Raw genomic sequence first — 72,089 nt, 5'->3', positions numbered from 1 at the left:
GTTCTACTTCCAATCTTCTTTTTCACAGAACGCCAAATCTCTACTTACCATCACCTTATTAGTTAGTGCGTTGTAGAGCTTGTATGCTTTTGACTCTTTGCTGTAGCTGATGAAGATATACCTCTCGCCATGATCATCAAGTTTTTCCTTCTTGCTTCTGGAACTTGAGCGTAGGAACTACACCCAAAGATTTTAATATGCGTCACGCTCGGCTAGTAGCTAATTAATGCCTCCTGTGGTGTCATGAACCTAATGCTCTTAGTGGGAAACCAATTGAGCAGATATGCAATACATGCAACTACCTCTCTCCAAAAACTCTTCGGTAAGCCTTTTTCCTTCAACATGGTCCTCGTCATGTTGAGGATGGTGCGGTTCTTCCATTCTGTAATTCCATTCAGTTATGGCGTGTAAGCTGCAGTGTGTTGTTGCTTAATGCCTTGCTCATTGCAATATTTTCAAAAAACATTTGAGGTCTACTCCCCACCTTTGTCAGATCTAATGACCTTGATTTTGTTGTAGCCACTTTCATTTTCAACTCGGGCTTTGAAAATTTTAAAGACAAAAAAGGTTATAGACTTTTCTTTAATACATAATAACCAAAGTTTTCTACTATAATCATCAATGAATGTAATGAGATATCTGTTACCTCTAAGAGATGGTGACTCAATGGGTCCAAATATATTAGTGTGAACTAATTGCAATGGCTCCTTTGCTCTTCGGGATACTCTAACTAGGAAGGAGTTCCTTTGCTGCTTGCCAAGTATGCACATCTCACACACATGTTCTGAATCTTTAATAGTAGGTATGCCACGCACCATGATGATGATAAGAGCTTAAGGCCATTAAAGTTCAGATGATTAAAGCGAAGATGCAACTTCCATGATTCATTATTGTCATGTCCATAAAGACACTTTTCGATCCTTGTATTTATATGGAGTGGGAACATTCAATTTTTTTCCATTTGGACCTGTGCCACATGTATACCGCATGCATCTTTTAATGACATAACTGAGTTCTCCATGTGTATCACATATCCCTTTTCAAGTAGTTGGCCGATACCGAGGATGTTACTTTTCATGTTGGATACGTAATATACATTAAATATCAATTATGGCTCACCATTTTTCTGGTAAATTTTGATTTTACCTTTATCTTTCACCGTAGTTTTAGATGAGTCTTCGAACGTCACATCGTCATGAACTCCTTCTGTGAGTTCCATAAATAGCATTTTGTCGCTGCACATGTGATTGCTTGCACCCGTGTCAAGATATCACACATCTGACTGATCGTAACCTTTTTCTTGTGAAAGGAAGAATGTGGTTATTTTCTCTTCATGATTTGATGCTTTGGCATAGTTTGATCGTTCATCTTGATCCACTGACTTGCTCCAACAATCTGATGCATAATGGCTAAACTTGTTACAATTTCAGCATTGAATATTTTTCATATTTTCACGACCTCGTATGGATCGGCCTCTACCATTTCCTTTACCACGAAAATTGGTAAAATTTTGTGGATTGCTTGAATTATATCCACGCCCTCTTCCTCTTGCACGATTGTTAGTTCCACAACCCCCACGATGTGCATGGCCATCTTTGTTCATTTAGAGTTAGCTTAGACTCTAAGGTATGTTCAAGCATCGTTCCTGCATTCTTTTGCATTCGTTACTCATGCACTTGCGACGATTCTATCAACTCTTCAATGGACAATTTTTTCAAGTCCTTTGATTCTTCGATTGTCACAACTACATGCACAAACTTGATTGTGAGAGATCGCAACACCTTTTCCATGACACGTATGTTTCAACTTTTTCACCATTTCTTTTTAAATTGTTAACAATAACAAGTAGACGTGAAAAGTAGTCAGAGATACTCTCACCTTCCCTCATTTGCGCCGCCTCGAACTTGGCTCATAGTGTTTGAAGGTGAACCCGCTTCACTCAATCAACACCTTTGAAGATGGTGCTAAGGGTATCCCAAGCTTATTTGCTTAATTGATGTCGCTTTGTCAATCTTTTCAAAGGTTGATTCATCCAACCCTTGATAAAAGAGGAACAAAGACTTTTGGTTTATCTTCCTTCGATTTTTTAGGGCGAGCTTTTCCTCATTGGTGAAGGTGGCTTCCTCCTCCATAGTGGGTTCTACATACCCATCGGTGACAATCTCCCATAGATAGTATGACCCGAACATCGCCTTCATTTGGATGCACCAATTTTTGTAGTTGTCCTTTGACAACTTAGGAACTTGCGGCTAAATTGTAGTGGACATCTTTACATGAACAAGATTTATGGGTTGGACGAATTGGCTTTACTAAGCCTCAAGACGACCCAGACAATCTTCTTTTTTTAGAAGAAGGAAGGGCTAATTTTTTTTGAGAAGGAATGGAGAGGGGGGATGGAATAGAAATCTGATTTTTAAACAGATTTTTCTGGAAAAAACTTTCTGTTCTTGGCTGAAAACTACTGTGACTTCAACCAAAAACCTGGCTTTGATACCAGTTTGTTGGCTGTACAAACCAGATTTTATAAGTGTTTAAAGAAGACAAAATTATTGGCTTTACAAAGCCTTAACAAAACTAAAAAAAAAATGATTATGTAGAAGAAAGGAAGAAATAAAAGAAACCAAAAAAATAAAATGGCCTCACTGTTTTTACTACTACTGTACTTCTTGCTTCAGCCAGATACATAAGGTGCCTTTTTATAGGCTTTTAAATGAAAGGTGAAAAGACAATAATACCTTTAATAGGAGCTTCCAACATTAAATATTTCTAGAAACTACACAACCTTTGAATCTTCCAAAACACCTTCATAAGAACTGCTGTTAAGAATTGGAAGTTCAACAAATAGGCAGTTGCTAGAGATGGTTTTGGTTTGCAACTCCAATAGCTTCCACGCCTCTCTTAACAGAGAGGAAACCTAATGTAGATCTTCCACTTTCATGGTCAAGATGGACCAGAGAAGGCCTAATCTAATGTAGCTTCTCCTACCCCAAAATCATATATGGGACGTCAAATAACTCATTCCGGTTTGCAAGATACACCTACTTTAGGCACTTTCGCCTCCCAGCAAGTCTTCTCTGGTCTATCTTGGCCATGAAAGTGTCCGCAACCCGCTCTACATCATAATATCTTTGTCAGTCCTACAATTGATGTGCCTTACTTGTGCCTATGTTTCTTGCCATTCATTTGCATGCCAACAATAGAAAAGTTAGATACTTGACTCACTGACGACACATTTGGCAATGCTGATCCTAATGGGGCCATCAGATCAACAGTTTTGGTAAACCATGTACCCCACATATACAAACTTGGTGCACAGTAGGGAACCCGATCTGTGCTATGTTGGGATTTGTGTTGCGGAATCACACAGATCTAGATCTAGGATAGCAATCCAATGGCACCAAACAAATACAAGAGAACACAAAGATTTAACGTGGAAAATCCTTACGGGAAAAAACTACGACACAAAGCGACAGAATTCCACTATAAAAGCATAAATTACAAAGAGAGAGGACTTACCCGATTAGAACAACGTCGAATCTCACCCTTGCTACAACTTTTGGAAGCCCAAAAACTCTTTTAGGAACCCTTGAGACCCCTTTAGAAAACCTTAGCATACTTTAGAATAGCCCTAGGGACCCATATTTATAGTTTAGGAAACTCTACTTACGCACCTCCTTTGAAAAATTCCAAAAATCGCCTCAAATTTATGCAGTCTGCGTAGGATTTGCGTAACCCTCGACTAGTCGAGCTAGGGCCTCGACTGGTCGAGCCTGAAGCTCGACTAGTCGAGAGTCCCGGTCACCCATAATACATGCTCACTGGACTTCGAGTCGAGCGAGCCTCGACTGGTAGAGCAGCTCCCTTGACCAGTCGAGCAACCCCCTCGACCGGTTGAGCAGTGCAGTGAATATAAGATTTAAGACATCTTTTTACAATAATCTCCACCATGTCTTCAATCTTCAACTGTGTAGCTCTTTGACCTATTCTCTAATCTCTGCATCTCATCATAGCTTCTCGTGCACACTCCGTCCTTCTTTTCCGCCATTGCCAAGAATAAAGAAGTTGCCCAGAACTTAAACTTCTCTACAGGAATGACCTTGGTGAGCATGTCTGTCGGATCTAAATCCACATGTCTAACCACCTTTGCTCAAGTCTTCCTAAAAGTAAAGACATAGTCTCCTTACCATCTCACCACTATCCAATATTGTTTACTAGTTGAGTCACAACAAACCATTAAAAATTAAAAATATACCTTCATAAATAACTAGAATCCATAAGAGTTCAACAAAATATGAATCAAAGTCAAGCAAACATCCCAATTATGTTACAAGCTTCACCTTTTAGCCCTAGTTAAGAGGTTTAGCCCAACATGATTAGGCTCAACATCTTAAAAGAAATACTAAAAAGAAACAGAAAAAAAACTAAATAAATATTACTATACTCTTTCTCTGCCTCTGCCCACGTCCTTGGAAAATTGAATTCATTCTCTTTCTCTCTCGTCACCTTTTATAAATAATAGCAGTCGGTGGAAGTGGTTGCTGTAACAGAGTCGGAAACCCACTCTGTTTACGCAACAGAAATTTCTAGAAACTCTTACGCATTGGTGATGATTGGTGGGCCCATAATCTGACTTATCAAAGAAATCCACGTCGTCCATTTATTTTCCCTCGAAAAACCAGTCAGGCTTGATCAGTTTTAGATCAGATTCGTGGTAGCCCACGTAATTGATTTTGCAGCAAAGACTCTGTCGTTCAATCTTACATTTGAGACTTCATGTACCTGCAATGCTTTCATGGGACAAAACAGACACCTAGGTGACGATCACGCCCCCCCTCTGAACACAATAGATGGTCCCAATCATTGAAATGGATGATGGGTGAGGCCCAATGTCAAAACCCAACTGCAAGCACGCCTGTCCCTCGACGTTTTGCTTTAGAAGACATGTTTTGGAAAGTTTTGTTCAAAAACTAGGTAGGGCCCACTTTTGATGACATTTTCGGAGATCTACTCCACTCATTATTTTCTCAGTAATGTGTAAGCCCATGGGTCAAAGTATGAAGTAAATCCGAACTCTAAGTGGGCCACACCATCCACCTGTGATGAGTCAATACCGAACGTTGAAGCAAACCTCTTCTCTTACATGCATGCATATAGAGTTTTGGTTATTTACAAATTTGCCACTCTCCCTTCTATAGACGTATGTGTTCGTTTCTCCCTACTGCACCGTCCAAAAGAAGTGAAATTTGACGAATATCCACTGTTTTTCATGCTCTTTTCATCGGTTCAATTTGGGTCCCGATCTCCCAAGGATGTCCAAGATGCTTTCTTAATGGCTATTGTCTGATTTTGTCCATCGGGTTACTTAAACACTGATCCAAGGTCTGAATTTTGATGTGTACGGTTAATTTATAGTCCTCAGGCCATATATGAAGTTTCGAGCCTAACGGATGGTGGGAACCCTGTGATCTTGTATTTTGACTGACTTTTCAAGCCTCGTTAGTTTGACGAACATGATTTTCTTAAATCTCGGCCATGTAAAATCGTCGATCTTGGTCCCCTGGAGTCCGTCCCTTGCCTTGATAATTCCTGAGCATTAAATCCATGCTTTTAACACCCTTTTTTAGTCTAGGCTCATAAATTCATCTTGCAGCACAAACACGATTAAAATATGGCATTGAACAATATTATGTTCATAAAATCATGCAATAACTGGAGTCTAATATGCAATATTTGACCCTCAACACTAGGGTATTTGCCCACAACACTGATAGCCTGTGAAATAACCAGTATAATCCATACCATGGTATGTATTGCCAACCACATTCGAATAAGGCTCATGAGATATCCTGCTTCTCCTCATCTGTTTTGGGACATGTCCTAAGGAAAACTTGAGGAGAGACGTGTAGGGAACGCTATCCGGCTTTGACTGCTTCATCACATCCTTTATTAATACTTACCCAAGGTATTCTACCTGCGATAACCAAAGCTTACTCCTCCTTCAGTCTCAATGTCGAGAACCCTCTTTGCAGCCCCTCGATCCTTCATCCTGAATGTCCCACTTAACCGAGTCTTCAATATATTGATTTCAGACATGTCATAATTCACGATCTACATGTCTTCAATTCTTGGCTCACCATGAAGGAATCAAACCACTACTTAGGCGACAGGTCATACCATGACCTCTTGCAAACTCTTCTTCTTAGCCCCTTTAACTTCGAACCTCTCTGGTTGCTTTATGTATATCTGCTCTTCCAATTTTTCTTACAGAAGTACAGACTCCACATTCATCCTTCCAACTTAAGATCAAATTGGCCAACCAGTCCCAATTACGGATCTAATAGACACCTATTATACTGCCAGCACGAATATCTTTAAGAAAGCGATCCCTTCTCTCTGAGCATAACCCTTCGCTACCAATCTCGCTCTATATCTATGTTGCATCCACCTGAAGATCCACCTATATCCAACCGCTTTCCGGCCAACTGGAAGCTCCACAAGCTCCCATGTGTCGATCTAGTAGAATGAGTCCATCACATCACCCATAGTCACCTTCTACTTCTTAGCACCAGGCTCACCTAGATCCATCTGAATAGAAGACGGATCCCTTGCGATATTGGAGTAGTCGTCCATGTACTTCGTTGATATCTTGTGATTATGTTGTGTGATCCTTCTCACAAGTGGCTACTCCACCTGCACTGTATCCCTGTCCGCGCGTCTCAGCCTTCATGTCCTGCCCGCTTATATGGCCATACCCAGCATGCCACACACGTGCAGAGGTAGAATCCGCTATAGCCACTGTAGCTCCACCTTTTAAAGTGCTCCCAATCAACCTATAAATATTATCGAGTTGTCGCGCTTTCATGATCACCCGTGCCCCCTTAGATACTTTAAGAGCACCATCAATACATATGTACTTGCAGCCCATTGCCTTAAGTACACTAAGAGAAATAAGATTCTTCTTCAAATTAGGAACGTGCCTCACATCAGTCAGGGTATGCTCTGTCTCATCAAACATCTTGATATGCACCGTATCGACAGCCACAACATTATAGGCACTATCATTGCCCATAAATACTTGTCCACTATCGCACTCCCTGTAGTTGACGAACCAACTCCGATGAGGAGTCATGTGAGAAGATTCCCCTGTGTCTAGAATCCACTCGTCCCTACGATTATCGTAAAAGTGTCTGATCGTAGATATAGAGAAAACATCACCATCACATCCACTCGATCCATTTGACGTGGTAGCATTGGCCTCCCTTTACAAAGCCTCAAATTTTTCTCTTTTAGATTTAGGATTTGCATAATCCTTCTTCACATGTCTTTTCATCCCACAGTTCCAACACTTTACCTTTCTTTTGCCATTGCCCTTAAATTTGGATCTAAAACCTAAAAAACATGTACCTTGTTTAGAATTTCTACCCCTTTGTAAGTAGTATATTAAAAGATATCTCCATGTCGACGTTAAGCTTTCTCATAGCCTTCCTTTGAATGACTGAGATAATAGTGTCGACACTCAGGGTTTTATTCGTAGTGCACATTGTGTCTTTGAATGACTTATACGACGCCGGAAGAGAATTCAACAACATACATGCTTGTTCTTCATCTTTCATCACTTCCTCCATATCCAATAATTTACAAACTAATTTATTAAAGTTGCTGATGCGAGCCTCCAGATCTCCACCATCTGCCATCTTAAAGTTATACCACTGCCGCTTCAAGTGTAGGCGATTTTTAGAGGTTTTTTTCGCATAGACATCCTCTAACTTTGCCCATAACTTATCCGCAGTTTTCTCCCTCATGATATTATAGAGAACCTCATCCGTGAGACATAAACGGATCGATGATAAAGCCTTCTTATCAAGAGTATTTCAATCATTATCAGTCATATATAGGAGACTTTCGCTCCTCAAGAACACCATCTTCGCCTTGCTTGATTAAATAACTGATCATCTGATCTTCCATAACTTAAAATTATTTTTTCCTGAGTACTTCTCGATATCATACCTACTGCTTCCTATTGATGCTAATCCCTCAGATTCAGATCTGTGCCCCAATGATTGCTTTGATACCACTTGTTGGGATTTGTGCTGCGGAATCACACAAATCTAGATCTAGGATAGCAATCTAATGACACCAAGCAAACACAAGAGAATACAAAGATTTAACGTGGAAAATCCTTGCGGAAAAAAACTACAGTACAAAACAACAGAATTCCACTATGAAAGCAGAAATTACAAAGAGAGATGACTTACCCGATTCGAACAATCTCAAATCTTACCCTTGCTACACCTTTTAGAAACCCTAAAACCCTTTTAGGAACCCTTGGAACCCCTTTAGAAAACCTTAGCATACCCTATCATAACCTTAGGGACTCCTATTTATTGTTTAGGAAACTCCACTTATGCACCTCCTTTGAAAAATTTCGGAAACCGTCTCAAATTTACGCAGTCCGCGCAGGATCTGCGTAACTCTAGACTAGTTAAGTTAGAGCCTTGATTGGTCGAAGGGCACCCTCGACCGATCGAGCCTGCCTGACCCTCGACTAGTCGAGCGTCCCGGACACCCAAAATACATACTCGCTGGACTTCGAGTTGAGCGAGCCTCGATTGGTCGAGCAACTCCTTTGACTGGTTCAGCAACCCCCTCGATCGGTCAAGCAGCGCAGTGAATACAAGATTTAAGACATCTTTTTACAACATGCTATTTATTAAAAAATAATTGCTCTATCACCCTCACAACACTGTAAGTTACATTGCTCTCAATCGTATTTGGATAACTTTGACAGTCGCAAGCTACATCTAAACTGTTCATTAAGCCTAAAACATGTTTCAAGGACTACCATGCATAAGCAAGACTTCTTGGATGGTCAAATCCATCTTGATTGGGCCATCTTTTGTAGCCGTCTCATGGATTGGATAAGATTGTTATGATTGTTTATTAGAAGTGATTCTTTGGAATCATAAGCAATCTATGATGGGAGTTATCAAATAGATGGATTGAATTGTTGGTTAGACCTATTTTTGTACAAATGATCATGACTGTCCATATTAGAGGTCATTGATCACATGGGTTATGATCGTTGTATTGTATTGGTGTGATATTTGCATGATAACTCATGAAATTTTTGTTGAACCTAATGGACATTCCATATCAATCAATTGGAGTGTTTAAGTATCCCAATGCAAATAGGAGAACTAAGCACTTGAGCGTCTCTCATGATAGGGGGCCGAGCCATTTTGTTGTTGGCCCTGCCCGAACAGCTTTTTGTACAGCCTTGTGCTCTTCCCCATATGAAATACAATATTAAGGATTTTTTTTTTTCTTTAAATTTAAATGGTCAACTAAGATGGAATCATTCTGAGAGAAATATGAGACCATTAACATACCTGAGAAATACAGCTAATATAAGGGGTTCTTCCCAATGAAATATTGACAGTGAACTCCTTAATAACATTTATGAGGGCTCATTTCCACACTTTTTCTCTTCTCCCTCCACAGCTACAGATTTCATTAGCCCAGTCATCATCGACATTGTTTCTTGCTTGTGGGGTCCCACCACTGTACTCATACGATACGTCGTCAACCTTTGTTTGTGCAAACAATTAGTGGAGGTTCTCACTCCCTGCATTACGTGAAGGAATTGGGTTGAATCCACAGCGATCTATTGTGCAGTAAAATCTCAACTATTTCCTGCCAACCATTTTATGATGAATTTATCCTCTCTTAAGGTATGTTGTGAAGCCTAATTGCAATGGCAAAAATAAACAAAGCTGCTGGCACCGTGTATTGTAGAAATAGAGATAAAAATCATTTCAAAATTATTTAAAAAAAAAAAAAAAAAAACACGAGCAGCTTATGGGCACTTTCTTTAACACCTACCGACTGATTTCAACATATATACTGTATACATGTGCACATGTAAGTTAATCCAGCCTTTTGATTGAAACTGTCCTCCTCAGTGTGAATGAGCTGACATTGATGGCCTAAATTTTAGGTAGCTTCTTCCTCCTTGCATTCCATCCTTGCTTGTGGAATGGAATGTAGACCCTAGCTTTGCTTGTGACCACCATGTGGTGTATCTCTCATCAAACCCGTCAATCAGGGGGGATGAATAGAAGATACAGATATCAGCCTGATATTTAAAAAAAAAAAAAAAAACTCAGGTGGGCCACACCTTGTGAACTTAGTGGCTTTGGGAGAAAATTATCATTATTCCAATTGATCTCGTTTATGTAACTTTTTATCAGGCTAATATTTGTGTTTGCAATTTAAATAAGAATTCTCAGCTGAAGGACGGAATGGACTTTTACATGTGCAACATGGTGGACCTTACATACTATCAGTACTCATGCCGGCTCCCCACATTAAGGGAAGGGTAATCTAAGTCGTCCATTTTGTAGAAAATTCTCAACCATTCCTTACCAACCATCTACAAATTTACCTTCTCTTGATGAATTTTGTGAATCCTAATGGCACAGGCAAAAATATTCAAAGCTGCCATCATCCAAGATGATAGCGATTATCTCACATATGAATATAATAATCATTTTAGAGAACGAAGAGCTGATGCGGATTGAGTATTCCCCTGTCACCACCGACATTCCTGGTGGCCTGATGTAAGAACTATTTGATCGAGCCTCCTTATGCGAGGTTGCCCAGTCAAATCCCATGACATGAAGTCACCGGAATGTCTGCATTAACAGGGGCAGTACTAATCCATTCTTGCAGCAGACTTGTATTGCAGTAGTTTAGCAAACAATACCACCTTGGTACTGTCTGCTACTGGAAGAGCTCTGTGGCCCCACCATGATGTATGCATTTTATCAACTCTATCCTGCCATTATTTCAGCCCATCTGAGGGCATGAGCCAAAAAATGAGGTAAATCAAAATCTCAGGTGGACCACACCATAAAAACAGAGGTGATTGAATGCCTACCATTAAAAACTTCCTTAGGTCCACTGTAATATTTATATGACATCTAACCTATTAATTAGGTCACGCAGACATAGCTGGAGATAAAATATACATCGGCTTCATCCCAAACTTTCATAGCGCCCCAAGTAAATTTTTAATGGTGAGGGTTCAATCACCGCTGCGGTGTCGTCCACTGAGATTTGGATCTCTTTTTTGGGGGCAAAGCTCTGGTGAATCCCTGACTGTGGGGCCCACTATGATGTATCTGCCTTACATCTACACTGTCCATCCATTTTGATAGTTCATTTTAGTGCACGATCCCAAATATATGAAGCACATTCAAACCTTAGGTGGGCCACACCACAGGAAACAACGGTGATCGATTACCCACCATTAAAAACTTCTTGGGGCCACCATAGCTACCATAATACTTATTTCCCATCCAACCTATTGATAAGGTCATATACTTGGATGGAGGGACCATGGAAATATCAGCTTGATACAAATCTTGTGTGGCTCACAAAAAGTTTTTAATGTTCAATCACCACTGTTTCCTGTTGTGTGATCCACCTAAGCTAAGCTGTCAAAACAGATAGATAGTGTACTTATAAGGCACATACATCATGGTAGGCCATCACAAGGCTCCACCTACCATAATGGATCTAGGGTTCCATCGAAGCTGCACCCATTTTTTGGCTTATGTCTAAAAAGAGCTGAAAAATGATGGACAACATGAATAAAACACATTAAGTCTAGAACACTTTTCAAGGGCTATCATGTATAATAAGTGAGGGTGTTTGTTAACTCTTAAAATTAACACTTAACATGAATTGAGAAAATGCCCTTATCAAGAGTTGTTTTTTAGCATTGAAATCGAAAAGCGCTAAGTGATTTTTCACAATATTTCATTGAATTCTTTCCGCGATAAGAGTCGGGCTTAACGGTGAATGTGAAATGCCCTTCATAAAATTTTCTATTAAAAAAATTTTTGCTTTCAAAATTACCCATTTTCAAGTTAATACAAAATTTTTTAAATTGTTTGTTAAACAAGAAACTAACTTTTAACATGTGAAACTTATGCCCCACCATGATTTATGTCTTTGATCTACACCATCTATCAACTTTTCCAGATCATTCTACAGCATGAGCCCAAAAATAAGGTACATGTAAAACTCAAGTGGGTCATGCCACAAAAACCAATGGAAATTGAATAAAACTCAAGTTGATCATTAAAAACCTTTCGGGGGCCATAAAAGTTTTGGATCATGTTGATCTTTGATTTTTCCCTTCATCTGGCCTGTATGAACTAATTAATAGATTGTATGTCAAATAAACAGTACAGTGGGCCTTTGGAGAATTTTACTAGTGGATATCCAATTACTATTGTTTTCCTATGGTGTGGTCCACCTGAGATTTATATCCCTCTCAATTTTTTGTGTGAACCCTAAAATGATTAGTAAAAATGGATGAACAGAATGGACAAAATACATACATCGTGATGGGCCCACAGGGCACCGACCACCAGCCACGGGGTTGGTGGCAACCACGGGGTTACTGGCAGGGGGAGTGGATACTTGTCTTGGGAAGAGGAGCGCCTATGCTCCTCGAGCTCCCGAGTCGTGCAAACGGTTCAAAGGAGATCAAAGTTACATGGGCCCACAATGATGTATTTATTATATCTATTTTTTGATATCATTTTAGGGCATTACGTAAAAAATGAATCATATCCAAAGCTCAAATGGACCTCACCAAAAATAACAGCAGCATAATGACTTTCACTGTTAAAAAATTTGTAGGGCCCACCATAATGTTTATTTTCCATCCAATCTATTCATAAGGTCACAAATATAAAACAAATTTCATATTTATCTGAAACTTCTGTGACCACCAAAAGAATTTCAATGGTAGACCTTCAATCCCCCACTGCTTTTTGCAGTGTGGTACACTTGATCTTTAGATCTGTCCTATTTTTCGACTCGAGCCTTAAAACGAGCTCGAAAATGGATGGATAGTTTGGATATAACACATACTTGATGATGTGACCCACAGAACTTGCTGACGTTGATACACCAGCTACATATCTGGGGTGTGGTACACCAGCCAATCCGCTTCCGTCGAGATGGGAAATCGCGGCTGAAGTGAAGTCACCAAGTTATGTGGACCCACCATGATATATATGTTGTATCACACCGTCCATCCATTTGGTGATATAAATTTAGGGTATAAGCCAAATAACAAGTCAGATCCAAAGCTCAAGTAGACCCCACAGCAGAAATAGTAGAGAGAGAGTGTCGTCCACCGTTAAAAATTTCTAAGGGCCACGGAAGTTTTCGATCAAGCTGAAGTCTGTGTTTTACCTTCTTTCATGTCTGTCTTAACTTATGAACACGTTGGATCTCAGATAAACATCATAGTAGACCTCAGGAAGGTTTCAATGGTGGGTGTCACTCTTCCCCCTGTTTTCTGTGGTGGGGTCCACTCCAGATTTGGATCTGACTCATTCTCTGTCTCATGCATTAAAATGATATCTCCAATTGGATGGATGGTGTGGATATAACACATACATCATGGTGGTCCCTCAGAACTTGGTGACTTCACTTCAGTCTGGCTATTCAACCATGATCCGCCTCCTCCTGTGAAAGCCTAAAGATCATGGGGCACTGCAATGTTTGTTAGAAAGCCAGTCAGTCCATCCATTTTTCGAGCTCATTTTATGACATGTGATCAAAAATAAGATGTATCCAAAACTTGAATGGCCACACGATAGGAAATAGTGGAGATTTTGTGACGACCATTGAATTATTTATATGGTCTAAAAAGTTTTGTATCGGTTTAAGTTTCCGATGTTTTCGCTTCATTTCAGTCAAAATGACCTTATAAACCGTTTGGATGGAATCTAAACATCAATGTGGAGTCCAAGAAGGTTTCGACGGTAGGCATTCCTTTCCCACTATTTCATCTTGTATGGCCTACTTGAGTTTTGGATACTCCTCATTTTGGTCTAATGTCCTAAAATGAGCTCAAAAAATGGATGGACGTGTTGGATTTCTCACAAACATCACAGTGGGCCCACCCAACATCCTTGCCCTTGAACTTTATGTGAAAGGCTTTCGTTAGGAAATCCACATCCGTCCATATATATTTGGGATTCACCGCTAAACTTCTCGCATAATTCCCTACGACGGAAACATAAGTGGGGCCCACCTTCATGTTTATGAGAAATCCACCCTGCCATCAATTTTGTGAATTTATTTTAGGACATGGGACCGAAATTGAGGTGAATCCAATAATCAAGTGGGCCCAAAGCATGAGGATTGAATGTCCTGATTTGAAATATTCGTGGGGCAACATAAGGAATTTATCTATTTTTTTTATGAATAATGATATTTTAATTTTCTCTTAATTACTTTAGTTTACTTGAATTAAATAGAATACTTTTATTTTCATTTAATAAAAAATAATTTCTTTATAATGTAAACCATTTCCAAACAAGAGATAGGGACAAATGTGTCAAATTAACATATTTTGGTCATTTCAGATGTCTGTTAACAAACAAGTTGTTTCAAATTCGGTACTTAATTTTCAGACTTCCACCATAATTACTAAGCAAGTTTTTTCACTTCAGATTTCAGATTTCATATTCAGACTTCATATTTCAAATTTAAGCTTTAGACTTTAGATTTAGCAAACGAGGCCTGAGTCTGTTTGATTGATCAAATCCATCTTGATTGAGCCATTTTTTTTTATAGCCGTTGGGACTCATGGATAGGATTATTATGATTGTCTAACATAAGTGATTCTTTAGAATCAAAAGCAATCTATGATGGGAGCAATCAAATAGATAGATAGCATTGTTGGTTAGACTTTTTTGTTCATGCTAGCTCATGAATTTTTTTGTTGAACTTTATGGACAATCAAGATCAATCGAATAAATTGTTTAAGTTTCCCAAGCAACTAGGAGAACTAAACTTACACAATTATGTGAGAGATCTTACCCTTGAGCATCTCTCTTTGAGTGTGGGTATAGTCCTTTCGATTGAAGGCATAAAAAATTCCAGTGGCTTCTCAGTAGTTCCATTATAATTTTTACGTTAGATCTACACCTTCCACAAAAATTTTCAGATAATTTTATAGCGAGATCCTCAAAATGAGGTACATCCAAAGCTCAAATGGATCACACCACAAAAAGTAATGAGGATTGAACAAACTAGTGTTGAAACCTTCCTAGGGCCAACTGTGAGACTCATTCTCCATATGAGCTGTTCATAAGATCACACCTAACTAGATGAAGTTAAAATACAAATATCAGCTTGATCAAAGCCTTCTGTGACCCAATAAATTTTCAACGGTAGCATCAATGCCTACTGTCTTTAGTGTAGTCCACTTTAGCTTTGGATTTCCATTGCTCTTTCGTTCGTATCTTAAAATGATCTGAAAAAATAAAAATAAAAATTGGATGGACTGTGAATCTAATAAATACATTCTCTTGGGCCCATGTAAATTTCACACCGTTGCTTGCTATGTAGTGTGGGGGAGCAGATTAGATAAGAGGCAACCTCACCCAAGAGGGTGTCTATTCTTTATCTATTATGTTCATCCGTTTTTACATATAATTTTAGAGCATTATACTATAAATTAAGAAGATCCAATTATCAAGTAGACCATACTGGTGGGTCAGAATCAAACCCCTCATGGCCAGCATGGAAGTCTCTATATCTCCTACTCCCTTAGAGAGGCTAACGCACTTGCAGATGGGCTGGCTCACAGGGGTAGTAGCTGTCAGACCCACCGTTGTTTTCAGTCCACGTCGGAACTTTCTGCCCTCAACAGAGGCTTTCTTTTCCCAGATAAAGTAGGCTTGGGCTATTTGGTAGAAGGTTCTGTTGTTACCTCATCTTGCTTTGTGAGCTGCTTCTCCTCTTTTTTGCCGGCAGGCCCAGCCATACAGTGTACAGCTCTTCTTTGCAATATATATGAATAGATGGTTCTTTAAATAATCTTAAAAAAAAAGAAAAAGAAAAAAAAAAGAGAGTGTGGACCATACTCTAGGAAACGGTGGTGATTGAACACCCTATCATTAAAAACTTCCTAGGGTTCACTTTAATGTCTCTGCGGTTTTTACTTTTGATCCAATATGTTGATAAGTTACTTTTGAACCAATCGGTTGATAAGTTCACATAAGCCTGGATGTAGAGAAAAAACAAATATCAGCTTGTTTCAGAACTTTTGTGATCCATTAATGTTCAATCACCCCTTTTCTTATGATACGGTCCCTCTAATACTGGGAGCTTCTTCATTTTTTGCATAATGCCCTAAAATAAGAAAAAAAGATCGATGAGATGGATACCCAATATACATGTCAGGGTGGGTACCATGATAAGGGCGGCACTGACTTGCGTGTGCCCGAGTCTCACCAAATCCGCTCTGGTGGTGCAGCACATTCCATGGGCAGAGAAGAAAACCGTAAGTGTACTTCCTTTGCCCATCATGATATATGTATTAGATCCACACCGTCCATTCATTTTTTTTTTCATACCATTTTATGAAATAGGAAAAAATATCGAGGCAAATCCAAGGCTCAAGTGGGCCAGGCCACACTACAAAAACACTAGGAACTTGACAAATACTAGTGAAAATTTCTTGGGTGCACCTAAGGCTATGATCAAGATAAGATAATATTTGTGTTTTCCATTATACATCCGGCAGATAAACCTTACAGTGGACTCTAAGAAGTTTTCAACTTTAGTAATTTAATCCCCGCTGCTTTATGTGGTGAGGTCCACTTGAGATTTGGATGTACTTCATTTTTGGCTCGTGTTGTTAGAATGATCCATAAAAATTGATGGACCCCATAGATCTAAAACATTTTTTTTTTTTTTTCAAAATAAACAATTCATTGATGCGGGAAAGGATTACACAACTAGGCTATTCGGGCAGGACCAGAGATAAAAAGCTAGCCTATCATATCCCATACAAGTCATATTATGTAGCACGTAATCTATTTGGGAGAGCGAAATCCGCCTATATTAGTCATCCGCGACCACGTGGACTAGTGAGAACGGATGGTACTGAATTTTTTTCCATGCTTGCAGCATAGACTATCGGCATCTGTGTTGAAGGCGAAGGGAATTCAAACTTCTGTGGCCCCACCATTGGTAAACACCGTCCATCCATTGCCGATCACACCAGCTCACATGTTTATTTTTCTCTCCCCCAGTCGGTTGCATACTACACAGCATAACTTTTAATCGTACGGAACTTATGTCGCCCTACCATCATTTATGTATTAGATCCACACTGTTCATCCGTTTGTCCATATCATTTTAGAGCACGAGCCTAAAAACAAAACACAGAGAAAGTTCAAATGGACTACACCACAGAAACCAGTGGAGAGTAAACAAGCTGCCGTTGAAACCTTCTTAGGGAGGTTTATTTGCCATCTAAAATGTTCATAATGTCACGTGGATATAGATGAAGGGACGGCACAAATATCAGCTTGATGGTATCCTTACGTAACCTTGAGAATTTTTCAACAGTTCAAATGGACATTGAGCTCCTCAATTGCATTTTGAGAGCTCATTTCCACCCATTTTCTTTTTCCCTCCACAGACATGGAGTGCATCAGCCAAATCATCAACATAATATCTAGATGGTGGGATCCAATCGTTCGTCCCATCATTGAGCTTGAAGACAGCTTCAGCTCCCTAGAGGAAGCTATTGAAGAATTGAAATGCGTGAGGAATGACGTGAAGACAAGGGTGGATGTCGCTGAGCGGGAGCTGCTCAAATGCAAGGACGAGGTTCAATTTTGGCTGAAAAAGGTAGAAGAAGCCGAAGGAGAAGTGAATGCAAAGGAAGAAACTTTCAAGCAAATGATGAGGTGTCTTTGGAATTGCCATCCAAATTGTTGGTCGGCCTACAGGCTTGGCAAGTGGGTGGAGAAGAAGCTGAAGGATGTAGCTGTGCTGAAGAGCAAAGGTGATTCCTTCAAAGAGGTGGCGAACAAGCAACTTCCCGATGCTGTTGAAGAGAAGCCTCTTACATTAGCTGTGGGCAGGGACTTGGTGTTGGAGAAGGTTCTAAACTGGATTGGCCAAGGCAAAGTGGGAGTTATTGGAATATATGGAATGGGGGGTGTGGGGAAAACAACACTCCTGAATGATATCAATAACCGATTCCTTAAAAGAAATGATGATTTCTATGTTGTGATATGGGTGGTGGTGTCTAAAGAATTAAATGTGGGAAAGATTCAGATGGATATTGGCAAGCGATTGGGCTTGTCTTGGCAAGAGAATGGAAGCAACAACCAGACACGGACTCATGACATTCGCAAGATCTTGAGCAATAAGAAATTCATGCTGTTGTTGGATGATATTTGGGAATCGTTGGATCTAGAGATGGTCGGAATTCCTCAACCAAGCAGCCAAAGCATGAGCAAGGTCGTTTTCACTACACGATTTGAGTACGTCTGTGGACCCATGGCTGCGGACAAGAAGATAAAAGTAGAATGTCTCCCTGAGAAAGAAGCAATGGATCTATTTCTACGGAATGTTGGTGAAGAGGCCATGAAATACCATCTAGAGATACCGATCCTTGCCAAGAGCGTTGCTAAAGAGTGCAAGGGTCTGCCCCTTGCGCTCATCACCATTGGGCGGGCCATGGCATGTAAGAAGACACCACAGGAATGGAAGCATGCAATATCAGTTCTGAGCACAAGCAAGCCACCATCGGAGATATCAGGTATGAATGATGAAATGCTTTTGCGCTTGAAATTCAGTTATGATAATCTGGGTGGTGACACGATTAAATCGTGTTTCCTGTACTGCGCACAGTTTCCGGAGGACTACTCCATTCGAAAAGAAAAACTCATAGATTACTGGATAGGCGAAGGATTCTTAGATGGGTGGGATGATGATCTTGATGAAGCCCATAACAAGGGACATGATATCATTGGAAGATTAAAGGCTGCATGCTTGTTGGAGAGTGGTTCTGATGAAAAAACAGAGGTAAAGTTGCATGACGTGATTCGTGATCTGGCATTATGGATAGCTTCAGAGTGCGGGAAGAAGAAGAATAGGTTTTTGGTGAGAGCAGGCGTGGGACTGACGCATGCACCGGTGGTTGAGAGCTGGAAGGAGGCCGAGAGGATATCTCTAATGAATAATAGAATAAAAGAAGTAACAGAGACACCTCAATGCCCCAACCTCTTAACCTTGATGCTCCAAGGGAATTGGAATTTTACAAAGTTCCATACTGATTTTTTTCAGTTCATGCCTCTTCTTAGGGTCTTGGATCTGTCAATGGCATCGATAGAAGAGGTTCCTGCAGCGATCGGTAACTTGGCAGAACTACGGTATCTCAATCTATCAGCGATGCGGATCAGATCATTGCCTGAAGAGATAGGAAATCTCGTAAAGCTGAAGCACTTGGACTTGGATAATACAGTTTTTTTGGTCAGAATTCCTCAAGGGGCAATCTCCAGGCTTTCTGAGTTAAGAGTGATGAAGCTATTTTATAGTTATTCAGAGTGGGAAGAAGGGAGTGAGGGATTAAATATGAGTGAGTTGGAAGGCTTGGAACGTTTAATCCATCTTGGAATCACCGCATCATCCATGCATGCTCTTGAAAGGTTGCTCTGCTCAAGCAAGCTGCGGAACGTGGCTCGGTATCTAATTCTGCACATTTGTGAGGATCTGACTATCTCCAATAAACTATCATCCCTTTTTACTGCAATGAAAAGTCTTCAACGGCTTGCTTTTAACGGCTGCGATGGGTTGGTGGAGGTGACAATTAGTGCGGATGCGAAGAAGGATGACGATTATCCTGTTTCGAGCCTAGAATGGCTCGAACTTTGTGATCTCCCCCACTTAAATTGCATTCGGGTGGGCCGCGGATGCTTCAGAAACCTTCGCATCATATCAATTAGGTGGTGTGACAAGTTGAAGAAAATTTATGGTTTACTACAACTTGAAAGTCTTGAAATAATTGATATAAAGGGTTGCAATGAGTTAGAAGAAGTCAAAGGTACGGTCATTCCTGATGATGAAGTTGGAGATATAGGGCTAATGCAACTCAAACGTATAACACTCCGTGACCTTCCAGAACTAACGAGCATCTGTAGCTATGCACTGCATTTTCCTTCCTTGGAGGAAATCTACGTCATTAATTGCCCAAAGTTGAAAAAGCTCCCTCTTTCTCTCCATAGCGCACACAATTCTCTAAGGAAGATAAGTGGTAGGAAAGAATGGTGGGATAATTTAGAGTGGAAAGAAGATGGCATCAAGTCCTATTTTCTTCCTTTTTATCATGAAAGGAATTATTGAGTGTCATTGTCAAGGTAGAAATACTTTTTAACAGTTATTTCATAGGATGTTAGAGTAATTTTAGAAAGGAGTCTGAATTTTTCTTAGATTAAGTGTGCTATGTATTTTTATGTTTAATATGTAATTAATATGTGTGCCATTGTACCACATGATATTATATTAATTTCTTATGTTGGCGATTCTACGCATGAGGTGTATTAAAACTCTTGAGCATTGTTTACGTCTCCGTACAAGTGAGCTAATTTACATGCTACCACATATACCAGCGCAAAGAGCCCTTTTTTGTGTTGTCCCACCGAAGTAAAGAACGAGTTACTGTGCATTTTATTCCAAGTATGCATTTACTTTGAGTACCACTTGATGAGTGGACTGGCCTGATTCTTATGTTAGGTATGTTGGGGCCAATTAGCTGGATAGGTTGGATGTCATACTCTCACAACACGAGGGCAACATGCAGGATATTGGTGTCGAACTAGTTATGTTAGATCTACTTAATTAAAAATGCTTTATTTGTGAAATTGAAGCAAGGAAAGATGTGATGAAGTTGATCACCATCTTTCTCGATTAATAAACACCTTGAATTCACAAAGTAATCTTAAATCCACAAGAGAATTTTTTGAAATCTATGAGAGAAATAATATAAATATCAAAATTTTAATTAATATATTATTCCAAAATAAATAAATTTAGCATGATTAAATAACATAAACAAATCCTAAAACATAATTAGAAGAGTTCTAATTAAATAAGGAAACAAATTTTGAAAATCATAGAAATTTTTGTCGTTCGTCGATCTGTCATTGACTCAAAAGTTGATCAGTCGAACGGGCTAAAAAATGTTCAAAGACTAAAACTAAAAATTTTATGAATTTCGAACTATCGAACTGATTGGTCATCCGGTTGAATAGGGCCTTTAACCTGTCAACGAGATTTGTTGACCTATCGAAACTAACAGAAATTGTCCAGCAATCAACCTGGAGTTTCTGGCGGAATTTTGACATGTCAACCGATTGGTCGATTGGTCAAATTACGCTGAATTTTGTCAATTTTTCTTTGGGCTTCTTCCGGTCCATGTGTATTAGGAACGTGCTTAATCCCCACCCTACATAAACAATAAAATATGTTTAAAAAACAGTAGATTTATTTATTTATTTTACACATGCACCCGCCACACACACGCACGCCGCCCATGGGTTTCGAACGCAGATTCATGCATATAGAGAAAGGAAGGATTAACAAGATGCAGCAAGAGGAGTCGTAGAGCAATTGTGCAAGTGGAGTTATTTGATACTCTAGCAGAGTATTACCCTTGATATGCATGCATCTATAACTTGTACACAGCATATATAAGCTTTGATCAGCCCATATGTCGTGTGCACTAAAACTTATGCCACATATGTGCCAGCATGGCACGATAGATCCAAGATCCAACCCATCCATCGGAGGGGCACCACTATATTGATCCTTAGACCAAGAGATAGGTTGTCCCACTGGTCAGGTGGTCCACAGTTTTCAAGACAAACGTGCACCTCTGGAAAAATTGGCTGAAGCTTTCTAACTCATCCACAATTTTCAAATATTGGACCCACATGCTGATTAGACTAGATTTTATTTTTGGAAAAATATAAGGTCTGACCAACCCGAGGGATGGATTAGTTCTAGCGCCTATGTGCCATGCTGGCACATGTGGAGCATGTGCACAAGCTTTATTATATACACGTGTGCATTTGATGGATAGACTCAATACAAATCAGCTGGACTGAGTCACTTACCCCGTCATACAACTCTTGTTTTCAAACTAAAGACATGAAAAAAAATAAAAATGAAGAGCCAATCTTATCTCTCAAAGCTAGTTATGTTTTATTTTGGATATTTTTATCAATTTAACTTTATTCAAAAATATTTAAATGTATTAAATATTATAAGTTTAATTGTAATAATAATAATGATGGAATAAGACAACTGCAGACTCATCCAGTCTTCCTTGCCCAACCTGACTAGAAATTGAGTCTGAGTTGGGCTTTCGAGTTTTTGAACTATAGTCACTCCCTACTCAACTTAGGGCTGAATGAGTCAATCAGAGTCACGAATCTTTTAACTGGGTCAGTGGGGGTTCAGGTTTGGCCCATTGGGTTTCGTAGCTGGGGTTTATAATAGAGGTAGGTGGGCCAGGTATGGGCCTGATTTTGAAGCAAATTGGTAAAAGTTCCCGTCTATTGAGGCCATGCTGGAGCAGGCTTGTTCCTAAATTCAGAGGCCCGTTAAGTGATGGGCTGGGCCTGGCCCTAAAACTTAGGCCCGATTAATAATGGTATAGGGTCACACTCCTGATGCATCCATATCTTAGAAAGAAGGAATAGTAGGTCTTGCTCAGTAACATGTATATAGATTTTTACTTTTATCTTTTGAATATGATTTATTCTACACAAGATTCTTTACATCTGGAAATCATGTTTTGATTATCCAAACCATTCCTTTAGTGGGCTGCGACACAGATGGAGAAAGTTCCTATATAATAGATGATTAAGAGGATATATATATATATATATATATATATATATATATAGAAAGACCCATATCAATGGAAGAAAGGTCTAATGCTGGAGTTTTAGGATCTTCCATTATGGGATATCTTAGGGTACCCTCATCTGTAATGGACCTGATGCAGAGCAGCAGCAGCTGCTGCATTAAATGGGAGGCTAACTGTTATTTCAATGCACAAAAATTATTAACCATAAATAAAGATGTATAAATATTAACAGAGATTAATGACAGATTATGAGATCAGAAATACACAGAATATAATAGAAGAAAAGCTCATGTATCAAAGAACGAATGAAATGATAAGAAGATAATGTCAACGAACTCAGTAGAAGCATGGATCTATATCGCTTTCCTGAAAATTATTCGCATCCAGTTGATGACATAGATGACCGGTTCAGATCTCCTGCCAAAAAAAAAAAAAACTTTTGGGAAACAACTACCAATCAACTAGGAACGGCTGTCTCAAACACCAAGTGATTGATGCTCACAGTACATTCACTTTTTTTTTTTTTTAAATCTAAAAGAGAAAAACATTGGAGAATTTTTAAAGAAAAAAGAGAAAGACCTCTTTTGAAAAAGAAAATAGAGCGGCTAATGGTCTGCTAAGTTTTTTTCTCGAAAATACTATATATAGTAATCATATGTATCATGTGGCGGACACCTGACGCTAAGGTGTCAGCCAACATAAACATTAATTTTACAAACAGTTACAAAAATGTTACAAAAAAATGCCACATATTGTAGCAATGGACTTACCAAAGAAAAGAAAAGAAAAAAAAAACAGAAAAGAAAAAGAGCTTAGGCATAGGCCGGCGTGTATGGTTCATGGCATAGCATTTTTAAGAGCTCAACATAAACTTTTCATATGCTCCTATATATAAAGGAAAAATAGTTTTCCTATATCTCCAATGCGGGACTATTCCTACCAGCAAAAAGCTAAGAAAGTTCAAGGTACTTTTTGCTCAAACTCTCTCTTTTATTTTATTTTATTTTTTTAAAAAATCACACCATTAAACCAACACCAATGGCTCTCTCTCTCTCTCTCTCTCTCTCTCTCTCTCTCTCTCTCTCTCCAACGGCTCTCTCTTCTATTTCTCCATCTCTATAAATATAGTTTATATGGAAGAGGAAGTCATTAGTACATTTTTCTTTTCTTTTGTGAGATATATTGATCATTGACGTGAGTCTTGTATCGGGGTGAATAAATCCTCAAGTCATATTTAAATTTTAGATTTTTACTCCTAACGATACAAAACTTGTTAATGGCCTTGCAAGGATACATCATATCAACGAAGCCCATGACCAGTTGAGAAGTTAAGGCTAGTGGAAGTTGTAATGCGCATGAAACCTTTTTTCCCAATTGCCTTGGATCTTGGTGTCAATTAGAATGTCCTTTACTTCGTCCTACTTCAAAAGATGGTGAGGCAGCTTGTAATCAAAATGTCTCATTCCGGTGAACTAGACTAAGATGGGTGGGCCTCCCATCACCAACATGTGCAGCTGATGAGACTACCGATGAAAAACATCAACGGGGATTGGCCAAAAAATGAACCCACGATGACTGAACTATCTGAACCGTCTGATCAAAGACCTTCGCATGTAGAACATGAACCACTGATCATTTTGTTTCTCACCATGTGTTAAGGCCCAAGATGGGACGCTCAAAATTAATGTGCTATTTCACACAATAGTCAACGACTACTACAACACCGTGTAAGGTGTTGATTTATGTGGGCCAACATCAATAATGCATTTTTCTAGTACTTGGGGAAGATAGCTTATACAATATTGGAATGGGATTATTTTGGCAATGCCAAGAAATGATAATTCATATCAATTGATTTCATTTTAATGCCAGTCCTAGTAAGTTTAAAAATCCATCTAAATTCGCTGTAGGATGCGACTGGTGCAGGAACTAACTGTTCCAAGCCTGTCTGTGGGATCCCGTTTGAATTGCCACGTCCACTAACGAGAACATTGTAGCCACATTTGTCTAGGAGTCTTACATAGTCCAACATCTGGATTGTTGACGGGCCAGGACAGGCCTAACCCATCATATGCTGGGATTGGGCTGGAGTATCAGGCCTGAGGGCCAAGCTCAAGCTTAAAATTTAGGCTCGTTTCTGAATGGGTTGGTTTTGGACCATCTACAACAGCCCTCAGCCCGGCCTTTCATATAATATATAGAAATCATCATTTATTCTTCATGTTACTGCTCCCACTCGCTAAAGTAGAGCGAGTTGCGGACAATTTCATGGCCAAGATGGACTAGAGAAGGCCTGATCGAGGTGGAAGTGATCCGGACCATCATAACCTTAAAACCTGCATATCTCGCAAACCGGAATGAGTTATTCTACGCTGGGTTGCCCTTGCCGAATTTGTGAGATTCCATCGGATCGATTGTTGAAAATCCTTTTTTTTTTTTTTTTTTCCGTTTTCACTATTTATAGTAAGTTTTAATTTGATCATAAGTTTTGATCCATTGAGTTTTAGAAGTCGTGCCCAACATGAAAAGGGCTTAGAAAAATTAGGGGAATAATGTGGTCAGGCCAAATTGGACACTTATTATTTTTGGCCAAAAACCATGAAGTCTAGTGGAAATTATGTGTCTGTAAATATATTTATGCTAAGTCACAATTTTAGAGAGTTTTAAGTTATAGTTTGATTCTGAAACTTTTTCCAAGGATTGATATCAATATTCCAGGGAGTTCAATTTTATTAGAATTTATTTCTATTTTCTATCTGTCCCCGTGCATAGACTTGTGAGAGTTGTGTTCATGTCATGGTGACATAGGGCTGGGCAAGCTCTATTGAACCCTAGCTCGCATTGTTCAAGATGCCCACAATGGTCAAGGCAAGTCCAGCCCAAAATGAAATGATTATCCCGGGCCAGAGCCTGAGGGTTGATCAGGTTGGAGGCTATCCTGGCCCAGGCTCTTGACAAGCCAAAATAATCCAGCTAAGCCCCGCCTGAAATGTTCATACTAATTACTACATCTGTGCCCGAGGGTTAGGCATAAGACAAGACAAAACGGTCCAAGACAAAACAGTCCAGCCAAGCCTGGCCTGAAATGATTTTTTAAGCCCAAGCGCAAGGGTTGATCGGTTAGAGAGAGAGAGAGAGAGGGGACGCAGATTAGCTACTGAACTAGGCAGTAGCAAGTCTCCTACTGAAGTAACGTCACCACATTCTGTGGGCCCACCATGATGTATGTGTTTTATCTACACGGCCCATCCATTTGGAGAGATCATTTTAGAGAATGATACAAAGAACTAGTCAGATCCAAAGCTCAAGTGGACCCCACCATGGAAAACAATGAGGATGGAATGCCTACCATTAAAAGATTCTTTGAGCCATGGAAGTTTTCGATCAAGCTGATATTTGTATTTTTCCTGATTTCATGTCTATGTTAACGTATAAACAGGTTGGATCTCAAATAAACATCATGGTGGACCATAAGAAGATTTCAACTGTGGGCATCACTTTCCCCACTTTTTTATGTGGTGGGGTTCACTTGAACTTTGGATCTATCTCGTCCCTAAAATAATCTCTCCAAATGAATGAATGGTATGAATACAACACATAAATCATGGTGGCGCCCACCTAATGTGGTGACGTAACTTCCTTAGCTACACTCGCTGCTGTCCGGTTCAGTAGCTAATCTGCCTCCCCACGTAAAACCCCTCTTGCAAACCTCTTTGTTTGTTGTTATTAAGATCCACATGAGACATGACCCACAGCGTTCAAAACCTATCACATGATTTATACGGTACACCCACCGACATCTTTGAACACCATATACAGTTTTTCAATTCTGACAAGCACGAGCCATGGTCAGTAATCCAGACCAATGGCTGGTTTCCTATAACAAGATAGGCCATGCCCCAAAAATCTCCCAGATATGAATATTAGATAAAACAAATCATGGAACTTTCTACGTGGATCAATTTATTATTTTTCTTCTTATTTGTATAGTTTTCAGCCATAGATCAAAGGGTTAAGATTGTCCCATCGATGTAATTTTTGATTTATACTCCATCCACCCTCGAACACAACAGACCAATAGTTTTGATCGCCTAAACATGGCCCGGCCCACTTGTTGGAAATGAAACCTGAATGTACATATATCATGAAATCCTTTAACATAAAATTTCTCTCATTCCCTGTTGACAACCCTTGTTGTGGACCAACCTGTAATGTGTAAAAAAATGGACCATCAAATAAATAAATAAATAAATACATGTAGCATGTACTCAATAATTCAAAATGGCCCCAATAATGTGAGTCCATCTGTCACCGCTAATATTTTAAAAAGACAAAGGCAACGGCAAGATCCAGGTGCGTCTAGTGTCGCTTGTCACACTACAACAAAAAGCGGTAAAAAAGGCATTTGCGCTGCACGTTTATCGGCGCTCACGAAGACCCAACGACGGATATTAAAAAAAATAAAAACTCTTTCACATTTCTCTCTCTCTCGCTCTCGTACCATATTAAAAAAAAAAAAAACTCTCTCGCTCGCTCTCTCTCTCTCTCTCTCTCTCTCTCGCTGCAACTCCACGACTCTCCTATTTTCTACCCGTCTCTCTCTCTCTCTCTCTGCAACTCCATGACTCTCTCCTTCTCTCTCTCCTCTTTCTCTCTCACGGCTGCTTTGGGATCTCTCCGTAGTATCTAGATCTGCTACTCTCTTGTTTCCTAGGGTTTTGGATCTGTTTTCTGCACTCTGCTGCAGTTCGGTCTTCTGCTGCTGGTGAATCTCAGATTCTCAAGTATGATCTATTTTAGAATACTTGATTAGGAATATGTTTTGTTAATAATTAGGGATTTGGGTTGTAGAATCCATTTTTAGGGATTTGCATTGTCGAATCCATTTTTAGGGATTTGCATGGTCGAATCCCTAATTTAGAAGTGCTTATTACATCTGCAGATTCTCGAATCAGGGTTGTTGATGGTGTTGATCTGACTCACAAATTCAAAGGTATTAGCTAAAACCTTCATAGATTGTTCCAGTCTGTATCTTGTCCATCGTTTCTGTTGAAACTGTTTTAGGATTTTGCTATTCTGACTTATTTCTTACCAGGAATAGTATAAAACAGGGACGCTTCTCTTCCGAATCAGTGTCATTGCTTGAGAATACGGATTTTTTGTTTTAGGTTGGTCTTACTTGTTCTTGGTCTCTCTATAATGAAATTGAATTTTTCTCTGTTCTGGGAATGAATATTTGCACCCTTGTTTTCAATATGTACACCCCCTTACCGTGCATGTCATGGCAATTCGTCTGCATCAGAATGTAGGGTCGAAATTCTAATTATTTGTGAATTCCTTTGTTTCTTTTATATGAATGAGGATTTTCTGAGGTGGATTTTTGTTGTTGGTGTGTGTGGAATTCAATTCTTCTGTGTTACAGTAGTTGATGTTTATACCCTTGTTTTTTGAAAGATACACCCCTTTTTGGATAGGGTGCATGTCATTTGTTGTAATTATGGGTTGATATGTTGATTTTCATTTGTGTGGTGTTCTAATCAAAACTGTGAATTGTAAGATTTGGATTTTCTTTAAGAGAAGATTTAAATTTTGGGTTTGTATCTGATGTTTTGTAGAGTGTGAATTGGTGGTTGACCGAATTCGGTATGACTGAGTTCTAGTGGAATTTTGATTCAATGTCGTTATGGTTAGATTCTCATATGGGGAGGTTTGATTGAATTACATTCCTAGCTGCTTTATTTATTTATTTATTTTTATTTTTAATTATCAGTTTGGATTTTTAATGGCTATCACAGTTTTCCAACTTCATTTCTTGCATCTTGAATTGGAACATGCAAAATGGTGTTTGGGACAGCATATCATGGGACCTTTTTTTCCGTTGATATGTTATGTTTTTGTTTCGTGTCGGTTTGAAGGAAATTTAGGTCACCTTCCAATGAAAATTGGTTTCAGGCATTGTTTTTACTTTGATTTGAATTTGGACTTTTATGGGCTCAGTGACACCAGCTGACTCTGCTCAAGTTGGTGATAAAGGTCCACTCAAAATTCTATGGTCTGATTTTAGTATGGGTTTTTCGTCTTATAGAATGCGTGGCTTGTTTTAAAGATGAGATTTTTGGAGGAATTTTAAGTTCTGAAGTAGAATAATTCTGTTGGTATGTCTGATTTACTAGGATCATTTTTCTTTCTAGTTGAATCAGCTTGATTGCCTCTGTTTAACCCATTCCATTTTGTGGATTATAAGATGTAAATGGTTTCTCCTTGGGTTCAGTTTGTACGAGTGGGGCCTATGATATTTTGTGCAGTCAGAGGCTGTGATCAGACGGTTCGGTTGGTGGTAGAAGGCCATTTGTTAGAATAAAGCTATTTGATTCTGTTCAGCCACTACAACAAAATGGTGTAAAAACGGCACTTAGGGTGCATCATGCACCGGCCTTTAACCAAAGTTAGGCACATGCCCAACCTGAGTGTCTAAGCCAGTAGGCAAAGCACCAGCTCAACTAGAAGCATGCTAGGGCTGAAAAGTCTGTCAGGCCAACCTTTCCTGTTTATACATTTGACTAAAATGAAGAAAATAACAAGAGACTCGAGTTTGTCTAGGCCTATGTTTTCTCTATGTGGACGAGAACTTGCCACTCTCTAGTTAAAAGCGTCTTCTCTATGATTTCATTGTTCTTGGGGGAAAATATTAACCTTATGTTCAGCCATTTTAGTTTGAATTTTTGTAAATAAATTTGACAAAAGAGGGTCAATTTTAGGCAGGTAGCTGGTCATAGAAACTTTGCCAACCAATCACAAGGATGCTTGTTCAGAATCTTATTCAAGCTACAGGTGGATATAGGACCTTTAGAGAGGGATTATTGGTAAACACAATCCGAAATTCTAGACCCAAATAGCTGGGACAAAGCTATGATAATGACAACAAATCTGTCTTAAGGACGGTATGTTGTTATAGATCTGAGTATCTGAGGTTTCTGATTATGTTGGTTTCCTAGTTAGGTAATGTTTGTGGTTTCTAAATTTTTCTGTTGAGTTAATGCGTTGTGCTTAACAGTTTCTCATATGTTTGGATTCCTATGTGCTTGGCATGTTGGTTCTGTAGAGCTCATCTGTTACTTGTTTCTGTCTTGTTCACCTTGTTAGATATGCCAAGAGTTCTGATTTGCAGGTTAGACACTTACAGCTACATATGTTTTTACAGGTTAGAGATTTTTTTGCTGGTCAGTGTTCAAGAGTAAGACGGCTTGTTCGACTTCACAGGAGAAGACAATTAGATTTAGTCAGCATGTTTCTCTCCATCTGTTTGTTTTTGTTTGGTAGTCTTATTTTATGCTTATACCTATGAAGACACTTAATTTAATGGATTTGATATTGAATTTGGTATGCTTATATGTTGAAATTTTCAGCATTTTTACAGGTTGAGAAGTGGGTTGATCCAAAATTCTGTTGACAGTGTAATCTCTAATTGCTTTATGCTTCTTGTAGGTGCATTTGCTGTGTATTTGGAGCCATGGCATTTGCTGGAATCGGAGACTTTTGGACAGGAGATAATTCAGCATACTGGGATCACCTTTGAGTCTCAGTTCCAATGATCTTGACTCTTGGCCTTACTGGGATGTCATTCTCTGGTGAGTAAAGCTCATGAATTGATTGGCTCAAGGTGTTTCTATTTGATCGTCATTCTCCTTTTTTTTGGTAAATTATTTTGATGGATGTATTTTATACAGGTGCTGATGTTGGTGGAATTTTTGGCAACCCTGAGCCTGAATTGTTAGTTCACTGGTATCAGCTAGGTGCTTACTATCCTTTCTTTAGAGGCCATGCCCATCATGACACCAGAAGGAGAGAACCTTGGCTGTTTGGGGAATATATTTATTTAGTTTAAAAGAATGTTCAAAATGGAAATTTATACTTTGCACTTACATTGCATTGTGCATATTAAATTGCTAGCCTTACTGGGATTCAGGACCCATCAACAATTAGCTAGCTACAAGTGCATCGAGTTTTCTTCTAGTTGCTACACTTAAGAAAGCATGTATGTATTAATGTTGAATATTGAATCTGTAGTAGAATTCACTTTTATGTAAATGTTACAGGTGGACCTGCAGCTGAAGCACGTGCAATGTTGGATCTTGGTATCCAGTACTGGACTAGTTGAGGATGGGCTTTTGCCGATGTTAATGATGGTGGAAGTACAGGTTTGGCCTTGAACTACGTATGTGCATGATTTTAGTAATTGTCAATTATTTTGGAATTAATTATTTATCCTATGATTGGATTGGTGAAATCAAGCATGGAGTTCAAGTTGGTTGGATTGACCCATCTTTTATGTGTGTGCAGTCAATTTGGTCCTTAGATTATTTTCTATATATATGACTTGGACTAGTACCAACTATATAGGCATAAATTAGACATTATTCCAGATTGATGAAACAGCTAGTTCATCTTCCTTCCGAGTGTTTAGCTTGGTAAAGTCACCTCCTTATTGTGCATGTGGTGCAACATTTGTCTGTTCCATATACACATATTCCAGGCCTTTACTGATGTGGAATAAATTATTTATCTGATGGTTCAGTTGATGAAGGAATAGATTTGGTGGTGGGCGTTAGTTCCATAACTCTCTGCTCCTCCATGTGATATGAATGTTTTAGTTCGTACATTATAAAAAGGACAGGACTGCAGTTATAGTTGACCACATTTTCGAAATGGTGGTCAGTAATTCACAAGAGTTGTACATGTGCAGCATCCCATTGTATTAAAATCTTGGCCCCACTGTGGATTGAGCATTCCACAAAAGTTATACTGATCAAACCATCCCTAACCATCCGATTAGTGACTATCAAGTGGATGGTTAAAAATAAAATGGTGAACTGTCCCAATTCAGCAGTCTAAATTGCTTAGTTAAGATAGTCAATTTTCTGGCTATGCTCCATACACATTGGGGCCGATGGATTGGAAAGTCTGGATTTTCATGTACGCATACGATTTTTATGGTGGATGAGTCACCACCTGAATCTAGCTCTCCACTGCATGAGATTTCAAGCTTTGACAAAGTGGGAGCAGCACTAGATGACGGAAAGTGGTGATATTATCAATCATAAAGCAGAGTATTGATGAGTTACTCTGTAGTTGAGGTTTTTGTGCAGTGTTGCTGCTACTGCTTTACTAAGTAGTATCATACTCACTGCTTGCGCTGTTGGCCCATCCAAACTTTTTACTTGAAATGCAAACAAGAAAGATAAGGCAGCTAGATAGAAAGATTTCACAGTTTATTCAGCTCCGTATGCCAAAATGCTAGAATTATGGAAATAGCAAATATTCGTTCTGATCCTATTAATCTTCAGAGAAGTAATATTATGCTCGAGTCAATAACTCGTATGCCCTTTTTTTCCTATTGACACTCCAGTTTTGTTATCTCTTTGAAAACATGTCCTTTAGAATTTTCTGTGCAAAGAGGTTACAATCCATGCCACTGTAACTTGCAGGTGACACTGAGCCTGTGAAAATGTTGAAAGCTCAATCATTCATTGTACAAATATTACCCGGCATCATTGGCTCGACAGCAGCAGATGTTGAAAGCTCAATCATTGCAAACTGGTTCTGATATGGGGCATGCCATGGCGGCTTCTGCTCTAGATGGAAGTAATAGGTATGGTTCTATTGATGGCATGCTTACTTTTTGACATTAATCACTTGATATCCTTGTTTACCATGTATTGATTGATGCAGTGATGTTGAATATGTTTCCTTTTCCTTCCATCTGTTTTTATTTTCGTAAATGAGAAGTGTCAACCTAACTTCAATACATGCTCGGTAGATTAAATCTTTGTGAGGGAAAATGGTGTCAGCCCTATGCTTTTGGGGGTGTAAAACAATGTAAGAACATCATTAAATTGGCTCCAGTTGAAAGTCTAATAAATTTATTTTTCGACCAGCCTAACATCATGTAATTCTAATACTATTTGAATGACTTAGAATCATTTGGTTCTTTGGTGGAAAGCTTTTAGCCCTTCAGTGAAATTGGTGGGAGCTGCTTTGATGGTTTTGTTCATCTTTTCTGGTACAAAAGTGGAAGCAGATGGATCAAATCACAAGTATAAGCCCTTTGTATGCAAACAAAGTGGGTCTTTTTCACAATCCAAGGTAGTCTTTCTTTTTTTTATATTTTCTTTTTGGGTCTTTTGAAAATTATGTAGATCTGTATTTATCTTGTCCTCTTTTCCCAAGACAATTTTTAATGAATTTTTTTTTTCTTTTATAGACCCCATACTATAAGTAGAGTAACATTGTAACCATGGTTATGCCATTGATGGGAAGCCACGTAAAGCGCCGAAAAACCAACTTCCATGGAGCAGCTAAGGACTAGCCTGGTTCTGGCTATCATAGGAGCAATTTTCAAAGGGCTAATGGTGGGTGATCCACTCTTCTCGTTGCATACAAGTGGGGCAATCCAGAGTTCAAATCACTTCAGCCTTTTGACGCCACTCGTGCTAGGAGTAAGACCATATAGAGGATTTGTTTTTATTTATTTATTTACATTCAAGACCATTTATTGTAATATTTTTTTTTTAGTGTGTGGTAATATAAATTTTGTTTAATATTTCGGTTTTATTTGTATTGCATCATTTTTATGTTTCAAATATTAAAAAAAATTTACTGGCATGCTAGGGCCTCACAAATCCATACAAAGGCATCTAGCGGCGCTTGTGTAGAAATCTTACGGCGCTTTTTAGCAATTTTAGTGTGTGGTAATATAAATTTTGTTTAATATTTCGGTTTTATTTGTATTGCATCATTTTTATGTTTCAAATATTAAAAAAAATTTACTGGCATGCTAGGGCCTCACAAATCCATACAAAGGCATCTAGCGGCGCTTGTGTAGAAATCTTACGGCGCTTTTTCGCAAGAAAAAGTGTCCACAAACCATTTTTACCGGCGCTCTTGGTGATTGGCGCCTTTGCGCGTCGGAAAAACAAACAGCTATCGGCGCTCAGAAAGGCGCCGTTAGAAGTTACCTAGCGCCGCCAATACTTTTAGCGACATACCCATTTATCGGCGCTTGACTAGCGGCAATAATAGAATCGGTGGCGCTTTTAGGGACTTATGGCAGCGCTTTTGAGCGCCGCGAAAAGTCTCGTTTGTTGTAGTGTCACTGAATGATTTCTGCAATTTTGGGACAACTCTATCCACCGCTCCTTCATAAAGTATTTTCCATGCTGGACACAACTCTTATTGCCCAACAAGCAACATAGGAGCAGTTCCGAACGATTGGGGGGAGATGGATGAGAGGCAGAGCTCGAGTCTCATCGCGCAGGGGGAATAGAACGCGGGATTCCTCCCACGCCCCTTCGTGCAGGGGAGATGGATGAAGGGAGACCAGCAGAAGCCATTCGGTAGGACGCTTCAATGAATCACGGTTTTCTGGCAGATCGATAGGGGGTTTCAGCCTCTATGTGGGGAATCTGCCCTATGACTACACGGTGGATGATTTGCTAAAGATATTTCAGAGATATGGGAAGGTAAATGACGTATACATTCCAAGATTTAGAGATAGTCATGGCTCTAGAGGATTCACATTTGTTATATTCCACTATGAAACGGATGCTAGAGCAGTGATGGGGGTTCTTAATGGTAAGAAAATAGATGGAAGAGTAGCCGTTGTTCAGATAGCTAACCCTAAGCTATCCAACCTTGCCAAACCCAGAAACTACATTCCATCCATTCCGCAGGAACCGAATGTAAACTGCAAACCTGTACCTCCACCAGTTGCAAATCAAACGTATGCGGATTCAGTCAAAGATGGGAAGGTGGACAGAAAGGTTAACAATGCAGGCGATTTTTACATGATGGCAGATCCAGGAGCGGTTAGAAGGAAATTGCAAGAACTGGAATGGAGTCTGATAGGGAGGGTTTCCGTCCAGGCCACGTCTATTTTAAGATTGATAGAAGCCATTAGATGCTCTGCCTTCGCATCTGCAGCTATTGACATTATCAGATTATACCACTTCCAGTTCTTAATCGTGTTGAAATCAGAGAAGGACTTTAGAGACTTTCTGGCAGATGGGGCCTTACAGAAGGAAATGGGCCTTGAATTGGTGTCTCCATGGACCAAGAGAGTTTGGAGGTTAAGGAAGGTATTTGGATTAGGATTTTTGGAATCTCTCCCTTCCCCAAGCTTGGTTTGAAGCTACTATTCTGGACCTAGCAATTTTTTATTTTTTTTGGAAAGGTCCTTCATCTGGATTCCAACAGCAGGTTTGACCTCTTCTAGATGTATGCTAGAGTGAAAGTTATCCCTCACGCCGAAGCCAACTTAGGCAAAATCCTAAACCTGCAGGTTCTTTAGTCCATCTACCCTATTTATGTGAGAATTGAGATAGCCAATCAGATTATGCGCTCACCTATGTCCATCAGGGATTCGGTAAGCATTCTAGGCAGGAGGAGTCCATAAGAGCTTGGGTAGAAAAGAGGTTTTATGATCAAAAGTTGGGCCAACTGGTATGCATTCCAACTGTTTATCCGAGGGCCTCACAGAATATCGCCACAATAGTTGAAGGGATTAAGGAGGGGAACCCGGTGGATATCTTAGTAGAACAAAGAGAAGGTACTCGCAAGTATTAGGAGCCAGCAGAAGCTCTGACTTCTCCATCACCTATAGACTATATTTATCCCCAAGATCTTCCTCGGATTGGTGACGGACTCTCAGCGGGTGGGTCTCACCCTCAAACTTACTTTGAAAAAGCCCAACATTCCAAAGAAGGAACATTGTCCACCCCTTGCCCCCTCTCAACGGGTGAGGAAGGCCCCTTTCCCAGGCAGAGGAAGAGTAGGAGTCGGTTTGTCCAGTCTACAGCAGTGGGTGTGGTCCCTGCCACCAATGTTGGGCATGCTCCTTGCACTCAGGTTATCCATCCTAATGAGAAGACACTGACTATTACAGATGGGCAGTGCAGACAGGTTACTGATCAGGCAGACAGTACTGCTAACCTTCCAAGTGAATCAGCCTCTATAATAGAGCCAATGTCGTTAGGCGACATCGATTGGAACAAAGCTCACCCGACCCATCCTCGGGCTAGATTAGAAGGGAATTCTCCCTTCAAGAAGCGGGATTTTAGCCTGATTAAGGACCCTCCCTGGGGGATCCAGAAGGCATGCTTTAGTACCACTGGAATATAATATGAGACCTCTCCTATGTCTCAAACGTTTGTAGGGGAAAACCGTCTTCACCTAGCGATTGACCTCTCCCCGTACTTCGACCACGCATCTTTGGGCACTACGGAGCCCTCTGCAAACACCCAGTCTGATCCTGGTGAAGTGCCAACTACAGACCCCTCCCTTGATCAACACCTGGATCCTAATATGCTAATCAGTCCATCTCATAATCCTCCAGGTATTGTAAAATCGGCCAAACAAATTTCGTCAGCTAGGAAAGGCTCAGAGACAAATCAGGATGTCCTGAAACCAGGAAAAGGGAAAAGGGGAAGATGAGAGGCAGAAAACTTTCAGTCAGAATAGGTGAAGGGGAATGGTAGAGCAGACTCAGGAGATTGAAGAGACAAGCAATGAACTCTGGATGTGTCACTGATGGATAAAGCCATCATTTGGAAAGCTCAAGGAGTGGGTAACTTGTTGTTCACACCCCAAGTGCAGGGTTGTGATGTAGTAATAAACTCGGTAAGACCGAGGTCGAATCCACAGGGACTGAAACCTGTACGTTATCTGAAAATAACCAGATCTAGAACTAGGCTAAGATGAAATCTAAACCAATTGTGATTTGAGGAATAATGGTGAAATATTAATCTAAACTTAAAGAATTCAGAGAAAGTGAACTAGGGATTCAGAGGATCCACTTGTAGAGATCAGAGAGATCTTATGCCTGCTTCATAGATATTATACTGAACTTACTTGATATAGTTTTCAAGAGATGAAAGGTATAAGAATTAGGTATGATTCCATCACAAATCCATGCCTAAGAGACAAGGTAAACAACAGAACTTAGACCAATCCATAACCAACTAAAAGATGTATGAGTGTTAGGAAGGATTCCATCATCCAACCATGTCTATGAGACGATGGTGAACAACAGGGTTTCCGAATATCAAAATAAAAAGAAAGGAATTATTCAAGCCATCACAGATCTACTGTAATTTAAATCACAACAAACCATTAATGACTAAAAGAATTTCTTAAATCAAAACAAAGTCAATCAGTTCAGTTCAAATCAAACCTGTAGAAGCTCCCATCACGCCACAAGCTTCACCTCTTAGCCCTAGCTAAGGGATTTAGCCTAACATAATCATAGGAAAAAGAAGAAAAATAAAGAAAAAATACATAAAAATTCCAAACACTTCTCTCTCCGCCTCTCTCTCTATCTGACGTCTCCTATTCAAGCACACCCTCTTCTCCACATTTGGAACTCTTTTTATAGCTTTTGGAGTGGCAAAAATCGGATTTGGGAAGCTATCGCACGCGCAGTGAAAGCCTTTTCGTAGCCAAGTTCAGGGCTTCATAACTCTCGCGTTCCTTGCGTTATTCCTGTAAAATCAACGTCTCTTGAAAGTATTTTAGCTGGTCTACACGATGGACGGTTCAGATCTGCCATATGATCAAAGATGGTGGGCCACAACTGCCTGGAAAATCAGATTTCGCGGACGTGCGTAGCCTTTCGCACGTCCGGCGCTGACGTGATCAGTGGGCCCCACAGAGGTGTTTTCTAGAAAATCCACCCCGTCCATTAGATTGCCCTCGAAATTTCGGTAAGAAACAGATGATTTTTCATGTCCATTGACTTAGAATCAGAGAAGAAATCATTCAAACATCAATTTGAACGTTGCAGGGCAGTCCACTTATGGCCTCTGTATTGCACACGTGTGCTTGCATGGGTCCAAAAGTTCAGCATGGGTTTGAAGATTTCATGGCCCTCTACAAGATGGACGGCTTGTATTGTCCACTGGGACAATGTGTAGGGCCCACTAGTGTCTACAAAATGGACAGCGTCCGTCCGTTATGCTGCGTCAAACAGCAGTTGCCGTTTTGAGAAGAGAACGCGGGTCAGTAGGCGCTGACCTGCTTTAGCTGGTTCGGTGCCTCGCGTACGTGTACACATGCAGTGTACACACCTCACATACGAGCTCCCCTGTGATGTGTTTCAAAAATCTGATCCATCCATTCATTTTCTCATCTTATTTAAACCGTCGAGACCAAAGTTGAGACAGTTCCAGATATCAGGTGGGCCCAGAATCAACGGTTTATGGGCTGATCTGTCAGTTGGGGTACTTCCATAGTGATCCGAGGGCTGAAATTTGATATGTACGGTTAATTTATGGCTCTCAGGCCATATGTGAAGTTTTGAGCCAATCAGATGGCGAGAACTATGTGATCTTGCATTTTTCACCAATTTCGGGCCTCTTTAACGTGAATGGCCTGATTTCCTCGGATCCCTGGTGTGTAATTCCATCGATCTTGGTCCCCTGGAGTCCGTCCCTTGCCTTGGGTGTCATCAGAGCGTTAAATCCATGGTTTAAGCACCCTTTTTCAGTTCATGCTTGTAAATACACTCTGCATCACAAACACGATTAAACCAGGCTATTAAACGGTATCATGCTTGTAAATCCATGCAATAACTGGGTCTGATATGCAATATTTGACCCTCAACACTTGTTTACTCAAGCTACTCTAGCGAAGATGATTAATAAGTTCAAGCCCTCCTTGCCGGCTATTCTGGAGCCAATACTCAGGGACTCAAAAAGCGCTGGCTTCAAATTAAAGCTAGGTTTTCACAGCTCCTTCTCCAATGTGGGAGAGGGGGGGTAAAATATGGGTGTTACACCATAACTCACTGGATGTTTCGATAGCCCCTATTTCTAACAAGTCTATTTCCCTCCATGTTACTGTTTTAAATTCCAAGGAGCATATCCTCTTCTCGATTGTGTACGCGAAATGCAGTAGAATTCAATGTAGATCACTATGGAGGGAAGTGGTGGCTATGAGCAGGATAAACCAGCAGCCGTGGGTGATGGCTGGGGACTTCAATGCTATCCTTTCATCTGACGAGAGGCTCGACTCAACTAAGCTTGATGTTACCAGCACGGAAGAATTTCTGATAGCCATTCAGGAACCTGATATGCTGGACGCGGAATTCTATGGAAATCGCTACACTTGGAGCAACAATAGGGCTGCCGCGGTTAGAATCTAAGCTAGGCTGGACAAGGTCTTCATCAACGATAGCTAGTTGAGGTCTTTCCTCTCCTTCCGTGTTCAACATCTGGTCCGGTCTAACTCGAACTACGCCCCTCTGTGTCTCCACATGGCAGGTCCCTCGCTCTCATCTTTTAGGCCTTTCAGATTCTATAGAATGTGGACTCTCCACGATAGATTCATGCAGGTAATCAAAGATGTGTGGGCTGGTCAGCTTTCCCCATCTCCTCTTCTTAACGTGCAGCTCAAGCTCAAGAGAGTCAAGTAAGTGTTAAGGCTCTGGAACAAGGAAGTGTTCGGCAACATTTTCATTTAAGTGAAGTAGGCAGAGGAAGAGTTGAATGCTATTGAAAGTAGAATGCAGGGCTCAAGGAATGAAGATCTTTAGTAAGAAGGTGCGGCAGCCAGGAAGACCATGTCAGGCCCGGTTGACGACAGAAGTGATCCGGACCATCGGACCTTAGATCGGGCGTATCTCGCAATCCGGAATGAATTAGCTGACGTAAAATATATGATTTTGGGGTAGAACGAGCTACTTTAGCCAACCAACCCGCTACGCGGGGTTGCGCAGCCCAGAATTGCGAAAAACCCCTTGATTGACGGTCGTTTCCCTGTTTTAATTTCGTTTTTACTATAAATAGTAAGTTTTAGTTTGATTATAACTCTTCATCCGTTGGGCTTTAGGAGTTGCGCCCAACGTGAAAAGAGCTTAGAATAATTAGGGGAACGGTTTGGTGAAGCCAAATAGGACACTTACTATTTTTGGCCGAAAACCTCGCGCACTAGTAGACCGTCTATAAATAGTAAGTTTACTATTTATAGTAAGTCGCGGATTCTAGGAGTTTTAGTTGTAGTTTGATTTTGATTTCTTTCCCATTGCTTGGTACCCCTATTTAAAGGGTTGTGAACTCGTTTTTAATCAATTATTCATCAATCAATTTCGAATTTATTAGAATTTATTTCTATTTTCTGCTTTCTTTCCTCGTGGATTCGAGAAGTCTCTGTGAGGAGTCCAGAGAAGTTCCGTGGATTCGGAATAGTTATCCTCTTGAGGAAGACGGTGCTCGACCTCACATCCTCCCCTGCGTCAAGATCTTTAGTAAGAAGGTGCGGCAGCCAGGAAGACCATGTCAGATCTCGAGCTCAGGGAAGAGGTCTTCTGGAAGCAAAAAGCCCATATCAATTGGCTCGAAGAAGGGGATAGAAACACGAAGTTGTTCCATGTCGTTGCATCCGAGCGGATTAGGAGGGTAGAAATCAGATCCATAAAATAGGATTCAGGTGTAGAGCTGACTGGTAAAGATGAAATCAAGCAAGCTGTTATGTCTTACTTCTCAAAGTTATTACAGAAGGATGACTCTCCATTGCCGTTCTCCTTCACAGATTCCATCCTTGGGCTGGTGTCTGACGAAGGGAATGTTCAGATGGTGGCGCCCATTTCTCTAGAGGAGCTGAAAATGGTTATCCTCCATCCCTATTGATGGGGCAGCTGGGCCGAACGGCTTTCTGCAGCCTTCTTTGCCCACTGCTGGCCGATAGTGGGGGAGGATATTCTGCGTGCTGCACAGAGTTTTCTGGATGGCAGCCCACTCCCTAGAGGGTATTTAGCATCGCTAATCTATTTGATTCTAAAAACTCCTTCGGCCTCACCCTTCAATGATTTTCGCCCCATAAGTCTGTGTAATGTGATCTACAAGATTTTATCCAAGGTGCTTGCCTCCCGTCTCGCAAGTATCCTTCCCAATCTCATCTCAGCTGAACAAGGGGCATTTTTTTGTGGGCGTGCCATCACTAGGAATATTGCTTACACGCAAGAGGTTTTTAGAGACTTAAACCTGAAAGTCCGGGGTGGTAATATCATGCTCAAACTAGACCTTGAGAAGGCATATGATAGGGTGTGTTGGGATTTCTTCAAGAAGGTGCTTCTCAAGTTCGGTTTCAGCGACAAATGGGTTGCCATCTTGGAGAATTGTTGGAGCGATGTCTGGTTCTTAGTGTTGATAAACGGCGAAGCAGCAAGATTTTTCAATTCATCCAGAGGGCCAAGGAGACCCCATTTCCCTGAGTTTATTCATTCTTGCTGCGAAGGCGTTCTCTAGAAATTTCAGGTCCTTCGTGAAAATTGGGAGGTGCAAACCTTTTCAGATGAGAAGGGGCTGCCCCCTCGCCTCCCATATGCTCTTCGCCACTGACACGTTACTTTTCCTGAATGGGAGCAAGTCATCCCTTCAAGCGGTCAAGTCTTTCAAAATTTTGTTTCAACAAGCCTCCAGCCAAAAAATCAATCTTAAGAAAAGTTGTTTCATGTGTTCTAACAAGTTATTGGAGGACCGGGTCAGATCGATCAAATGTTAGCTCGAGATAAGCAAATCGAGTGGTTCCTTCTCTTACTTGGGAGCCCCTTTCATAAGAGGAAGAGTCAGAGTTGCTGACTTCCAGTTCTCACAGGACAAGGTGCAGGATAGAATCGGCAGTTGGAAGGCAAGGCACCTGTCCCAGGCCGGGAGAGCTACGTTGATAAGACACGTCTTGAGAAGTATTCCTTTGCATGTCATGGTTGTGGCGGTGGTCCCTTCACAAGTCCTTGCCAATTTGGAACGAAGTTTTGCCAGGTTCTTTTGGGGTTGGGCTGATGGGTCTCAAAAGCTCCAGTGGGTTGCTTGGAAAAAGATCACTAGCCCATTTCAGGAAGGGGGCCAGGGGATTAGAAAGCTTAAAGATGTGGTGAAAGCTACAAGGTTGAAGTTGGCTTGCGACGCAAAATATGGGAAAGACAATGGGCCATAGATTCGGCTAATGAAAGCCAAATATCGTGCTGACTTCTGTCAAGGGAACTCGAGCTCCATTCTTTCTTTTTCCTCACCGTTATGGAAAAACATCAAGGGCCTCTTCTCTCAGGTGGATGAGAACATCCAATGGCTAGTTCAGGAAGGTTCCAGAAATTTATAGGCTAATAACGGGATGGGCCTTGGCCCCTTACTGCAGAGAACGGTCTGGAAAGTGCCTGGAGACCTCCTGGACCTAAAAATTCATGATTTCTTGGGCCCCTTCGGCCCTCTTCCCCTTTCGTCGGTGTTTTCCTTCCTGTCTCAGTCAGATATCGATAATTTCTTCTAGGGTGGGTTCGCCACCTCTACCGGTCCTGACATATGCATATGGCCTCAAGCCCAATCGGGGAAGATTTCAGTCAAGTCAGCCTAGGAATTTAGCAGATAGAGAACTGGTGGTAGGGACTGGACTTTTCAACCCAGGCAGAAGAAGCGGCCCCCCAAGATTTCTAACTTTATTCGGAGGCTGATCAAAGGGGTTGTGCCAGTGGACACCCGAGTGCAGGATAAGGGCGTGTCTCTCGCTTCCAGGTGCATATATTGTGAGATGAGCCCCATGTTCAGTCCCAACATCGAATCTTTAGAGCATCTATTCCTCAACAACGCACCAGTGGTAGCAGTTTGGTCCCATTTCAATATCGTTTTTGGCATCTCCGCTCTCCCCAACCAGTCTATCTTTTCTAGATTGAGTTAGTGGAGGAATGCAGCTTCAGCGGGAGGAGGGTCGGCCCAGTAGCATGTCTTCGCGGCCTGCTGTATCTTGTGGGAGCTCTGGTTGACTAGAAACAGGGCCAGGTATGATCTCAAGCCTGTGAGAACTGTGGTGACCACCACCAGGGTGGATTGGTGGATCAGGTGGATGTCTTCTAGATCAGCCAATGTTGGGCCTGCTAATTGGGGAGGTGAGCAAGGGGGCCATAATAAGGAAAATCCTAGTCAGTGTCTGGTGGAAATTGTTAGATGGACCAGGCCACCCACCAACTGGATGAAGCTTAATATCGATGGGTCCTCTCGTGGAAATCCTGGGCCCTCTGGGGGAGGGGGAATCGTCATAAATGAGTGCGGCGAGTTCCAGCTTGCCTTTTGGTCACCCTATGTGGTGTGTTCCAACAACAAGGCTAAGATGAGAGCCATGTATGACGGCCTTTTGTTGTCCCTCAATTCAAGCTTCTGCAACGTCGATATTGAATCAGACTCCAAGGTTACAGTAGATATATTGTCGGGTAAAGCCTCATTTGGTTGGAGTATCGATTTCTGGGTCTTTGAGATCAAAGCCCTCATGAGGAGGGGCAATATCTCCATCAAACTCACTAGGAGAGAAGGCAATGGCCCTGTAGATGGATTGGCACGTATTGCCAATGAGAGTCAGTTGTCCTTCGTGTGCCATCACACTCATAATCTTCCGGCTCCATAAGAGGTCTTATCCTTCTAGAGAAAGCGGGTCTTGGGCCTATCTACTTGTCTTCTGTGGGCCCTTAAAGGGGTCACTCGTGTATAGCTTATGATAGGCGGGGCTATTTCTGTTGTTTGCGGCCCTGCTCGAATTAGTCCAAGTTGTAAATTTCTGTTTGTTTATGAATCAAGGAATCCCTAAGAATTGGGCTCTCCCCTTTTTTATTGAAAAAAAAAAAAAAAAATTCCTAAAGCCCAACGGATGAAGAGTTATACTCAAACTATAACTTACTATAAATAGTAGAAATGAAATTAAAATAGGATTTGACCGTCGATCTGATGATATTTCTCAAATTTGGCATGGACAACCCGGCATAGCGGGTTGGGTGGCTAAAGTAACACGTTCTAGCGCAAAATCATAAATGGTACGTCGAATAACTCATTCCGGTTTGCGAGATATGCCTGATTTAAGGTCCTAACGGTCCAGTTCACTTCTACTTGTGATCGGGCCTCTTCTAGTCCATCTCAACCATGAAATTGTCCGCGACCTGCTCTACATCACTAACCCAAGGATCCACTCACCCAATCCACCAAAACCATGTCCACAGTAGCCAGTCACCACCACTAATAACGTTCTCACATCCTATGATACCTAAATGTCAATTGATTCATATTTTGGTCATCAATTTCTACTCTTTTATATGGATGGTTAGAAACTTAGCATATGAGCAGACTTGATGCAGACCACTTGTGGTTATTTATTAAAAAGAATAAATAAAAAAATGAAATGCAATTAAGAAGAAGCTCCCTGAAGTATACGCCCACCGGCAAAATATTCTATCACTATCAATGACAACTCATTCATAGCTGAGACCGACAACTTTCAAGGGACTAGATTAACTTACATATGCGTATATATGTATATAATATATGTGTTGAAACCATTGACTACGTACTGGAGAACGTGCACCATAAACAGCTCGTCTTTCTCTGAAATCATTATTTTAATTCTCTCTACCTATGCCATCCAGATGAATATTTTTACCCCTTGCAATTACGCTTCACAACAATGGATTGCAATTACGCTTCACAACAATGGACGGAATTTTGATTAAACCCGATTCCTACTTAATGCGGACATGCAGCCAGCACCTCTGCCAATAGCCTGCACGAAGAGGAGACCAGATGTCAGTCTATAGGATCCATCACGTAAAATCCATTCCATCCATCAGGTGAGAATTATCATTTGAACTGGTATATACAAAGAACAGTCCCATAAAAAGTTACATTGATCATGCCACTAAGAGTAATGGAAAATTTCTCCTAAATCCGCTAAGTTCATCCAGTATTTTAGACCACCTAAGTTTTTTTTTTTTTTTCAGCTGATATTTGTAACTTATCTTCATCCTTGGTAATTTAAACCTGATTAATAGTTTGATGAAAGATACACCTGATTAATAGGTTTGATGAAAGATACACTGTGGTGACCCACAAGCAAACCTATGGTCAACATTTCGTTCCTACAGGCTCACTAGTGTGGTGCGTATTGGTTGTGAATCAATAACATGATGAACGGAGTGGAGTTTACATTTAAATATGATGGGCCTGCGGACTTGAGTGTTTGACACGGGAAAATATTGTGTTATCCAGGTAACATGCTCACGTGGGTCTTACCCTGGCCATGGGGCCACGTTCATGTATCTGTAGTATATACATGCCGTCTATTAGTTTTTCTGCTAATTTCAGGGCACGATCTCAAAAATGAAGCAGATCCTGATTTCAAGTGAACCACACTGAGGGAAACAGTGGTCATTGAACGCCTACCATTAAAAACTTCATAGGGCCCACTGTCATGTTTGTTTGCCATCTAACCTGTTGATAAGGTCATATGGACCTATATGAAGGGTAAACACAGACATCTTGATCGTAAACTTTTGTGGCCCTCAAGAAACTTTTAATGGTGGGCATTCAATCCCAGCCATGTTATGTACTTGTATTTGAATATTCTTTAATTTTTTGCACGATACCCTAAAAATGAATTGAAAAAGCTGATGTATGGTATGAATATACAATACATACCTCAATATGTGGCCCCCACAATCAGGCAAACAGCCACTAATTGTCACTCCAGTTCTCCATTTTGATATTGTTGCAGAGGACTTGTTCCCCAACCTCTCCATCTCTCCCCTCCTCTCAGTCTCTCCCCTAGGGCTGTCAACGGGCTTGTTGGCCCATCGGGCTTCCACGCCTAGCCCACAGCAGGTCAGGCTTGGGCTAAAGTATCGGACTAGCTCACGGCCTGTTTTTAAAGCGGGTTGGGCTTCGTCTAAGACATCCAAAGTCCTGTTACCCCAGCCCAACCCATCAGAGTTTAAAACAACTTATAAAATTCAAATGGGATTTCGAACGTCATTCGCTCGCATAGGTGCCAGGAAAAATCTATTTCACGTTTCCCAAAAGGAGTTGCTAGTAATTTGGATGGCCCCACCGTGGTGTTTATGTGAAACCCTTATGCTAGGCTTATGAACCAAAAATCAGTCTCTTCTATATTTCAGGTAGACTACATAAGGAAAAAGGTGTAAAGGATAATGATCTCCTTCCAAACTCTTTCCCTTGGTGTGGCCCATCTAAATAATGGATGGGTTTTATGTTTGGGCCCTAAGCCCAAGTTTTGGTGTAGTATATAATGGTTAGAGTGAATTTTATGTAATTATCATGTGGGCCCTATAAATAACAAGGATGGACCTCTCTCTCCTGATTATTTTCCTTAGTGTGGCCCACTTGAATCATGGGTCATCTGATTTTTTCACCATGGGCATAACTTAGTATTACACATCTATTGGTGGGAGTGGATCTCACATACATATCATGGTGGGTCTCCTAAAAAATAAATGGTGGGTTTCCAAGGAAAGTTATTTCATACACAACGGGGGTGGCTGTCCATAGCAGAGAATTTTTATTATATGATTTTTAGGAAATCATGTCACAGTTTGAGTAGGCTCCACATTATTGTTGATGTGAAATCTACCCTGACCATTAGGTGTGTCACACTGTTTTATGTCCATGGTCAAAAATTCAGTCCCATTCGTGATTCAAGTGGACCACATCATTGCAAATGAAATAAAAGACAATACTGACCATCTGAATTATTTCCCTCATAGATGGGCCTAATTTTTGGGATCTATGGCTAAATATTGGTGTGGCATCTAATGGTTAGAATGGATTTTGTATAATCATCATAGTAGTCCTTGTAAGAATTAAGGTTGATTGTCTCTCACAATCATTTCCTTTTGTGTGGCCCACTTGAATCATAGGTCAAACTAATTTTTCACCCTTGGCCTAAGGAAGGATCACAAATGTAATGATTGTAGTAGATCTAACATATACATCATGGTTGGCCCCAAAATAATCAAGGTTGCACTTACCAAAATATATATATATATATATATATATATATATATATATATATATATATATATATAGGGAAAAGGTACTATGCGCTCGACCTCACGAGTCTGTCCCATGAGGTCAAGCTGTGTGGGCCCCACCATGATGCGTTTCAAACATCTACCCCATCAGTAAAATGCACCATTCCATCATGGGCCTAGGTCTCAAAAATCAAGTCAATTCGTGACTTGCGTGGGCCACACCACATACAGAAGTGGGGAGGGGCTGTGCACCATTAAAACACTCATAATCATTTTTTGAGCCACCGAGATGTGGTTTGCAAATCCAGCCCATCCATTATGTGTGTCCCACTTGGATGAGGGTTCAGACCAAGTTTCAACAGCATTCAAAACTCAGGTGGGCCCCACCAAGTGCTTTTATATGTTTTAATGGTGTCTTCACATAATTTTAGATGGTATGGCCCACTTGAGTTCCGTATACTGATTTTGGGATATCCCATAATTTAGAGGGGACCCATCAAATGCACGGTGTTGATGGTCGACACGCATCACGGTGGGGCCACACAGCTTCGACCTCATGGGAGCTTATCGTGAGGTCGAGCACATAGTACCTTTTCCCATATATATATATATATATATATATATATATATATATATATATATTCCAGAGATGCTCGTCATTAATTTTTAATGGGGAACATCTTAATGAGGTAGGTAAAATTCACTCTGACCATTAGATGTGTAATACTACTCTATATCAATGGCAAAAAAAATAAGCTAACAAGTGATTCAAGTGGGCCACATAAAGGGGAACAGTTAGGAGAGACATCCACTCTATATATTCACAGGCCCTACCATGAGGATTATAAAAAAATGCAAACAAACATGTAGGCCCGAAGCCCAAACATTAGGCCAATGCTTTATTCTCGTTAGGCCAAAATAGCAAAAAATCCAGATGGAGTCTGTCATAAAACGTAGTTAACGACGGTCTTCATCTGTCGCATGGTCCGTCGAATTCTGCTGTCACAAAATATAAACGACGGATAGGGTCTGTTGGAAAAAAAATGACGGATCTAATCAAATGTTGTTCAAAGAATTGTGTTGCTAAACAATTCCAAATCAAACTAAATCGTCAGTAACTATATATAATAAGAAAAATTTTCTTAATAATCAATCACATATACAATTCATCCATCCAACACAGAGAATTCGTATTCTGCTAGATATGACCATTGGTCCTACGTTTTATCCTCCAAATGAGCCTTAGTACCTGACACTTGGTTTTGATTTTCTATCTTGTTCGCCTTTGTATAGTTGTCAATCCACAGCGTTAGCTAGCCAGGCTAGTGAGTGAATCCATCATGGTTCATACACCACACAATTAAAGATAGCATAAACAACAATAAATCGTATACACGCAAGTATGCATATATATATATATATATAGATGTCATGAAATACATGCCAAATGGGATATTCGTCCACTTGTTTGGGTTGGATATCCGTTAACTCACTTGTGCACCTGACATGCTTTTACAATATGTAAGTGAAAATAGATTGAGTACTGATGAAAATTGACTGAGTAAATATGAAAATTGACTGAGTGCAAGTGAAAATTGACCAAGTACATGTAAAGTTACGTACAGGTGAAAATTCACTAAGTACAAGTGAAAATTCACCGAGTATAAGTGAAAATTGACCAAGTACAGGTGAAAATTCACCAAGTATAAGTGAAAATCCACCAAGTACTGTTGAGGGTCAAATATTGCATATTATCCCCCATTTATATCTTAGTTTTATGAACATGATAATGTTTAATGTTCTATTTTACTCTTGTTTATGTTGCAAGGTGAATTTAAGAGCTTGGATTAAAATGGTGCTAAAAGCATGGATTGATGCTCAAGAATCACCCAGGCAAGGGATGGATCTTAGGAGGCCAAGATTGAAGAATTCACATGCTAAAGATCCAAGAAAATCAAGTGAGGAATTAAGAGAATCAAATATTTAAAGCGAAGAAAAAGAATCCTGAAATTATCCTGAAAATAAACATATTCCTGAAATTGTCCTGAAGAAACATATTCTGAAACCCTGAGTCATTATATGAAATTACATATATAGAGTGAAGTCTATTTTGAAAAACTACGTAAATTTGAGGCGGTTTTAGAGTTTTCCAACTAGTTGCGAAAGTTAGAGCTTCACAACTACAAATAGGACTCCCTAGGATGTTCTTAGGCATCTTCTAGGGTTTGAGTGGAGCAAATGCATGGAGAAGCCATCGCCAAGAGTTTTTCTTCCTCTTTCTTAATCGTTTTTATGATTTTCTTAAGAGATTTTAGTTCAATCATGTCTATGGTTGGCTAAACTTCTTAACTAGGGCTAAGAAGTGAAGCTTTTAACATAATAGGATATTTTCTATTGCTTTGATTCATGTTTAAGTTGAACTATCTTTTATTATAGTTTGACATTGAAGAAATACTTTCAGTTTTTAATGGTTTGTTATGACTTAAATTACAATAGATCTGTGATAGTTTTAAGTATGTTCTTTTCTTGTATTGAGATTGTGAAATTAGGAAATGCTATTGTTCACCATTGTCCCTTGAGCATGGTTAGATGATGGAATCCTTCCTAACTTTCACATTCTCCCATGTTGGTTGTGGGATTGGTAAATCTTGTTGTTTGCCTTGTCTCCTAAGCATAGTTTTGTGATGGGATCACTTTCAGTTCTCACACCTCTCATCCATTGAGAATTAGGTCAAAGGAAGTTAAGATTTGATTTTACTGAGATATCTTCCAATTGGATAAGATGGGACTCTGATTCTAGTTGTATCCTTGAATCAACCCTAGATTTCCCTGATCTCTAAAAGTGAATCCTTGGAAACCCTAGTTCCTACCTTTGACTTTATTAAGTTTTTCCATTAAATCTCTACTCTCTATACTTCCATATTTAGATTTAGATCTTTTTATAGTTCTTCTTGTATTTGCTTTCAAAATTATTCACGATATTAGTCCCTGTAGATTCGACTTCGGTCTTATCAACATTATTACTACATCACAACCCTACACTTGGGGTTGTGAACAAGTACAAGTGATTATTGACTGAGTATAGGTGAAAATTCACCGAGTAGGTGAATATTGACCGAACACATGAAAATTCACCGAATACAAGTGAATATTAACTGAGTACAGGTAAAATTCACCAAGTACAGGATGAATATTGACCAAGTATAGGTGAAAATTCACCAAAGTGGAATTTCACCGAAATGATTATACCTGCAATGTGTGGCTTCTTGGATAGAGGCACCATCTTCTTCCTCTTTTATTTCTTTAAATCCCTCTTCAACGTAACTGGTTGGAAACAATGAAGAAAATGAAGTAAAGATTTCAAGAAGAAAATGAAGTGGAAATTCCAAGAAGAAAAACAAAGAGATAATTTGAAGAAGAAATATAAAGAGACGAGACAATTTCAGGAAGAAATACAAAGATATGAATTGGTCATCAACTTTGTTAATATGATGTATCTTTGCAAGGCCATTAATAAGTTTTGTGTCGTTAGGGGTAAAAATCTAAATTTTAAATATAACTTGAGAATTTACTCACTTAAGGTTGGGGATTCATTCACATAGCTATAAGAGGGCTCACTCACTCTCAATGATCAATAGATCTCATAAAAGAAAAGAAAAATGCACTAATGACTTCTTATTGCATACAAACTATATTTATAGAGATGAGAAAATAGAAGAAAGAGAGCCATTAGAGAGAGAGAGAGAGAGAGAGAGAGAGAGAGAGAGTTTTTGGGGTGGGGGCCCAAGGCAGCTGTTGGTGTTGGTTTAGCGGTATGGTTTTTTTAAAAATATAAGAGAAAGAGAGAGTTTGAGTAAAAAGTGCTTTGAACTTTCTATGGTTTTTTGCTTGTGGAAATAGTCCCACATTGGAAAGAAATGAGAAATATTTCTCCTTTATATATAGGAGCATGTGGTAAGCTTATGTTGAGCTCTTGAGAATATTATGCTCTGGACCACACATGCAGGCACTTATCAGCCCGCCCCATCATATCATGCGGGCGGGCTAGGCATAGGTTTGGTCTTGTATACATGATTCGTTTTTCTTTTCCATTGTTTTTTTTTTTTCCCCGACCGAGTCTATTGCTACAATATGTGGCATTTCTTTGCAACGTTTTTGTAACTGTTTGTAAAACTAATGTTTAGGTTGGTTGACACCTTAGCATCAAGTGTCTGCCACATAAGCCATACGATTACTATAAATAGTATTTTCGAAAGAAAACTTAGCAAACCAATAGCCACTCTATTATCTTTTCCAAAATACATCTTTCTCTTTTTTCCTTAAAAAAATCCTCATTGTTTTTCCCTTTTATATATAAAAAAAGTGGAGGTATTGTGAGCATCAATCACTTGGTGTTTAAGTTGGGCGCCGTTCCTGACCGATTGGTGGTTGTATCCCAAAGGCTTTTCATTTCAGAAGATCTACATCGATCATCTAAGTCATTAAAAGGGTGTGAATAGTCTTCAAGAAAGCAAAATGAATCCACGCCTCTACTAAGTTTGTTGACACTATCTTCTTATCATTTTATTCATTCATTGATCTAAGTGCTCATCTTCTATTATATTCTATCTATTTTTAATCTTATAATTTTCCATTAACCTCTGTTAATATTTATACATTTTTATTTCTGGTTAATAATTTGTGTGCATTGAAATAACAGTTGGCCCCCATTTAATGCAGCAGCTGCTGCTCTGCATCAGGTCCACTACAGATGAGGGTACCCTGAGATGTCCCATAATGGAAGATCCTAAACCTTCAGCATTGGACCTTTCTTCCATTGATGTGAACATTTTATGTATTTTTTAATCATTTATTAGGAACTCTCTCCATCTGTGTGGCAGCCCGCTAAATGAATGGTTTAGATCATCAAAACATGATGCCTAAATGTAAAGAATCTTGTGTAGTAACAAACCATATTCAAAAGATAAAAATAAAAATCTATATACATGATGATATGATGATGAACAAAGTCTATTATTCCTTATTTCTAAGATGGATGCATCATGAACAGCGTGACCCCATCTTATTATTAATCGGGCCAAAGTATTAGGGTTAGGCCCAGCCCATCACTTAACTGAGCCTTTGAATTTAGGGACAACACTGCTCTGGCGTTGCCTTAATAGAAAGCATCTTTTAGCAATTTACTTCAAAATCAGGCCCATACCTGGCCCACCCTACCACAAACCCCAACTCCAAAACCCAATGGGCCAAACCTGGCCCTTCACTGACATGGTTAATAGATTTAGTGACTCCGATTGACTCATTCAGCCCTAAGTTGATTCGGGGGTGACTATATCGTTCAAAAACTCAAAAAACTCGACTCAATTTCTAGTCAGGCTGGGCCAATGGGAATAAAGGAAGAGTATGTGGTTTTCTGAAATGATTTTTTTTTTTTTCAATTAAACTTATATAATATTTAATGCATTTAAATATTTTTGAAAAAAGGTAAATTGATTAAAAAAAACCCAAAATACAACATAACTAGCTTTGAGAGATGAGATTGGCTCTTCGATTCATTTTCATGTCTTTAGTTTGAAAACAAGAGCAGTATGACGGAGTCAGTGACTCAGTCCAGCTGATTCGTATTAAGTCTATTCATTAAATGCACACGTGTGTAATAAAGCTTTTACATATGCTTCATATGTGCCAGCATGGCACATAGGTAATAGTCTGCCAGAGTGTCAAATAACTTCGCTTACACAATTGCTCTGCAACTCCTCATGCATACCTGTTAATCCTTCCTTTCTTCATATGCATGAACATGCCACTTTTTCAGCACATTCTATTTCTGATATAGGATGTGTATCAAGCAATTTCCCAGTATATATGAGTCAAAAGAAGCCCAAAGAGAAATCAATAAAATTCGGCATAATTTGACCAATCGACTAATCAGGTTAACAGGTTGAAATTCTGCCAAAAACTCCAAATTGGTTACTAGACAATTTCTGCCAGTTTCGATAGGCTGACAGATCTGGTTGGCAGGCCGAAGGACCTGTTCAACCAGTCGACCAATTGGTTTGACAGGTCAAAATTCACTGAATTTTTAATTTTAGTCTCTATTTTTTAGCCGGTTCTATTGATCGACTTGACCGGTGGACAATAAATTGACGGACGGCAAAATTTTCCATGATTTCCGGAATTTGTTTCCTCATTTGATTAGGACTCTTTGGATTACATTTTAGGGTTTATTTAGGGTTATTTAAGTATACTAAATTCTTTTCTTTTACAAGAATCTATCAATTAAAATTCTCATTTTTTTTAATGCACGCACACAGGCCGTAGTGGGATTTCACCACCTATGGATACTCGAAACCTTGACCAGGTGCTGAAACTCCTTAGAGTCTACCATCGGAGTAAGAGTAAGGACCCCAAAATTCTCATATTTAATTATATTATTTCTCTCATGGATTCGAAAAAAATTCTCTTGTGATTTCCAGAGTGCCTTGTGAGTTTAATGTGTTTATTGATAGAGGAAGACCGTGATCGACCTCGTGACATCCTTCCCTACATCAATTTCACAAATAAAGCATTTTTAATTGAGTAGATCTAACATAACTAGTTGAACACCAGTGTCCTGCATGGTTGCCCTCGTGTTGTGAGTGTATGACATCCAACCTATCCAGCTAGTTGGCCCCACTGTACCTAACACCTCAGGCCAGTCCACTCATCAAGTGGGACCCAAACTAAATGCATGATTTGAATAAAATGAGCAATTGCTCATTCTTTACTATGGTGGGGCAATCACAACGGGCATGCCTTGCCTATCATATATTTGAACAAAGAAGGTTCTATAAAATGGCCCTTACAAAATTACCACCAAAAAAAGAAAACACAGAACTACAAAGCTCAGAGAAAAATATAACCCCAAAACAGTGTCAGCAGATAGCTTCCCTCCGGGCAGAACATAGTGTCGGGAGCCCAAAGCATCCTGGCTTGAAATAAATAAACAGATTAGAAAACTTCCGCGAACATTTTATAAATAGACTTTTTTTTTTCCAGTTAAATCAGGCCTACTTGGCTAGTAGAGTGACCTGATTCTTGTACTAAGAAATCTACATGGAGGCATCTTTTCTGATGGGTGGGCTTGAATATTGCGCTGGTATATGCACAGGCGTGTACATTAGCTCACTCGTACAGGCAAAACAGGATAATACACCTAATGTGTAGAATCACCAACATAAGAAATTAATCTAATATCATATGGTACAATGGCACACATTAAAACTGAAAAAAATATATAGCACACTTGATTTAAGAAAAATTCAGACTGGATCCTTTCTAAAATTAATATAACAATCCTAAGAAATAACTATTAAAAAATATTTCTACCTTGACACACCCAGATCCATAGCTCAACTGGCAGACTGAGTGGAGATACCTCGTTTCAACACTTGAGGTCTTGGTATCGATCCCTAGTGGGGGTGGCTAATATGGAGTGTGTGTACTGACATGGGTGTGTACTATCAAGCTAACATCAGCAATGGCCGTATCTATTACTTCTTCTAGCTCATTGGCCTGTTCTATCTCAATTTTTTCAATACTTTCAAGTTGTAGTAAGCCATAAATTTTCTTCAACTTGAAACATGAGAAAATCTTTATGGTGAGAAGGTTTCTGAAGCATCCGCGGCCCACCTGAATGCAATTTAAGTGGGGGAGTTGCCAAAGGACAAGCCATTCTAGGCTCGAAACAGGATAATCATTGCCCTTCTTCGCATCCACACTAATCATCACCTCCACCAACCCATTGCAGCGATTAAAATTAAGCCCTTGAAGACTTTTCATTGCAGTAAAAAGGGATGATAGTTGGTTGGAGATAGTCAGATCCTCACATCTGTTCAAAATTAGATACCGAGTCACCTTCCGCAGCTTGCTAGAGCAGAGCAACCTTTTAAGAGCATGCACAGTTGATAAGGTGAGATCAAGATGGATTAAACGTTCCAAGCCTTCCAACTCACTCATATTTAATCCCTCACTCCCTTCTTCCCACTCTGAATAACTATAATGTAGGTTCATTACTGTTAATTCAGAAAGCCTGGAGATTGCCCCTTGAGGAATTGTGTGCAAACGAGTTGTCAACTCCAAGTCCAGGTGCTTCAGCTTTACCAGATTTCCCATCTCTTCAGGCAATACTTTGATCTTCGTGTTTAATAGATTGAGATATCGTAGCTCTGCCAAGTTACCGTTCCCCACAGGAAGCTCCTTTAAAAATGAATTACCTGACAGATCCAAGACCCTGAGAAGAGGCATGAACTGAAAAAAATCAGTGTGGACCTTTCCAAAATCCCGATTCCATTGGGGCATCAAGGTTAAGAGGTTGGGGCATTGAGGTGTCTCTGTTACTTCTTTTATGCCATTATTCATTAGAGATATCCTCTCGGCCTCCTTCCACCTTTCAACATCTGGTGCATGCGTCAGTCCCACGCCAGCTCTCACCAAAAACCTCTTCTTATTCTTCCCGCACTCAGAAGCTATCCATAACGCCAGATCACGTATCACGTCATGCAACTTTACCTCTCTTTCTTCATCAGAACCACTCTCCAACAAGCATGCAGCCTTTAATCTTCCAATGATATCATGTCCCTTGTTATGGACTGTATCAAGATCATCATCCCACCCATCTAAGAATCCCTCGCTTATCCAATAATATGGAAGTTGTTCTTTACCAATGGAACAGTCCTCGCGCAGTACAGGAAACACGATTTAATCGTGTCACCACCAAGATTATCATAACTGTATTTCAAGCGCAAAAGCATTTTATCATTCATACCTGATATCTCCGATGGTGGCTTGCTTGTGCTCAGAACTGATATTGCATGCTTCCATTCCTGTGGTGTCTTCTTATATGACATGGCTCGCCCAATGGTGATGAGTGCAAGGGGCAGACCCTTGCACTCTTTATCAACGCTCTTGGCAAGGATTGGTGTCTCCGGATGGGATTTCATGGCCTCTTCACCAACATTCCGTAGAAATAGATTCATTGCTTCTTGCTCTGGGAGACATTCTACTTTGATCTTCTTGTCGGCGGTCATGTGGCCACAGACGTCCTCAAATCGTGGAGTGAAAATGACCTTGCTCATGTTTTGGCTGCTTGGATGAGGAATTCCGACCTTATCTAGATCCAACCATTTCCAAATATCATCCAACAACAGCATGAATTTCTTGCTACTCAAGACCTGCGAATGTCATGAGCCCGTGTCTGGTTGTTGCTTTCATTTTCTGGCCAAGACAAGCCCAATCGCTTGCCAATATCCATCCGAATTTTTCCCACATTTAATTCTTTAGACACCACCACCCAAATCACAACATAGAAATCATCCTTTCTTTTAAGGAATTGGTTATTGATATCATTCAGGAGTGTTGTTTTCCCCACACCCCCCATTCCATATATTCCAATAACTCCCACTTTGCCTTGGCCAATCTAGTTTAGAACCTTCTCCAACACCAAGTCCCTGCCCACAGCTAATGTAAGAGGCTTCTCTTCGACAGCATCGGGAAGCTGCTTGTTCGCCACCTCTTTGTAGGAATCACCTTTCCTCTTCAGCACAGCTACATCTTTCAGCTTTTCTCCACCCACTTGACAAGCTTGTAGGCCAAACAACAATTTGGATGGCAATTCCAAAGACACCTTGTCATTTGCTCAAAAGTTTCTTCCATTGCATTCACTTCTCCTTCGGCTTCTTCTATCTTTCTAAGCCAAAATTGAACCTCATCCTTGCATTTGAGCAGCTCCCACTCGGCGACATCCACCCTTGTCTTCACGTCATTCCTCATGCACTTCAATTCTTCCATGTCTTCCTTTAGGGAGCTGAAGTTTTCTTCAAGGTCAATGAAGGGCAGAGCGATCGGATCCCACCATCCAGATACGATGTTGATGATTTGGCTGATGCACTCCATGGCTGTGGAGGGAAAAAGAAAATGGGCTGAAATGAGCTCTCAGAAATGCAATTGAGGAGTTCAATGTCGATTCATTTGGAAGAAATTATATGAGCCCCAGAAAAAAAGGCGGATTCAAGGTTGAAGTAAACCACACCACAGGAAACAATAGTAATTTAGGCCTACTTCTGAAAAATTCTTAAGGCCACAGAAGGATCTCATCAACCTGATATTTATGTTGTCCCTTTGTCCAGGTCTATGTGACATTATGAACAGTTTAGATGACAAATAAACCTCGTAAGAAGGTTTCAACGGTAGCTTGTTTACTCCGCACTGGTTTACGTGGTGTAGTCCATTTGAACTTGGGATGTGTTTTGTTTTTCAGCTCATACTCTAAAATGATCATATGGTCAAATGGCACGTAAGTTCCATACAATTAAAAGTTGTGTTTTGTCGTATGCAACCAATCAGGGGAGAGAAATCTACATGTTTTGTGAGCTGGTGTGATCAGCAATGGATGGACGGTGTTTACCAACGGATCGTTTATGTTGAAGGCACAAGAAATTCAGTACCGTCAGTTCTCATTAGTCCACATCAACGCCGATGACTCCAGCTAACATGATATGGAGATTTCTCTCTCCCAAATAGATTAGGTGCTACAGAATATGACTTTTAAGGTATGGAACTTCTCTGCACCCCCACAATGATTTTTGTTTTAGATCAACACTGTCCATCAATTTTTACAGATTATTCTGAGAGCATGAGCCTAAAAATGAGGTACATCTGAATCTCAAGTGGACCTCATCACAGAAAATAGCAGGGATTGAATGACTACGGTTGAAACCTTCTTAGAGTCCACTGTAAGGTGTATCTGCCGTCTAACCTCTTCATAAGGTTACACAGACCTGAATAACAGGAAAACACAAATATTAGCTTGATGAGAACCTTGTGTGCCCCAAGAAACTCTGAATACTATATGTGCAAATCCCACTGTTTCTGTAGTGTGGCCCACTTGAGCCTTGGATTTGTCTCTTTTTTGTCCTATTCCATACTAATACATACGTATGATGGGCCCAAGGAAGTACACTTCCTGTTTTCTTCTCTCCACATGGAACGTGCTGCACCATGGGAGCCGATTTGGTGAGACCCGGCCCGTGCAAGACGGTGCGGCCCTTGTCATGGTACCCACCTTGACATGTATATTCTGTATCCATCTCATCTATCCATTTTTACATATCATTTTAAGGCATTATCCAAAAAATGAAGGGGATCCAATTATCAGATGGACCATACCATAAGAAAAGTTGTGGTTGACCATTAATGGGTCACAAGACTTCTGGATCAAGCTGATATTTATTTTTTCACCACATCCAGGCTTTTTTTTAAAATTTTTTTATTTAACCTCTTCAGGACACTACATTATTTTTATTTTTATTTTTATTTATTTTTTTGTTTTTCTGGACTATATTGTGCAGAAAAAGGTGGGGCAGGGATTCTACATCCAGGCTTATGTGAACTTATCAACAGATTGGATTGAAAGTAAATACTGTCAGAGACATTAAAGTGAGCCCTAAGAAGTTTTAATAATATCGTGCTCAATCACCTCTGTTTCCTAAAGTATGGTCCGCTTGATAATTGGATCTTCTTAATTTTTTATATAATGCTCTAAAATGATATGTAAAAATCGGATGCATAGAGTGGATAAAGAGTAGACACAGCGGGTGGGCTCCACGGTAAGGGCTGCACCCTCTTGGGTGAGGCTGGGTCTCATCTAATCCGCTCCCTTGCACAGCACAGCAAGTAATTTCACATGGGCCCAAGATAATGTATTTATTAGATTCACACTGTCCATCTAATTTTTTTTGACAGTAGGATTAATTGATGCGACCATTGAAAATTTATTGGGGTCAGAGAAGGCTTTGATCAAGCTAATATTTATGCTAAGTGTAATCTCATGAACAAGTCAGATGGACAATGAGCCTGACGGTTGGCCCTAGGAAAGTTTCAACAGTAGTTTGTTCAATCCCCATTGCTTTACGTGGTGTGATCCAGTTGAGCTTTGGATGTACCTCATTTTGGGGATTGTGCTCTAAAATTATCTGATAATTTTGATGGAAAGTGTAGATTTAACATACAAATTATGGGGGACCAATGAGAAGCCATAACACTGGAATTTCTTAGGCCTTCAACGAAAGACTATCCGCACTCAAAGAGAGTTCGATGCTCAAGATCTCTCACACAACTGTTAAGGGTTAGTTCTCCTGGTTGCTTACCGTTCATTCGGTTGATCTTGACTGTCCATTACGTTCAACAAAAAAATAGGGTAGCATGGAAATATCAGACAACAATAAGTCTTAACCAACAATGCCATCTATCTCTATGATTGCTCATTGCTCCCATCACAGATTGCTTTTGATTCTAAAGAATCACTTGTGTTTGACAATCATAACAATCCTATCCATGAGTCCCAACAGCTATAAAAAAATAATAATAATAATAATTTTAAAAAAAGCTCAATTAAGAAGACTCACTTATAATATGTGGTAGCCATTGAAGAGTGTTCTAGACATAATGTGTGTTTTATTCACACTGTCCACTCATTTTAGACATAATCCAAAAAAATGGGTGCAGCTTCGGTGGAACCCTAGATCCACTACAGTCGGTGGAGCCTTGTGGTGGCATACCATGATGTATGTACCCTACATACACACTATCATCTGTTTTGACAGCTCAGGTGGACACACAGCGGTGATTGATCATTAAAAACTTTTTGTGGGCCACAAAAGTTTTGGATCAAGCTGATATTTATGTGATCCCTTCATCCAGTTTGTGACCTTATCAATAGAATTGGATGGTAAATAAGTATTATGGTGGCTATGGTGGCCCTAAGAAGTTTTTACCGGTGGGTACTTGATCACTGTTGTTTCCTGTGGTGTGGCTCACCTAAGATTTGAATGTACTTCATATTTTAGGGATCATGCACTAAAATGTGTCAAAATGAATGGACAGTGTGGATGTAAGGCGCACACATCATAGTGGGCCCCACAGTCGGGGATTCACTGAAGCCGTGCCCCCCGAAAAAGGGATCTAAATCTCAGTGGACCACCCCGCAGCGGTGATTGAACCCTCACCATTAAAATTTTACTTGGGGCTACGATAGTTTTGGATGAAGCTGATGTGTATTTTATTAAATCTATCTAGGTCTGTGTGACCTAATTAATAGGTTGGATGGCAAATAAACATTATAGTGGGCCCTGATGAAGTTTTTAATGGTGGGCATTCAATCACCACTGTTTCTTGTGGTGTGGTCCATCAAAGATTTTGATTTGCCTCATTTTTGGGCTGATGCCTTTAAATGGGCTGAAAAAAATGGAAGGATAGAGTTGATAAAATGCATACATCATGGTGGGGCCACAGAGCTTTTCCAGTAGCGGTCAGTACCCATGTGGGCATTGTTTGCTACACTACTGCAATACAAGTCTGCTGCAGGAACGGATTGGTACTGCCCCTGCCAATGCCGACATTCCGGTGACTTTATGTTATGGGATTTGATTGGGCAACCTTGCATCAGGAGGCTCAATCAAATCGTGCTTACATCAAGTCACCAGGAATGTTGGTGGTGACAGGGGAGTACCCAATCCGCATCTTGGGAGAACGTGCACCAGAAACAGCTCTTCATTCTCTAAAATGATTATTATATCAATATGTGAGACAATCTCTAACATCTTGGATGATGGCAGCTTTGGATATTTTTGCCTGTGCCATTAGGCTTCACAGAATTCACTAAGACGGTAAATTTATCATAAATCTGTAGATGGTTGGTAAGGAACGGTTAAGAATTTTTGACAAAATGGACAGCTTAGATTACCCTTCCCTTAATGTGGGGAGCCGGCACGAGTACTGCATATATGCTACATGAAGAGGAGATGGGGCTGCACTCTCTAAGGTCCACCATGTTGCACATGTAAATGTCCATTCCATCCTCCAGGTTAGAATTCTTATTTAATTAAATTGTAAATACAAATATTAGCCTATAAAAAGTTACATAAATGACATCAATTGGAATAATGAGAAATTTCTCCCAAAGCCACTAAGTTCATAAGGTGTGGCCTACCTGAGTTTTTTTATCAGGCTGATATTTGTATCTTCTATTCATCCCCCGGATTGATGGGTTTGATGAGAGATACACCACATGGTGGCCACAAGCAAAGCTATGGTCTACATTCCATTCCACAAGCAAGGATGGAATGCAAGTAGGAAAAAGCTACCTAAAGTTTAGGCCATCAATGACAACTCATTCACACTGAGACTGACAGTTTCAATCAACAGACTGGATTAACTTACATGTGCACATGTATGCAATATATATGGTGAAACCAGTGGGTAGGTGTCGAAGAAAGTGCCCATAAACTGCTCTTCTTTTTCTTACAATGATTTTTTATCTCTATTTCTACATTACATGATGCCAGCAGCTTTGGATATTTTTTCCATTGCCATTAGGCTTCACAACATACCTTAAAAGAAGATAAATTCATCAGAAAAATATAATGGTTGGCAGGAAATAGTTGAGATTTTACAGCACAATAGATGGCTTTGGATTCAACCCGATTCCTTCGCTTAGTGCAGGGAGTGAGCACCTCCACTAGTAGTTTGCATGAAGAGGAAACAGAGGATGATAACATGTATCATATGCGTACAGTGGTGGGACCCCCACAAGCGGGAAACAATGTCGATGACTGGGCTAATGAAATCTATGGCTGTGGAGGGGGAAGAGAAGTAGAAATGAGCTCTCAGAAATGTTATTGAGTAAGGAGTTCAATGTCAATATTTCATTTGGAATTAAGAACCCCCTTACATTAGCTGTATTTCTCAGGTATATTAATGGTCTCATATTTCTCTCAGAATGATTCCATCTTCTTTGACCCTAAAGTTCAGCCGTAATGGCAGGTTTATTCATTTAAAATCAGGAGGTAGCTCCACCCAAACCAACTAATTTAATATGAGAGACGCTCAAGTGTTCTCAGAGTACTGTAAGCTTTAGGTCTCCTATTTGCATTAAGTATTGATTGATATAGACTGTCCATTAGGTTCAACAAAAATTTCATGAGGTATCATGCAAATATCACACCAATGCAATACAACAATCATAACCATGTGATCAATGGCCTCTAATATGGACAGTCATGATCATTTGTACAAAAATAGGTTTAACCAACAATTCATTCCATCTATTTGATGGCTCCCATCATGGATTGCTTATGATTCTAAAGAATCACTACTAATATACAAATCATAACAATCCTATCTATGAGACGGCTACAAAAGATGGCCCAATGAAGATGGATTTGACCATCCAAGAAGTATTTTTTATTTAATGAGTAGCACAAGTCGGGTTCCCTGCTGTGCACCAAGTTTGTATATGTGGGGCACATGGTTTATCAAAACCTTTGATTTGATGGCCCCATCAGGATCGATGATGCCAAATGTGTCGTCAGTGAATCAAGTGATCTAACTTTTCTATTGTTGGCATGCAAATGAATGGCAAGAAAGAAAAGCACAAGTCAGGCACATTCAATTGTAGGACTAAAGATTCCATGGCAAGGATATTCTGATGTAGAGCGGGTCGCAGACACTTTCATAGCTAAGATGGACCAGAGAAGGCGTTCAGCTGGTTTCCAAGTGCAGCTGCTGTGCTTTTGACTCTAGCCTCGCTGAGGAATCATTAGACCACCTATTCATCTATGGGGAGTGGGCAGCAAAGGTTTGGAGCTTCTTCTCCAACCTGTGGGATCTGCCTATGCTGGGGGAGCAGTCGATTATGGGTCATGCTTCTCTATGGTGGAGAAAAGCCTCATTGGAGGACTGCTTCAAAACACTGACCGGTATGCTTCGTGGCCTTATTTTCTAAGAGATTTGAAAGTAATGTAATGGATGTCGCTATGAAAGCCTTCAAGCCAATCCGGTCAGAACTATCTACCGTATCCAATATTGCCTCAAACTCATTGGGCCATTCCTTTCTCATCCAACGGACACCTGGGTTCTTCTTCAGCTTACTCCGCGGCCCATGGGGATTTGTCTAGGGCCTTTCCACAATCCCTCCCTTTCCTTGATCAAGTGATCCAAGCCGGAGGAGGGTTGGATGAAGATTAATGTAGACGGATCATCCAAGGGGAACCTAGGGCTGTCCAGAGGAGGTGGAGTGTGTAGAAACAGCAAAGGAGAGTTCATTTTTGTTTTTTCTAGAGGTTTCTATTAGCACAAATTAGACCCAAGTTAAAAGGTTGCATTTTACGGATCATCCAAGGGGAACCTAGGGCTGTCCAGAGGAGGTGGGTGTTTTTAAAAAGTTGCACTTGTACAGCTTATTTGATAATAATAATAATAATAATAGTGGATAAATGCTTGCTCATAGTTGCATTGGTCCACTTGGATAGTCCAATCAATTGATTTGAGCCGTCTGATAGGTTTGGAACATATTTTACCATGCAAAAATCACACTGATTATACAGGCTTATTTACTTTAGCCATCTTCTCCCAAGCTATAGATGGGATAGCTAGGATCATCTAACAAAAGGGATTATTTAAAAACGAAGCAATCCATGATGGCCCCAAAAAATAGAAGAATTAAATTGTTGTTTGGACCTTTTTTGTGTAAGAGTTGGTGTGACATTTGCATGGTAGACCATGAAATGTGTTTTGGAGATAACGAACGGTCTGGATTAGTGAATTGGACTGTCCATGTGTCCTAATGCAACTAGGAGCACTACAAGTTACAGTGCTCCTAGTTGCATCGGATCACCTCAACAGTTGAATAAATCGATTTTAACCGTCCGCTATAAGTTCAAAACACATTTCGTGGGCAATCATGAACAAATCAAAACGGCCCAGATGATCCAATTCATCCTTCAATTAGCCTTACTTTTTCTAACCATCCCCTTTTCAAGTCATGGATTGGATGGCTAGGATTGCCTAACAAAAGCGACTCTTTGGACTAGACATATTATATTATTGGCTGGACTTATTGTTATTTAAATGATCATGACCATAGATATTAAAGACTTGCCAGATTGGTATGATGTTTACCTTCCAGCCCATGAAATGTGTGTTGGACCTAATGGACAATCTAGGTCCATTGATTCGATTTTCTAAATTGTGAGACACCCAAACAGGTCCAATTTCAGATCAGATGCCCCATCTGGACGCGGATTGTCTCCAGCTGGGAACGGGCAGGACCTTTGAGTGGCTACCGTGATGTATGGGTGTTATCTACACCGTCCATTCATTTTTTTTGTATCATTTTAGGATATAAGAAAAAATATGAGGCAGATCCAAGCCTCAAGTGGACCCCACCACAGGAAGTAGCGGTGATAATGATTCTCACCGTCGAAACTTGGGCCTACCGTGATGTTTATTTTCCATCCAACCTATTCATAAAGTTAAATAGACTTGGATGACGAGAAAAAATAAATATCAGTTCCATCCAAAACTTCTATGGCCCCCAAGAAGTTTTCAACGATAAGATTTTAATCCCAATTGTGTAGTCCAGTTGAGCGTTGGATCTGCCTCATTTTTGGGCTTATACCCTAAATTGATATGAAAAAATGAATGAATGGTATAGATAAGACCCATACATCATGTTGGCTACTCAAAGCTCCTACCCGTTCCCAGCTGGAGATGGGGCGGGGTAGTACCTAATCCGCATCCCATCTACGGAGCAAATACGGGTGCAGATTAGGTAACCCACAAGGTCGGAGATCGGGCGCGGATTAGGTGACCCGCCAGGTCGGAGATCCGGACAGGCAAAGTCTCCGAGGACTACTGAGGGGCCACCATGATGTATGACTTTTATCCACACTGTCCATATTGTTTTTTCATATAATATTAGAGTATTTTACTTAAAATAAGATAAATCCAAGGCTCAAGTGGACCAAACCATAGGAAGAAGCGGTGCTAACGCCTACAGTTGAAACCCTCTTAGGGCCCACTATTTCGTTTATTTTCCATCCAACCACTTTATATGGTTATATATACATGGATTAAGTGAAAAAACAAACTTCCGTGGTCCTTAAGAAATTTTCAACAGTAGGAATTTAATCCCCACCGTGTGATCCATTTGAGATTAGAATCTTCTTTATTTTTGGTATAATATTCTAAAATAATATGAAAAAAAAATGTATGGACGGTTTCGATAAAAGTCATACATCATAGTGCCCCTTAGTGGCCCTCCGAGACTCCGCCTGCTCCGAGCTCGGAACAGGCGGAGGTCGTACCTAACCCCTTACGGAAACGGATTGGCTACCGGGAACCTGGGACACTGCCACTAGCCAATGGCTACTGGTCGGTGTTTGTGGGCCCCACCATGATGTATGTGTTTCATCCATGCCGTCCACCCATTCTTCTAGATCATTTTATGATATGATCCCAAAAATGAGGTTGATTCAAATCTCAAATGGATCTCACAGTGTTGATTGAACGCCCACCATTAAAAACTTCTTGGGGCCACAAAAGTTTTGAATCAAGCGCTGATATTTTTTTTCCCTTCATCCAAGTCTGTATGACCTAATCAACAGGTTAGATGTCAAATAGACATTACAGTGGGCCCTAGGAGGTTTTTAATGGTGGAAATTCAATCACTACTGTTTTCACATGGTGTGGTCCACCTGAGATTTAGATCTACCTAAATTTTGGCATCAAGCCGTAAAATTATATTTCAAAATGTATTGACGGCGTGGATAAAACAAATATATCATGATGGTGACCACATGGCACCGACCACTAGCCAAACAGCGCCCACACCTTACCTGTCCAAACTTAGTTTGATACATAAAATGACCAAAATAACCCTACGAAAACCAACATTGACAACAGTACCTCTTGGGTGGAATGGGGATTGGTGCTTCCCAACCAGAGGCGTTTGGCTCTATGTACAATGCAACCTCTCGGCTCTATGACGATTTTTGCAACTCTAGAGGTTTCAGTTTCAGTTGGGGCTCAAATATTCAGTTGAGGGTCTCTCCTTTCGGTTTCTCTAAGATCTTAGTTTAGAGCGACTCCAAAGTTTACAAAGGGGTTTGAAATTCAAACCGGAGACTGGCCGGGGCCTCATCCTCCCACTCAAGCCCTGCTCGATGCGGGACAGGCCCGGAAACCTAGCTGGCCGCCCATTTACACCCCAGTTTGGATATTTTTGCCCTTACAGTTAGGATTGAGAAGGGTAAAATCGTCATAAAAATATAAGGATATTTTTGCCCTTACAGTTAAGATCTAAAGGGGTTAAATTCGTCATAAAAATATAAATGGTTGGGAGGGAGCAGTTGAGACTTTTACCACACAATAGATGGCTTGGATTCAACCCGATTACTTGCCTAAATGCAGGAATCGGCGCCACCACCGGTAGCTCGCACGAAGAGGAAACAGAGGTTGACGACGTATGGTATGCGTAGAACAGTAGTACCCCCACAAGCGAGCGATGACTGAGTTAAGGAAATGTATGGGTATGGAGAGGGAAAAGAAATGGTATTGAGTGAGGAATTCAGTATCAATTCATTTGGAAGAACCCCTAATATTAGCTGTACTTCTCACCCTCTATAATGATTCCATCTTCGTTCAATGATATTGGGGTAGCGCCCCTTCATTTGAAAAAAATAAATAAATAAATAAATAAATAAAAAGAAAGAAAGAAAGAAAAAAGTAAAAAAAAAATGATTCCATCTTCGTTGACCCTAAATTCAACTCGTAATGATGGGTTTATTCATTTAAAATTTGGAGATAGTTGTACCTAATCTTACACTAATTTGGTAAAGACAGGTTCTCAAGTGCTTTTGGAGAGATGTGTAAACTTAAGTTCTCCTATTTACATTGGGCAACTTGAACACTCCAAGATTGATCTAGACTGTACATTAGGTTTTACAAAAATTTCATAGGCTAGCTTGCAAATATCAAGCCAATTTGATGATGGTAACCATCTTATGTATAGTCTCTAATATGAACAGTCATGATCATTTGTACAAAAATAGGTGCGATTCATCTGTTTGATAGATCCCATCATAGATTGCTTATGATTTTAAAGAATCACTTCTATTAGACAACCAGAACAATAATACCCACGAGTTGGAAATGAAGATGGTTATATAAAATAGTCCAATAAATATGGATTTGATTATACAACCAGTCTCTTATTTTCACATGGTAAACCATGCATTGTGTTCTACACATAATGAACAGTTTAGATGGACTGATTGGACTGTCCAAGTTATCCGATCCAAAAACTTCTAAGCCAGGTTGGCGCATGAGTTTTAAAATGTCATAAATTTCAGGATGTTCGTTGGTTGAGGTGGAGCATGTTTGATGAATGGATTGGATGGTACATGCATACCACTATGGGCCACAGAAACAGTATGTAAGATTTTAAGGAGTGGGCATTCCCTCTCAATTCTTTCATGTGGTGTGGCCCATCTTAAACTTGGGTCTACCAGAGATTTTAACGAGTGGGCATTCCCTCTCAAGCTTCATCACTTGATTTTGCCCTTTGAATTCTTACCTCTGATCATTTTTATTGCAATTGTCCTTCGTAGGTCATTGATTGGCTGGCTTGGATAGTCCAACCATTGTGATTTTCTGGCCATGCTGTATCCACACTAGGGATCACCATTTCAACGGTCCAGATCAATGTTCATTTGTGCTGTAATGAATTACCTAATTGAAAAAATAAAAGAAAATCTGACCGGTTGATCTAACTTCAACTCCAACCGCCTACTTATCAATGGCCCGAATCTTTGACACATGTTGTCTTCTAGGATTTCTAGACATGTCCCCCTCAAATGAGGTCCTCATTGAATTAACACCTGCAGAACATTTTCAGTAGGGGATTGCTGACACGTGGGGTCCATTTTTTAGTCATGGAAGCAGTTTACATGATGGGTTCCGCTACAGATGGGGATTTCCCCAAAATATCCAATGTCGGAAGATACTAACCCTCGGCGTTGAACGATTCTAAACGCGGTCCTTGCTCTATTCTTTTTCTCTTAATCATCTATCAGTAACTTTCTCCGTCCGTGCTCGGTCCACTAAATGAATGATTTGGATCATCAAAACACAGCCCCAGTTGTAGAGAATCTTGCATGATAATAGACCATATTTAAAAAATAAATATAAAAATCTATACATATGTTGGTGAACAAGACTTACAATTCATTCTTTCAAAGACGCATACATCAAAATTAGCATGACCCAACCGGATTATTAGGCAGGTCTAAGTGTTAGGGCCAGGCCCACTGCATCACTTAACTCGGCCTTTGATTTTAGGGCCAGACCTACTATTCAATGACAACGATATTTCCTGTAATGTGGTCACTAGAGATTTGGATCTGCTTTAGTTTTTAGATTGTTAACTTAAAATGATCTTCAAAAAAGACGCATATCAAGGTGGGCTCAACGGGGAGTAAACACCTAATCCGTTCTCAGCTATGTTTCCCATGCGATGCTTCCTTTGTTTTCTCCCAGGCGTCCAAGGATTGAAACTTTATTGAATGGCATGAAGGAACGGTGGATAGAGTTGTCCCAAAATTGCAGAAATCATTCAGTGACAAGTGACACTAGACGCACCTGGATCTTGCCGTTGCCTTTGTCTTTTTAAAATATTAGCGGTGACAGATGGACTCACATTATTGGGGCCATTTTGAATTATTGAGGACATGCTACATGTATTTATTTATTTATTTATTTGATGGTCCATTTTTTTACACATTACAGGTTGGTCCACAACAAGGGTTGTCAACAGGGAATGAGAGAAATTTTATGTTAAAGGATTTCATGATATATGTATATTCAGGTTTCATTTCCAACAAGTGGGCCGGGCCATGTTTAGGCGATCAAAACTATTGGTCTGTTGTGTTCGAGGGTGGATGGAGTATAAATCAAAAATTACATCGATGGGACAATCTTAACCCTTTGATCTATGGCTGAAAACTATACAAATAAGAAGAAAAATAATAAATTGATCCACGTAGAAAGTTCCATGATTTGTTTTATCTAATATTCATATCTGGGAGATTTTTGGGGCATGGTCTATCTTGTTATAGGAAACCAGCCATTGGTCTGGATTACTGACCATGGCTCGTGCTTGTCAGAATTGAAAAACTGTATATGGTGTTCAAAGATGTCGGTGGGTGTACCGTATAAATCATGTGATAGGTTTTGAACGCTGTGGGTCATGTCTCATGTGGATCTTAATAACAACAAACAAAGAGGTTTGCAAGAGGGGTTTTACGTGGGGAGGCAGATTAGCTACTGAACCGGACAGCAGCGAGTCTAGCTAAGGAAGTTACGTCACCACATTAGGTGGGCGCCACCATGATTTATGTGTTGTATTCATACCATTCATTCATTTGGAGAGATTATTTTAGGGACGAGATAGATCCAAAGTTCAAGTGAACCCCACCACATAAAAAAGTGGGGACAGTGACGCCCACAGTTGAAATCTTCTTATTGTCCACCATGATGTTTATTTGAGATCCAACCTGTTCATACGTTAACATAGACATGAAATCAGGAAAAATACAAATATCAGCTTGATCGAAAACTTCCATGGCTCAAAGAATCTTTTAATGGTAGGCATTCCATCCTCATTGTTTTCCATGGTGGGGTCCACTTGAGCTTTGGATCTGACTAGTTCTTTGTATCATTCTCTAAAATGATCTCTCCAAATGGATGGGCCGTGTGGATACAACACATACATCATGGTGGGCCCACAGAACGTGGTGACGTTACTTCAGTAGGAGACTTGCTACTGCCTAGTTCAGTAGCTAATCTGCGTCCCCTCTCTCTCTCTCTCTCTCTCTCTCTCTCTCTCTCTCTCCCCCTCCCTCCCTCTAACCGATCAACCCTTGCGCTTGGGCTTAAAAAAACATTTCAGGCCAGGCTTGGCTGGACTGTTTTGTCTTGGACCGTTTTGTCTTGTCTTATGCCTAACCCTCGGGCACAGATGTAGTAATTAGTATGAACATTTCAGGCGGGGCTTAGCTGGATTATTTTGGCTTGTCAAGAGCCTGGGCCAGGATAGGCTCCAACCTGATCAACCCTCAGGCTCTGGCCCGGGATAATCATTTCATTTTGGGCTGGACTTGCCTTGACCATTGTGGGCATCTTGAACAATGCGAGCTAGGGTTCAATAGAGCTTGCCCAGCCCTATGTCACCATGACATGAACACAACTCTCACAAGTCTATGCACGGGGAGAGATAGAAAATAGAAATAAATTCTAATAAAATTGAACTCCCTGGAATATTGATATCAATCCTTGGAAAAAGTTTCAGAATCAAACTATAACTTAAAACTCTCTAAAATTGTGACTTAGCATAAATATATTTACAGACACATAATTTCCACTAGACTTCATGGTTTTTGGCCAAAAATAATAAGTGTCCAATTTGGCCTGACCACATTATTCCCCTAATTTTTCTAAGCCCTTTTCATGTTGGGCACGACTTCTAAAACTCAATGGATCAAAAGTTATGATCAAATTAAAACTTACTATAAATAGTGAAAACGGAAAAAAAAAAAAAAAAAAAAGGATTTTCAACAATCGATCCGATGGAATCTCACAAATTCAGCATGGGCAACCCAGCGTAGAATAACTCATTCCGGTTTGCGAGATATGCAGGTTTTAAGGTTATGATGGTCCGGATCACTTCCACCTCGATCAGGCCTTCTCTAGTCCATCTTGGCCATGAAATTGTCCGCAACTCGCTCTACTTTAGTGAGTGGGAGCAGTAACATGAAGAATAAATGATGATTTCTATATATTATATGAAAGGCCGGGCTGAGGGCTGTTGTAGATGGTCCAAAACCAACCCATTCAGAAACGAGCCTAAATTTTAAGCTTGAGCTTGGCCCTCAGGCCTGATACTCCAGCCCAATCCCAGCATATGATGGGTTAGGCCTGTCCTGGCCCGTCAACAATCCAGATGTTGGACTATGTAAGACTCCTAGACAAATGTGGCTACAATGTTCTCGTTAGTGGAAGTGGCAATTCAAACGGGATCCCACAGACAGGCTTGGAACAGTTAGTTCCTGCACCAGTCGCATCCCACAGCGAATTTAGATGGATTTTTAAACTCACTAGGACTGGCATTAAAATGAAATCAATTGATATGAATTATCATTTCTTGGCATTGCCAAAATAATCCCATTCCAATATTGTATAAGCTATCTTCCCCAAGTACTAGAAAAATGCATTATTGATGTTGGCCCACATAAATCAACACCTTACACGGTGTTGTAGTAGTCGTTGACTATTGTGTGAAATAGCACATTAATTTTGAGCGTCCCATCTTGGGCCTTAACACATGGTGAGCAACAAAATGATCAGTGGTTCATGTTCTACATGCGAAGGTCTTTGATCAGACGGTTCAGATAGTTCAGTCATCGTGGGTTCATTTTTTGGCCAATCCCCGTTGATGTTTTTCATCGGTAGTCTCATCAGCTGCACATGTTGGTGATGGGAGGCCCACCCATCTTAGTCTATGACGCAGGGATGAACGTGATGAGGATAACTACTCCGAATCCACGGAGCTTCTCTGGACTCCTCACAGAGACTTCTCGAATCTACGAGGAAAGAAAGCAGAAAACAGAAATAAATTCTAATAAATTCGAAATTGATTAATTGATCATTAAAAACGAGTTTACAACCCTTTAAATAGGGCTACCAAGCAATGGAAAAGAAATTAGAATCAAACTACAACTCAAACTCTTAGAATCCGCGACTTACTATAAATAGTAAACTTACTATTTATAGACGGTCGTAATGTCTACTAGTGCGCAAGGTTTTCGGCCAAAAATAGTAAGTGTCCTATTTGGCTTCACCAAACCGTTCTCCTAATTATTTTAAGCTCTTTTTACGTTGGGCGCAACTCTTAAAGCCCGACGGATGAAGAGTTATAATCAAAGTAAAACTTACTATTTATAGTAAAAACGAAATTAAAATAGGGAAACGACCGTCGATCCAAGGGTTTTTCACAATTTCGGGCTGCGCAACCTGGCGTAGCGGGGTTGGTTGGCTTCAGTAGCTCGTTCTACCCCAAAATCATATATTTTACGTCAGATAACTCATTCCGGATTGCAAGATACGCCCGATTTAAGGTTCGATGGTCTGGATCACTTCTGTCGTCGACCGGGCCTTTTCTGATCCATCTTGGCCATGTAATTGTTCGCAACCCGCTCTACATCAGTCTCCTCCACTTCAAAAGAACTCGTCCTCGAGTTCTCGTCATGCTCTGGTTCATGATCAAGTCCGCGACATTGAAAGTTTGTGAGATGGCCATGTCATCTGGAAGATTAACAATATAAGCGTTATCATTAATCTTTCGGATGATTGGGACGGGTCCAATCTTCTTATTTTTCAACTTGTTATACATCCCGGTCGGAAATCTCTCTTTGCGCAGATGGACCATAACGCGGTCGCCCACCTCGAACAGCTTTTGTCGTCGATGCTTGTCCGCTTGTTCCTTGTATTTCTCGTTCGAGGCATGTAGCTTGGTCTGCACTTCTGCATGGATGCCCATGA

The 72,089-nt window shown here is 40.2% G+C and overlaps 2 protein-coding genes across 2 annotated transcripts; one reads left to right on the top strand and one right to left on the bottom strand.

Annotated features, from left to right (window-relative positions):
• Positions 1 to 17,514: 17,514 nt before the first annotated feature.
• On the top strand, positions 17,515 to 20,305 carry LOC131223365 (disease resistance protein RPS2-like). The gene has a single exon (XM_058218760.1). The coding sequence runs from the start codon at positions 17,530 to 17,532 to the stop codon at positions 20,239 to 20,241; it is 2,712 nt and encodes a 903-aa protein (XP_058074743.1). The 5' UTR covers positions 17,515 to 17,529; the 3' UTR covers positions 20,242 to 20,305.
• Positions 20,306 to 44,316: 24,011 nt separating this feature from the next.
• On the bottom strand, positions 44,317 to 55,732 carry LOC131224183 (disease resistance protein RPS2-like). Its single transcript, XM_058219723.1, has 4 exons — positions 55,423 to 55,732; positions 54,316 to 55,312; positions 45,268 to 45,531; positions 44,317 to 44,353 (listed from the first exon to the last, which is right to left on the bottom strand). The coding sequence occupies exons 1-4, from the start codon at positions 55,730 to 55,732 to the stop codon at positions 44,317 to 44,319; spliced, it is 1,608 nt and encodes a 535-aa protein (XP_058075706.1).
• Between the last annotated feature and the right edge of the window lie 16,357 nt (positions 55,733 to 72,089).

The sequence above is a fragment of the Magnolia sinica genome, chromosome 13 (assembly GCF_029962835.1).
Source record: "Magnolia sinica isolate HGM2019 chromosome 13, MsV1, whole genome shotgun sequence".
Classification (NCBI taxonomy): Eukaryota; Viridiplantae; Streptophyta; class Magnoliopsida; order Magnoliales; family Magnoliaceae; genus Magnolia; species Magnolia sinica.
Note: the sequence above shows the minus strand (reverse complement) of the source record. Positions and strands in the feature narration are given on the sequence as shown.

What these genes read in the sequence shown, in the direction of transcription:
- LOC131223365 (XM_058218760.1), top strand. Translation starts at nt 17,530, where the DNA reads ATGGAGTGCATCAGCCAAATCATCAACATAATATCTAGATGGTGGGAT.
- LOC131224183 (XM_058219723.1), bottom strand. Translation starts at nt 55,732, where the DNA reads ATGAGCAAGGTCATTTTCACTCCACGATTTGAGGACGTCTGTGGCCAC. An exon ending in CTAGAATGGCTTGTCCTTTG is followed by an intron (nt 45,532 to 54,315) that starts GCAACTCCCCCA and finishes CTGGGGTAACAG; the next exon opens with GACTTTGGATGTCTTAGACG. An exon ending in TGTGGGGGCCACATATTGAG is followed by an intron (nt 44,354 to 45,267) that starts GTATGTATTGTA and finishes CTCTTCGTGCAG; the next exon opens with GCTATTGGCAGAGGTGCTGG.